The sequence below is a fragment of the Zonotrichia leucophrys genome, chromosome 4A (assembly GCF_028769735.1).
Source record: "Zonotrichia leucophrys gambelii isolate GWCS_2022_RI chromosome 4A, RI_Zleu_2.0, whole genome shotgun sequence".
NCBI lineage: Eukaryota > Metazoa > Chordata > Aves > Passeriformes > Passerellidae > Zonotrichia > Zonotrichia leucophrys.
The window spans coordinates 17,890,631-17,962,719 of NC_088174.1; the positions used below are offsets into that span (position 1 = coordinate 17,890,631).

Consider the following 72,089-nt stretch of genomic DNA (forward strand, 5'->3'; position numbering starts at 1 on the left):
AATTGCATGAAACAAGCGCTGCTTTGGCCATCTCTGCAGACCTTGGCGAGGCTGAGAGCCATAAATCTTTCAGTTTCTGTGTCAAACCCTGCCCTGATCACAGGGCTGGAGCCTCCGAGGGAAGATGAAGAGCAGCATTTCTGCCTTTGGAATGAGCCTGCTCCCCGTGCCAGGGGACTCAGCCCTGGCAGGAGACGCTCTGGGATCCATAAATCAGGAGCTAACCTGGATGTGTCCCGGTTTGGGATGCTGGGATCCAGCTGTCTCTCTGCTAATATCTTCTTTAATGCTTCATTGAGCCTGCTCTCTCAGAAATGAAAATGCATGTGTTTGACACGCTCCTGTGCTCGGCTGGTTGATCAAAATAGATTTTTCTCAGCCTTTTTTCCTCACTCATCTTTTCATGGGCATCATTATCCATTACTTAAAATTATTCTGAAGCTTCCTTCCCAAACTTATTTGAATATGCCTGTATAATCTGCACAAAGCTGTGTCCTTTTGGACATGTGATAAAAAATTAATAGGGCTTCACATTTTTTAACAGTTGGCTCCAGCTGCTGGATTTCTTCTTGTATTAAAATCACTTAAAATCTCTTTTCAGTTCTGTTCAGAAGGCAAATTATCTAGGAAGGGTAGATAAAGCAAAACTGGCAGACTGAGTATTTCCTGGTGAGATGTGTGTATTTTAAAATATGCAGTTCTGGGAGGAAACACATAAAACATGCATAATCTATTCTAATGAGATTCCAGAAAGTTCCATTCCCAGGTCTGAAATGTTTGGGAGTGATAGGAAGGAATGTGCAGCCTCAGATGGGAGCCTGTGAAATGAGGGGGGAGTTATCTGTGCAGTCCAGAACAAAATGCACCTGTTGCTGTCCCCACTACTCGTGCTGCAGCAGAGGGAAAATGTCCTTTTTACATTGAAATAACAGAAGAACAAGAAGTGGAGCCATGTTTTACTAAATATCCCACATTGCACAGTAAAATCACTGTGGTACAGAGTTCCTCTGCTCTCCTTTCCAGCCCTAAGTGATGGAAAGGAGAGGGAAGAGCAATTCTATTCCCAATATTTGGGAGGCTGAAAGATGTTAATGGTTTTTTTCTGGCATTAGGCAAATAGTCTGACAGGACAATGAATCATTTTTAAAATCTCTGCTCCCACGATGTAAGAGCAGAACACTTCTGTGTTCTGCACATTTTAAAATTTTCGATAAGATAAATGATGTTCTAAGAGGAATGGTTATTTGGCTCAGAATTGCACCATCCTTTTCAGTAATAATTTATTTCCAAAATATTTGAAATGTTTACATGATGATATGTAGTGTCCTAGTTTTGCCTCATATTTACTAATAAATTACTGATATTCTGTTAATTAATCCATCTTTTCTAGTTGTCTGAATCTAAGAAAAACTTTTGAATATTACTTAGGACATTACATACTGTGAACACAGAATTCCACAGGCAAATTAAACCTGATATCTTATTAAATAGATTCCAGATCTATTTATGTAGCAGAAAGAGCCAAGCCCTGAATAAACCCAAAATTTGAGAATGCAAATGAGAGATTTCCTCAATGGGACACCTGATGATGGGTATTGAAATACCCATGATCAGCTGGAGTCTTTGGGTTATTTTTTGGGGTTTTGTTTAGGTTTGGGTAGTTTTTGATGGGTTTTTTGGGGGTTGCATGAGGGCATTTCTAGCACTGTTAAAGGACATGTGAGAAAATAACAAAGATTCTGCCAAAAAAGAGCAAACACATCTTGTCAACCTTTTATCTGTCCTTTGGCACAGGCTGGAGTTCAGTGGGATGTCAGACACGTTGCTGAATTTGATTTTCTGAGTCCCTCTGGCAGTGAAGCAGCACCAGCCATGCCTGTCCCTGGCTGTGCTGGGGTTCAATGGACACCCTGAGAGAGGATCCCAACCTCCCACATCCATTCCTGTCCCACAACACTGCTGCAATTCCAGGAATATTCTTGAAATCACCTTGTGATTTGAAATGCTACATCACTTTTAAATCACAGCACATAATTAATATTTAAACAAAAAAAAAAAAAAATCTGCTGTGTTTATATTACAGTTATATCAGCATTACAGCCAGCAGGAAAATCCCTCCTTTCCTGGCTTTTTCCTCTCTTTTCCCTTTTTTTTTGCCCATGTACCTGTTTGGGAGGTGCTGCTGTGGCAAAAATTAGCCCTCATTTGTTTGCTATTTTAAAAGATAACTGCAAACTGTAAAGAAATAAGAACAGCAATTACTGTGGAATCTGAGTAAGAGGCAGCACTTAAAGAGGAGGAGAAGCAAATACATCAAACAAAACCCACCCTTTTTAGTTGCCTCTGTGGCCACGGTTGCAGGACTGAGGTGCCTTTTGTAACCCTCCAACATGGTCCCACTGTAAGCAATCAATACTGGGCTGGGGCAAGCTCATCCCTCTGACCAAACCTGCAAGACTGATCGCCTGCACCAGGGCTATTCTTAGGAATAATTCATCAAGGCTGCGCAGACACCTTGGTGCCTACAGCAACATTAACACCCCTCTCCTCCCCGTCACAGTCAATCTTGCTTCAGCCTTTTACAGCTTGGAAAGAATTCATCTGAGGGGGCAAACAAGGCAAGGACAGGGTGTGCTGACAATCCCAAACTCACAGAAGCCATTTCACATCTCCTCATAAAATCAGAAAGTCCCTGGGTGACCCAGGCCAGGGCTCTGCAGAGGCTGCTGAAGGAGTTCCCCAGTTTGCTGGAGTTCCAGAGGCAGCAGAGCAGCTGCTGTCCCCAGGAAAAAACCACAGTAGCAGTGATTATTGTCTGTAATCCCTCCTGATCCTTGGGGTAGAATTTGGCCTGGCCTATTCCTTCTTGGCCCATCCTAATCTGTTTTGCCCCTCTCTATTCTGTTTTGCCCCACCTGATTCTATTTTGTCCCAGTGTATTCCTTCTTGTCCCACCATTTTATGTCCCACCCTATTCCTTCTTGTCTCACCCTATTCCTTCTTTGCCCACCCTATTCCTTCTTACCCACCCTATTCTGTTTTGTCCCCACCCTATTCCTTCTTTGCCCACCCTATTCCTTCTTTCCCAATTGTTCCCAGGATTAGGAGAAAGGCAAACTAGGTTTTCTGGAGGACAGAGGGGATTTTTTTGCTGGCTGGCAGCAGGAAAGGGGAAATCTGGATCCTGGAGAGGGATAACGAGGCTGCTCAGAGAACTCAGGAGAGATCCTGCAGACTCCAGGAGGGGCAGGAAAGCATTTCTTTCATTGAAATGTGGGAGGGGAAAGGGATCTTAGAAAACGGATGAATAGGATAGGCTGGGGAAGAGAGAAATCCAGAACTCTACACCACTCACAGTCTTGTGAAGTTTCTGGCAGTCCCTGGAGCCTGACTGACCCTTATTTAACAGAAGCTCACTGAAATTCCTTTTTGCTTCTGTGTCCTGCCTTTCATCCAGGATTCTGCTTGAAATTCCAGGACTGTCTGGTGCTCCTCATGCATGGAGGAGTGTCCTCACTGTTCACTCACTCCTGTGCTAACTGCTCCTGTTCTCCAGCTCCTTTGAATTTCGCACAATTGCAGAGCTCCCCCAGCCCTTGCCTGGGAGCTCTCAATGTGAAAGGAACACTCATCCATTCCCCACCTCTGCTTCCCCTGTGTTCCACAAGGAATAAATAAAGCTACAATTAAAACCAACCAAGTCATGTGGGCTTGCCTGTGCTCCTGAAAGCATTTTCCATGGGCTCAAGACTCACAAAACTTATTGAGAAATAGGAATAAAATTATTTGTTAGCTGCAAACCAGGGCAGAAACCCCCTGTCTACCACAGTGCAGATGACTCTGCTGCTGCACCTTTTTCAGAAGAAAAATATAATCCATATTCTTGTTTACCAGATTTCTTTCTGAGCCACGGAAATTACAGTGAATGAGTATGAAAATGACAACAGAGAAATTGGATGTTCTGAGATGGGAGTTCAGAGGCAATTCCAGCTGCTCTTTTAACAAGAAAAGAATGTCAGATTCCTCACTGTGTGATTATACAGGCATTCTAGACAATTTTTATTTGTTCTTGGTTTAGAATTGTGTTTCTAAAGCTGATTTATGTCTGAAACTGGTTGCTGATGTTAGGCAGACCAATTCAAAAGAATAAATTCTTGTGGCTTGGGAAGCTCCAGTGCAGAATGTTTAATGGTTGATTATTGTGGATCATTAAACTCCTTTCTGGAATAGTGTTAAACTGGTGTATGGGGGGTGAATTAATTTCATGTGTACTGGAACCAGATCGGATAATTTCCTGAGGGATGTATTGATTACTTTACTTTTCTGTGATACTTTAAAAATTTTGGTTTAAAAGTGTTCACAAGCAAAGCTTTTTGTACTTATCCTGTTCTACAGAAAGGAAAGGAATTAAAATTGCTTCTTTAGCCACAGCAGAGGATTTCTTTGTCTTCTTGGTTGTTCTATGTTATTGGCAGCTCTCTGCTGACCTCCCTTTCAATTCTGAAACTTTGGTTTTCCTGTGGAAATTGAAGAGATTATGATTTAATTATAACCTGTGGGACAACATGGATTATTTTAAACCTGCATGACAATGAAACAATGATAATTACACAGTAATTTTTGTTACAAACCTGCTATGTCCACATGGTAACAGATCTTGCCATGTGCATCTTGAGATGAACATCAGTGCTGCTCAATATAAACCAGGCTGGTGAGTGTGATAAAATGGGAATACATTGAAATAAAACAGGGAATACACAAAAAATAATACAGGAAATAACACACATGGGAATAAATTGAAAATGAAAAGTGAAATAACATACATGGGAATACGCTGAAATAACACATGGGAATACATTGAAAATAATACATGAAATAACACAGGGGAATTCAAGGAAAATAAAACATGAAATAACATACATGGGAGTACATTAAAATAACACAAGGAAATACATTAAAAATAATAAATGAAATAACATAGGGGAATAGACTGAAAATAAGACATGAAATAACATACATGGGAATACCTTGAAAATGATAAATGAAATAACACATGGGAATAAATTGCAATCACACAAGGGGGATACAAGGAAAATAATACATAAAATAACACATGGGAATACATGAAATAACCCAGGGGAGAGCTGTGCTCATGTACCAGACAATTCAGGCCTTGAGGCTTTGTAGCTCCTCTGAGGAATAAATGCTCAGGGTAAGAGGCTGGAATTTAGAGAGGGAGGGGAAGGAAGAGGAAATCCAGTGGTTCTCCTCAGGCAGGGCTGCAGACCCTAAATTCTGCTAGGATGAGGGGATTAGTAATTGAGAATACTCCCCAATCTGCTTCAGATTAACCATTTTACTCTTTCCTACACTCGAATGTGAACACCTTAGGAGGGCAAACCATTGCTAACACTGTGTTTTTATTTCTGATTTCTGCAGCAAGCAGCAAGGAAAATTCTGTCAGCTTAATCAGCCAGTATTATGTAAATGAGGGGGAAATTACAGTAGTTGATGTTTGAAGAGGGCTGTCAGCAGTGAAAGTGTTCATAATGTTTGATAAAGTTATGGCTTTTTTTTTTTTGCAAACAAGTAAAAATAAGGCATGCATCACCACAATTTTCCATCCATTTAAGGTTTAGATTCCCAGTGAAACTCAAATTGAACTGTATCAAGTTTTGGCTAATCAGTGCAAGGTGCTGACCATTGTTTCGTGTTAGTGTAATGCATTTTTGTATTGATTTTGTTCGCTCTTTTCAACTGTTGAAAAATAATGAGCAAAACAAAGGAGGGGAAAAAATGTTGGAGCTGCATTAGCAGTGGTGGGGACATTTTGTGCCCAAGGAATGGTGCGTTCACACAAAAAAGGGCAGAAAATATGGACCTCCTTATTTCTATAAGAAAATATCTGCCTCTAGAGAGGGATGTTGGGTGGTGATGGCTTCACTGTGTTGTGTTTGTGGCCCTGAAATGGCAGAACATGTGAGATTTACCAGAGATTCAGAAATAAATAACCACAATGGCTTCAACTGTTCCAAATGAAATGCATCAGAACAAGCTGGAGTTACCTAAGGCTTGTAGAATTCAACGGAAAACCTGGAAATTAGGAACAAGGGAGTGGGAAAGGCTGCAGTATTTCCATCACTGGATGTTAAAAATGAAGAATCACAGAATGGTTTGGGTTGAAGGGACTTTAAAACCCACCCAGTGCCACCCCTGCCATGGCAGGGACACCCCCACTGTCCCAGGGGCTCCAAGTCCTGTCCAACCTGACCTGGAACATTCCAGGGATCCAGGGCAGCCCCAGCTGCTCTGGGCACCTGTGCCAGGGCCTCAGACAGACAGACAGACAGACAGACAGACAGACAGAATCCCTCTGTGCTGATGGGTACAGCAGAATTCTTGCTGATTTCACAGTGAAAGGTAGAATAATATGAATTTTTCCTACTGAAAGACACCTGCACTGCATTTTGGAATACCTGGCTGCTCTCACAGAAGTCCCAGTTTGACCAGGATGCTGTCCTGGATTCAGGACTGGTGACTTTCCCTGTTTCTATTGCCCCACCCCCTTCTGATTGCACTCCTGTTTAAGCAGCTCTGAAAAAGAATTACCTCGTGGATCATTCCATTGGTTTTCAACCTAGAAGTCTTTTTAGTGTAATTCAGTGAACTTTGATTTTTCATTAGTCTAAAATTGGAAGCTGAAAAGTAGTAGCTTGTACAATTGCATGTCACAGTGCCTGCAATATACTTGCTGCTGTATTTCCTTGGTTTTGTTTTTGTGTTGTAGGATACCTGCATTGTTTTGAAATAGAAAATAATACTTCTGAGGCAGCGTGCAGAAAGAGAATTATTTCATGTACTGAGCTGCTCTGGATAGAATTCTTTTCTTTTTTACAATTGCTTTATCTAACTTACAGCTCTGTTAGCTGACATATATCAACAAAAATAGGTGCAGACAGTCAATTATTTGAATTATGTTCAAAGGTATTCTCATCTCTGGTTTATAAGAAAAGAAACTTGAATGGAGCAGAGCTTTTCCTGTGCCAATTACTGCTGTGCAGCCTCCTGGGAGGAAGGAGCCATTCAAGCCAGGGCTTTGGGGTTTGGGTGGTTTTGGTTGGTTTTAGTTTGTAGCCAGAGTTTTGGGATTTGGGTAGTTTTGGTTTGCTGTGGTTTGTTTGGTTTCTCACATTGCTGTCAAAAATCAGACCTGTGAGAACATCAGAATAATTTAGGGGTAAAAAGTGCACTGACTTCAGCCTCTTCATCTGAACACTGCAAAAACCAGTGTATGAAGTACACTAAATGGTGATGCTGATTTCAGAGAGAGAAGAAAAATTTTGGGTAGAGATCTTAATAGAGCTTTTTGTGATTGCTAATCAAATGTCAATGCTGATTTCCATAAATCAGCACCTTGGACAGCAAACACTGCAGGGTGGGTGGAGATTTTGTCTCCGGGAATTCCCAGTGTGCGCCCACTCCCATGGCTGAGCATTTTCTGCTGCCCCCAGATAAACAGAGCTGGGATTGATCAGGGAGATGGCCTGGCCCTGTTTAGAAATGGGAAATTGTGTGTCCTGTGTCCTTTGCCTTGACAGAGAACTCTCAGGCATTCATGATGTGATTTTCATGTTGAGAACACATTCCCCACTCTTACACAGTTGATAATTTTAATAAACCATAAAACAATTTTGCACTTAAAAGTTTTCTTCCTTTACAAGCTTCCTTTATTATGTCCACTAGCTTGATTTACTGTAAGGTAAAAGGATTTTCTCTTCTAAATCACCAAGTTATTTCTGTATGTTCATAATGAAATAGTTGGATTTTTTCAATCTCTTGTGTTTGGTGGCTGAAGTTAACCTGGCTATTTATGTTTGGGAGAATAAAGGAAAATCTCTGAACACAGTGAGAGCAAATGCAACTGACAGCAGCAAAGAATTTTTAAGATGAAGATGCTAGGGAAAAAGAAAGAATCTAATAAAATTAAGGGTTTATCAAGCCTAGTTCTTGGGCTGAAAATTATGTTTCTTGTATGTAATTTGCATGCTATAAAGTGCTATCAATTATTGAAAATAATTCCTGGCTCCACAGTTACCTACTTCTGCTCAAATTGACTTGTCAAATATTTGACATTCAGATTATTCTCTCTGTTTGAGTGCAACTGCAGAGACTGTTATGGAAAAATACAAGCATTCAGAAATCCAGGCTTTTCACTGGAATTTCATATTAACACTTTAATATAGAGTTCCTAATGTTTTCAAAGCACAGAGTAACGACAAACAAAAGTAAACTAACACAGCTTCTGCTGCTGACCAGCATAGTGGTTTAAATGCTGAAAATTGGTTTTCCAGATTATCAAAGGACAAAGTTGCAAAGCACCAGGTGCTCTTTAGTTTATTGCAAAATGGAGCTGATTGCTGCTCTGGCTGCTTTCCTGATTTTCATAGTCTTCATTAGAATCAGCTAATAAATAACAAGCTGAATCAGCATTTTGATTAAGGAGATTGTTCTAATAATAAATTAATAGGCTTCTTACTTTTGAGCAAAATAGCAGCCAGAGAACTCTTCAAGTTTTGTTTCTATGAGCCTTCCCAGGCAGGTTCTGGAGCTCCCAAATTCCCTTCATTTGACTGCAGCAGGAGGATAAACTGCATTCCATGGCAGCTCTGATATTTAATATTGCCCTTAAGAACAGAAAGCTCAAGCTGGAAGCTTCTAGAATAACTTCTGTAATGAGCAGAATAGTGTAGGTTTATAAAACCCATTTATTTAAACAACAAAATCAAACCCAGCAACTAAGCCCCAATTAAATCCCTGATTGAAATGAATAGAGGTGCTCACTAGGACAGGGTGGGAGCACTGAGATGTTACCCCTTTGTTATCCTCAGTTCATCACCTCTGTATTTAAACAGCATCCTAATAAAGCAGACTTGAAGAAGAATACTGGCAAGAACATGAAGGGTTTGAGGAGTGCTGTTAATGATAATTTCCACTCGTTCTGTCATCATCAGGAACCTGTAACACATTTGCCACAGTCCTGAGTTAAGGTATTTTTCTGTCTCTTTCTGGTTTACATTTCTTGTGCAATAGTGCTCCCAAATCTTTTCTTCTAATTCTCTTTCCCCTGGGAAATAATAAAGGCTGTTTTGTTATCCTAACTTAAAAACAATCAATGAAATTAAAATGAACTGTCATCTAACAGAAATGCAAATGTAATCTGCCTTAGTCATTTCCCTGCCCTTGCTCATCAACAGATACCCTCAAAAGCTCTCTGCATACAAGATTGCCTCCTATTTATCTCTGTTTATCTCTCTATTTCATCTCCTGAGAGCAGTGATGCCTCCTGATTCTTTACACACCCTACCAGAGTTACCTCAGTAATTTAAGATGATGCTCGATGACTTTCACCCAAAAAAACCACATTAAATATTTCTGACAGTCAGAGCAACGAGATGTTGGGCAAAAAAATAAAAACCCAACAAATTACTCCTCAGAAAAAAGAGACTCTAAAGATAGAATATAGAGATAATCTCATTTCAGCTTATTAATTATGCCTTGTAAGCAATGAATCAAATCACTTTGCTGTATAATACAATTACTGCTGTAATTTGTAGTCATTACAGTTTGCACTGAGGTATAATTGTGTAATTCATTTTCTGCAGGTTATTGACAGAGAAGGTCTTAACAACTTCAGCACGGAGGCTCTGGGTTTGCTACAGTTTAATTTGCAGATCATTAGCACAATAGACCTAATAGCTTGCTGTGTCTGCCCATCAAGGAGTTATTTATGTGTGGAGCAGGCACGAAAGAGGAAGATGAAGGAGAGATTGGAGGTAGAGACGTTATTACCTGGTGCCTTTTCCCCTTGCAGGTTGTGGTGCATCAGCCCTGGGCAGAGTTAATTCTCTGGGCAGCTGCATTTTCTAGCAGGTTGTTTGAAGATGAGGTGGCTTTCCTGCCTGCAGTGAATTATTCCAATTAACAAGTTAATATTTTGGCAGATTCGTCTGCATCTGATTAATGTTCATTAAATCAATCATGATTTGATTGAAATTCATTTTTAAGTGTCAACCTTCCCATTGAAATGGAGCACCAGAAGTGCTGTTCCTGCTGACATCTGCTATGGAATAAAATATAACAAATAAGTCATGTTCCAATTGTGGTTCTTCTTCTGGTTCTGCTAAATGTCTATCCTGACTCTTATTCATGGTGGCTTTGGTTTTTTGGTTTGTTTTCTTTTTTTTTTTGCCTTTGATGTGCCTCTATATCATTTTTAGAATTATTATTTTTACACTTATTCCAGCTCCTTCTCAAATAACTGGCTGTTTTTCTAAGCTATTGAGAGTACAATTATTCATAATAAATGTGAGATGAGATAAAATGTGCCCACTGAGGTGACAGGGACAGAAGAAAAGAATCTTGTATTTGACTCAAGCAACAGCACCCAGGAAATTTGTATTCAGGATTATGAAAAATATCATATCCTGTATGGAAACTGTAATTATTTTTCCACACTTCCTGCCATTATTGGAAATTCCTTTTAACTGACCATTCTCAATTAGCATGTTTTCATGCAGTCATAATTTCTACCCCCTATCTCCTGAGAGTTACATACATCTTAAATTATATTTAAGAAAATTATAAAGAATTATATTCCTTACTGTTTGCATGTGATTTCTTTTTTTAAACTACTCTTAAGGGGGAAAAAAAAATCTTTTTAAAAGTTGCCATTGGGGCCTGCTACCAAATAAAGTTCTTCCATTCTTTTCCTTGATACAAACTTTATCCTCAGAATGCAGAATTCAAATTGTAAAGCCTCAGAAATTCTTTGAAAAAATAATAATGGCAAATGTTGCTATGGTTACAGAGCCATTCCCATTTGCTTTGCTTTTCTGCCTCAGTAATGAAAGTGGAATGAGGGATTTTTATTCCAACTGTCTGTGCCATGCTTTGTGGGGGAAATGCATATCCCACTAAATATTCCCCATTAATTTTTGAAACCAGAATGTTTTGGGGGTTGCTGTTTCTGAAGCTGTTTTCCCCTGTTTTCTTATTAAAGTTGATTAAAGACAAATATCATCCTAAAAGCTGCAGTGAAAGTGTGAGTTTTGCTCACAATTCCACTCGGATAAAGGACAGACTCAATTGCTATCCTTCCTCAGCCTAACACCCCTTGGGTATAAAACACTGAGCTTGAGTTGCCTTAATTTACTGAGTTACCTTATTCTCAGGAGTGACTGGCACTGGGGTTTTTATTTTAAGACCGAAGCACAGGATATCCTTGAGATTTCCTGAGCACATGTGGAACAGATAAAGTAGTGCTTTGGGATGTTCAATCCCGTCCCTCTGGGCTGCTGGGGGTTTTTTGTTGGTTTTTTTTTTTTTTTAGTTGTACTTTTGTGATCAGTTTGCAGCTCCTTGTCCTTCCAATAACTCAAACCCCTGTGACCCCAGAAAAATCCTCCCAATGCTTCACTTCCCAAGGCACTTCCCTCACTGTCATTTCTACTGTGGCACAACTGAGACGTTTGGGACAATTCTCCTGATATTCCTATCAACAAAAGCATCAACAGCAGCATTTTCTGAGGATGGGAATGCATCTGGCAGCAGGGATTTGCAGCTGAACTGCTCTCCTGAGGGCCATGAGCAGGTTCTGCAAGCAGCAGAGATGTGGCACCACTGAGGCTGGAATCACCCATGCCTCCCCTGGGTGTCCAGCCCTGCTGCAGAGAGATTTTTGGGAAAATTCAATGCAAATACAGGCTGCCAGGCACAGAAACACACCAGAGATTGTGCAGGGGTTCAGGGTTTGGGATTTTTCCCCAAAAACCCAGTTTGGGATGAGAGCAGCCTCCTATTTTCCAGGAGCTGAAGTCCTGCACTCTTCACAGAGCCCCTTCAGGTTGGGGTTCTTTGCAGGCTGTCTCAACAGCACAAACATTTGGAGTGGGGATGGCAGCAGGGCCCTCATTAAGGTTTTCTGATACTTTTTGCAGTAACGAGCAGTGCTCACTAGCTCCCAAGCAGCTACGTGAATTTTCCATCCTGCACGGCTTTTCTGGGTTCTCAGACACACACCCACACAGAGCCAGGCTCCCTGAGATGCTGTGCTCCAGTTTATTTTATTATTTCAGCCAAAGCAGTTGAGACTTAACCTAAGGAAGCAGTATATTACTGTGGGGTTTTATTTTGGGGGATATTTTTAGGTTGGATTTCATTTTCCCTTCATTCTCTCAAGCCTTTGATTTTCAGAAAACTTTGCTGCAGAAACTACACTCAACTTTAGCACTTATCTGCCTTTGCTGCCCCCATGAAAACCTGTGCACATTTTTCAAACCACAAGAATAAGAACTCCAGCTAATTCCTGGACAGGATTGGCAATGAAGCTGAGCCCTTCAGAGGTGGTTTTGCCTGGATATTGTCTGTTCTCACACAGCAGCTGCCTGGGCAGACTCTCAGTGAGCCTGGGCAGGCAGGGAAGGGAAAAGCTCTGGGAATTTGCCATCCTGGGGTGCAGCAGCTGCTTTGGGCTGGAAGGAGAGGGGCAGAGATAGGGCTGGGAGCTGCTGCCCCTCTGAACCCCCTGCTGATGTGGGGGACAGACTGTCACAGACATCTTTTCATGAAAATCCTTTCCTTAGGACTTTTCCTCCTGAGAAGCTGGGAGGCCTCAGGAACAAAATGCAAACAATGGTTATCTGCTGCTGTGGGATGCAACAGGTGCATCTGGGATTGGGCTCATGTGGAAGTTTCTAATTAATGGCCAATCACAGTCAGCTGGCTCAGACTCTCTGTCCAGCCACAAACCTTTGTTATCATTCCTTTCTATTCTTAGCTTAGCCAGCCTTCTGAGGAGAACCTTTCCTTCTATTCTTTTAGCATAGTTTTAATGTAATATATATCATAAAATAATAAATCAAAGCTTCTGAAATATGGAGTCAACATTGTCATCTCTTCCCTCACCCTGAGACCCCTGTGAACACGGTCACAACAGACCAGGCAGGATCTGAGTGTGGCCACTGTGCAATGTCATCATCTAGGAATATTTTAAACATTCCAAGTAACTTGGTGCCTAAAGCTTTGACAGAAAAAGTCACTCACAGAAGGGACAGAAAGGCTGAAAGTGCCACAGCTGCCGTGCCCTTGGGCTGGGAACTTTGGTTTGAGAGCCAAGCAGCAGCAAAGGGCAGGAGCAGCTTGTGATGGAGATCTGAGGCTTGCTGGGGTTGCTCAGATTTCCTGCTCTGTGCTGACAGCACAGAACTGGGAGATGAGAGCACCTTTGTGATGTGCAGGCAGAGCTCGACACTTCTCAGCACAGTAAAGAAAGAAATAAGTGGTTTTGCTTTTCTTTTCGCACTGGCAGTTGACTGGGCTCTTGAGAAATGGGGAGGAATGGAGGAGAGGAATTGCAGGAATTTTAGAAATGGAAGTTAAAAGTGGAGAATTCAAGAGGACTGCAGATAGGAAGGGGAGTAAAAAGGGCTGAGAGGAGTCTGGTATTTCAGGAGGGAGAGGTGGGGGACCCATGAGATTCTCAGACTGCAGCTGACAGAATAAACATTGGGGAGAGCAGAATAAAGCTCAGGAAAGAGCACAGTAGAAGGAATTCTTCAAATTTCAGCGAGAAGAAAGAGTATACCCACAGAATCTTGCAGAGTCTGGCTTTAGAGTTGGACAACAACAGAAAAATCAGCCACTAACAGAGTCACACCCAGTCACCCCTGCCAGGGAGGGGGTTATCACTTGCTGCTGCTCCTCCAGAATGAGTTAGACTACTACTACTACTACTATTATTATTATTATTATTATTATTATTATTATTATTGTCCACTACAGAGTTGTGTTTCTTCAGTGAGAGTCAAATTAGAAATTCCTTGAATCGTTTCAAATTATGAAGTGACCAGAAGTGGGTTAATCTGGAGTACAGTTGATATTCAAGACCTAAAAACTTGACTGAAAAGCCCCTGCAATATGCTTGAAAAAAAAAATAAAGCCATTTTTGTCCAAATGTATTCTGGAAGCTGCCTTAAACAATAAATGTTTCTGATCCTTACTTGCTAACACTGTCAAAGAACTTGGACACTCTGTGCAACATCATAATCTAGGAATATTTTAAAGATTCTAAGTAACTTCATGCCTAAAGCTTCTTTGACAGAAAAAGTTACTTATTCAAGTTTCAGTTTTGTATTTCTGTGAAATTTATCTTCAAATATTTGACTGAAGTTTTGAGACGTCTCTCTTGATTTCGTGAGATGTGAAACGTTTAATTAAAATTGACTTAAAATCTAAAGAAATACATGGAGAACTGGTTCAGATAACTTAAACATGGGGTAGGGAAAGACTTTATATATTTGCATATTTTATTGCTGGATATAAAAAGTGATTTTTCAAATAAATGCCAGTTCTTCTGAGCCTTCCACATTTATCTGCAGAAAGATCAAACAGAGTATGAAATTTCAGAATGCTCTGACTTCCTAAGCTGCACTAAAAATATTTTAGTTCTGGCTGTCCAATGCAAGTTACTGGAGGATGTTCTGTGATTTAATTGGTCTCTACTGGTTTTATGCTCAAAGGACAGTTCCTTTCACATAGCTGGCGAAACTCTTGTAAGAAAAATAGCAATCAATATCTAAGATGGGGTTATTAAAGGGAAATCTTATCTTCTTTGTCTAGCTCAGTTTAAATTTTTATACATTTTTTTTCAATTTTACTCACTGAAATAAATTTTAAATTATTAATGCTGCTCTGTCTGTAATTTTCTGCCCTTTGTTGTTTCCCAGAACTGACTTCAACACGGGATGAGAGTTGCTGAAGGTTAGATTGACATCCTTTGCCATTTCCCAGCAGAATTCCCACCCATCCCAAAGCCTGAACCTCTGAGAGCAGCACCAGCCCCCTGAGCTCTGGGTGCATCTGCAGAGAGTTAATAAAGAGGATTTTAATGCCTTAAACCATCTCCCATTTAAACCTTCCCAGCTGCTCAGAGATGTGTCCTACTAAAAACACTCTGTGCTATCCAGATATGCAGTTTTATGAGGTATAAATTATTTTCCAAGTGATTCTTTATCTGGGCTTTTACTGTTTACAGATATCTAAAATTTGCCATGAGTCTGTGCGTTTGGGGCCTGGGGCTGTATTTATGTCACACCCCACACAATCCCTGATGTGACAGATTCACACGCACAAATTGGTTTAGTTGTCCACACCCTAAAAGCAAACAGAGATTGCTGGTATTGAATCTTGCCTGTACAAAGGGTGATCACAGAATTATGAAGGTTGGAAAACACCTCCAAGGTGACCAAACCCAAGCCCTGGGAGATGGTTCAGTGGGCATGGTGGTACTGGGGCAAAGTGGCACCAGCCCCACTCATTTATTGAGCACACCCAGGGTTTGTGATTCCTCCACCTCCCTGGGCAGCTCATCCCAATGCCAGAACACTCCTGCAATTAAGGAATTTTCCCTTTTATCCAACCTGGTTATTGATTTTTACTTATAAAAAAAAAAAAAAAAAGAAGAGAGAAGGTGATTATTGAGTGATTCTTTACCTAGTGAATTCAGCCCACTACTTCCAGTGAATGCTGGAATAATCATTTTTTAACAAGTGGAAATAAAGGTGTAGCAGGAGGGCAAAGGAGCCTGCAGAACTTCAGATGTTTTTGGCAGGTGGAAACTCATTAAAACTGCTCATGCTTGAGGAGGTGGCAGAGAGAGTCTGTGCTGCTCTTGAGACAATGCTCACAGAAATATTCCTGTTTCATCTGCCTGATAAATGGTGATCTTGGAAAAGAAAGTGGTTCTTCTGCAGGCAGCTGTGCAATTCAGAGCCTCACACTTCCTTTCTGCGAGCCCCATAAAGATGAAGTCTATTGCCTCAGACATTTACAAATCAAATCTTTTCATGGCACTAACTGCTGCTGGAGAGAGGCACAGATGGAAAATCCCTGCTGGGCTCTGAGGGAGGGCAGCAGCAGCAGGGCTGAGCCTGCACCCAGGGCCCTGAGCAGCACCCCAGCATGAGAAAAGCTGTGCTTTGGGGCTGGGAAACAGCCCTGCACTCCAAATAATGAACAGGGAACACAACTCCAGCACGGCTAACTTGCCATAAGTCCTGCACTTAAACCAAAAACTGTGATGCTGTTCACAGGGGTTCCTGGATTGCGGAAGAGATGAGGATCTGACTCCATGTTTCAGGAGGCTTGATTTATTATTTCAAAATATATATTACACTAAAACTATACTAAAAAAAGAAGAAAAACATCTCATCAGAAGGCTAGCTAAGAATAGAATAGGAAAGAATGATAACAAAATCTTTTGTCTCAGACAGAGTCCGAGCCAGCTGACTGTGATTGGCCATTAATTAGAAACAACCACATGAGCCCAATCCCAGATGCACCTGTTGCATTCCACAGCAGCAGATAACCATTGTTTGCATTTTGTTCCTGAGGCCTCTCAGCTTCTCAGGAGGAAAAATCCTAAGGAAAGGATTTTCATAAAAGTTGTCTGTGACAAAAAACCATCTGTCCATCCTCATCTGCTCTGGGTCCAACTTCCTGATGCTGCACTGCAGAAATGTCTGCATTTGGGGGTGTGATTGCTTTTTTATATTTTTTTAATTATTATTTTTATTTTATTTATGGAAGCAGAGGCGTTTCTTTTTGCTGTGTGCACACAGCTGCCAACCACACATTTGGGGAAGGGCTGAAGGTTTGAGGAGGCTCTGGAAGGGGCAAATCCCCTGTCTGGATTGCAGTTGTTTGTTTTTCAGCCAGTGCCACTGGACATGCACCTGCATAAAGCTCCCACACACTTTAATAACCCAGAGGTTTTTAATTAAAATGAAATTATAGCAGTTCTGTCACTCTCCTCTCTCTCTGTAGAACACTGTTTTCTTTTCTAGTCTTAAATTGTAATGCTTCATAATATCAAACCACCAGCAGAGCACTCACAACTAAAACAACAATGTCAATTTGATTTTAGTTTAATCTAATTCGGGACAGAGCTTATTTCTTATATAACACATATGGCAGTCTTTATTTTTATCTTCTGGGAAACTTATACCAAGAGTTTGAAGCAATTTAAACTTTTAAACTGAGAATGATGTCAACACAAAGATTGGTCAATAATGGGACAAAAGCTGATTTTTGATCCCTCAGCAGAGCTGGAATTGCTTTCATGAACTGACCCCTAGTTTTTTATTTTTGAGATCTAAAGATGTGAGTGGCATCCTGATGTCAGTGCATAAAGTTCTTTCCTCCACAAAAGCACAGCATGTTAAAATTCCAAGTGATAGAGGAGGCTTTTCTGGCGTGTAGCAGGAAACATTCTGAGTGACTCCAGCATGGTTTTCCTCTTGTCAACAAGTTAATTTGAAGAAAAATAGCTGTGCTTCCAAAATAATAGTGTCTCCTGTCATAGAATTGCTGAACACTTGGTTCTGCTACAGGGATTTTTATTAGAGAGAAGCAAGACTAATTTACAAACATCAAGAGGCAGAATGTGATAAACCTGGCTGTGCCTGGATGTTTAGAGAATCTGCACTGTCAGTTTAGCTACAAATGTGCTGTGGCAGTCAGGAACACTTGCCAAACCTCACTGCAGCCAAAGCCCACTTGGTATTCTAAAAGGATTTCTTGTTTTTCTGAGACAGACAAAGGTCATAAAGTCTGACTTGATGTAGTGTGTGTCTCCATCATCTGGGTATTCAGAAGATAGAAGCTGAAGTCCTTGAAGTCCACTGCAGCTATTCAGTTACATGGATTAGAAATGTACACTTGAATTTCTTTCCTGTGGCATTTTCATCTGAGATGTGCAAGACAGGTGGAGGGAAAGAATGCAGCAGCAGTAATGGACTAAAAAAGCTTTTAAGCTGATCCTAAAAAGAAATGTATTGCATCTATCCATCAGTCACATTGCCCATGACCACTTTAAAAATCCTAAAAGTCCAACATCTTTCTGACAGAGATTGTCTACAAGTGTGTACTGCAATTCACTGCTTCATCCACTATTTTGGATGCAAAATATTATGAATTCATAATTGTCCACAGCACGGCTGGAGACCCACCTGAGCTTTGATAATGAAAAATTCCCAAACTTCTGCAACTCTGTCAGCACAGCCTTCAGCAATTTGCCTCCTTTTGTATTCTGGAAACCGCTACAAAAAATGATAGTCTGTGCTCCTGGGTTTGGTTTTCTCCTTTAATTTCTCCTTTCTGCTAAAAAGAAACACATCATTATGGCCTCCCTGCCACCTTTGTGAACACAAGCTGTTACATCTCTCTCTGTCTCTCCTGGATATATTTCAGAACTTGCACATGGACTTTTTTATCATTGTTCACGCCATTAGATCCTAAGGCACCTGCTGAGGTGTTCCCTGTGAACCCCAGTCCTGGCGATGCAAACACTAAATGGCATTTGCAGTGCAAAGCTGCTTTAATTTGTTTCCTCAGCAGCAAATCAGAGGGTGGAATTTTAACTCTAAGGACACATTTTCTCTAGAAAGAGATGGAGCTCTGCTACCTGAGCTGCATGTAAATGAGAGCCAGCTCTGTAACTGGGGGCTGAGCACAGGGTAACCCTCACCTCTGAATGGGATCCTGTGTTTATCAGAACACATGTGTGCCCCAGCTACAAATCAGCATTAAACTCTACAAGTCGAGGCCTCTTTGACTTGAAACAGCCGCTGAAGGCAGAAATCAAACACACAGAGACAGAACCCAGTCCGGGCACGCTGCACTGGGAGCTTTCAAACACCACCGAGTGCTTTTACCAATATTTCTGCTTTCACTTTCATCACTGTAAAGGCATTACACGATTCCCTCTGAAAATAGAGATATCCAAGGAAGATGAAATAAGAGAAAAATCTATATCTGAATGTATTATTTGGCTGCTGCCTCAGAGCACAGCTCATTGCTGCGGTGCTCTAAGGGGCCGCTCTGTGCCTGCAGTGCTGAAGGCACAGCTCTGCTCTCTGCAGCCTCACACTGCGTTTCTGGGCTGACACACCAAGGCTGAGCATCCTGCTCTGGTTCCACGGGAAAAGGTGGAGAATGTTCAGAACTCCCAACAGCAGCACGTCCAGAGCCAATGTGCTTGGACAGAGAGAACCAGGGAAGGGGAAAGTGGAAGGGAAAGGAAGAGGGAGGAAAAGAGAGGAAGAGGGGGAAAAAAAGGGAAAAAAACCATGAAAAAAAGGGGGAAAAAAGGGGGAAAATGGAAAAGGGGGGGAAAAATGGGGGAAAAAGGGCAAAAGGGGGGACAAAAGGAGGAGAAAGGGGAAGAAAGGCAAAAGGGGGGGGAAAGGGGGAAAAGGGGAAGAAAGGGGAAAAAAAAGAGGAAAAGGGGGGAAAAGGAGGGAAAAAGGGGGGGAAAGGAGGGACAAAAGGAGGGAGAAAGGGGAAGAAAGGGCAAAAAGGGGGGAGAAAGGGGGGGAAAAGGGGAAAAAAGGGGGGAAAAAGGGGAAAAAAAGAGGAAAAAGGGGAAAAAAGGGGGGGGAAAGGGTGAAATAAAAGGGAGAAATAAAAGGGGGGGGAAAGGGGGGAAAAGGAGGGGGAAAAGAGGGAAAAAGGGAAGAAATGGGGGGAAAATGGGAAAAATGGGGGAAAAAATTGGGGAAAAATGGGAAAAAAAGGGAAAAGGATTTCCAGTTAATGCAGAAGGGAGCTGCCACCTGAGACTTGCACATGGGGCTGGTCATGGTCAGGGATCTTTGTCCCTGCTGGGCAAGGACAAGAGTGCCCAACCTGTGCCAGGGCATCACCATCCTTACAGGAGAAAATTTTTCCTACTATTTACTTCAAACCCATATATTCACCCGTATAGGGGAGTATTTTTCATAATAGCAACTTCAAACTTTGTCCCTGGCAGTTTGAAGCTATTCCCCTTGTCCTGGCACTATATGCCCTTGTAAAAAGTTTCTTGATGAAAAGTATCTAGGCAAAAATAATTTAGTTTTTCTCCTGGCTTTCTCAGTTTCTGGTAACCCGAGGTTTTCTGAGGGAGAGGACAGGAATAGACATTAAATCAGACCTCAGATCTTCCTCCTCTCACCCCTTAATGAATGCCATGGAACCCAGCCTGCTGGGTCTCTCATTATCAGGTAATCATGCTGGACCTAAAATAACTTCACTTCTGAAGCTTTATCAGAAGCTGACCTTTCCTTAAAACCTTTTAATAAATTGTCACTTTCTTATGAAACTCATCTTGGAAAAAGACCTGGCCAAGGGTTTGTCCATGGACTTTTACTTTAGACATCAGCATGGATGTGCATCCATGGTTACACACACACTGTCCTGCAGCACTACTGACCAACCAGATTTTAGTTTTATTTTCAGCCACAGGCTTTTTTCCTGATCTTTTTGAGTAATTAAAAAGCTTTGGGAACTATAGATACAGGCATAATTAATAAAGCCTTATTTCTGTATGTAATTTGTATATTTATGGCAGTATTTTAAACTTCTCAGTGGACCACTGTGTGTCCACTGAGTGTAAAATGATCCACTGTACAGTGATCCACTGTAAATGGATGCAAAATGTGTAAAAAGTGTAAAAATCTCCGTCTCTTGTCATGCCAGTCTGACAATAGAGGAGCAGTTTCAGAGCTCTGCCACTCCTCTCACATTCTGTTTACAACAGCAGCCAGCCTTTTTTTGCTTTATACTTGCTTGAACAGTTCTCTGGCAAACCTGGTTTGCGTTTTTATCACATGGCAGGCAAGAGGACCAAGCCATGATTATAACCAAAATAAACACCTGAGAGATTTACCCTCTGGCCAAGAGCTGTCTCAGGATGGATGGCATTGCACACGCCTGTGAGCATCACCAAAATGAACAGAGTCTGCTCAGGAAGCTGGCAATGCATCACACAGAAATTCCCAGCTGAGGAGAATTCCTGGATAATCCCCACAAACCCTGCCAGGATTCCCTGCAGCCCCAGCACAGCCCTGCTGGACACCAGCACAGACCTCCAGAAGAGAGGCAGCTTATTCTGAATTAATGAATTTTGTCTGACTCATTCTCCTCAGAGGTAACTCTGCTTCCTCACTGTCCCACAGCTCAAGAAGCAGCTTCCAGCCTAAATTCATCCCAGGACATGCATGTGGTGGTGTTTGCAGGGGTCCCAGGATGAGGGAAGAGATGAGAAGCTTGACTCCATGTTTCAGAAGGTTGATTCATTATTTTATGATATATATTATACTAAAAGAAAATTATATACTAAAACTATACAAAAGAATAGAAGAAAGGATTTCATCAGAAGGCAAGCAAGGAATAGAAAAGGATGATAAAAAATCTTGTTACTGACCAGAGAGTCCAAGACAGCTGTGATTGGTCATTAATTAAAAACAACCATATGAGACCAATCAAAAATGCAGCTGTTGCATTCCACAGCAGCAGCAGATAATTATTGTTTTTATTTTCCTCTGAGGCCTCTCAGTTTCTCAGGAGAAAAAATCCTAGCAAAGGATTTTCCAGAAAATATGCCCATGACAATGGCATTTATACTTGTTCTTTGCTAAAAATCAAACAGCAACTAACTAATGAAACAAAACCAAAAAAAAAAAACCTCACAAAACCCAACAATCCACCTTTTCTAGAAGGGAAGGTCTCATTTTCAGGCATTTATCCTTCAGAGACTGGTTTGGGCTGCAGTTTGACACAGAATTGTCCAGAGCTGTGGTGGGTCAGCCTTGGCTGATGGGCAAAGTGCACCCAGCTCCTGGCTCACCTTCCCCTCGCCTGGATTGGGGTGGATAAATGGGAAAAACACAACCAAGGGAATTCAGGGGTCAGGACAAGGAGATTCTGCAGGTGCACCCAGTGCAGCAGCTCAGCCGTCTGTTCATGTGCACAGCGCACAGAGAATTGTTATTTTGACCTGACAAACCCAGAGTCACAGTCCTATCAGTCTTTGTTATCAGCTTGTCAGCCCCCTAATAAATACATTCCATCATCTCTGTGGGAGTTTCACTCATTTAGATGGTAATTCCTCTTCATAGGTATGTTCTACACCAGGTGCCAAATATAATCATCTGTAATATTGCTGGGGATGTATTTTAACACTTCTCATGTCCCTACACTTGTGTGTGGTTTTATTATGTAGAAAGTGTCTGAATTTAAGTTTATATGACCCATCCATGCAGGACATCTTCCTCTTGAAACTTGGAACCATTACTGCACTTGTGAAATGTGACAGTAAGGCAAAGTAACAAAAATTTATCTCAAATCCAATTAAAATGTTTTGAGCAGTCTAAGCTACCATTAAACTTTTTTTCTCCTGGTCTGTTTGTGAAGTGTCCCATGAGCTTGGTGCTGCAGTAGAAGTGATTTTAGAATATTTTTGTTCATCTGAACTTGAGACATTCAGGATGTTTCTCTCCAGCCTGCCAGGCAGTGCAAATGGCTCTGCAGTTCCCTCTCCCCACTCCCAGATTGGCCCTCTGGGAGGGAACAGGGACCGAGTGAGAGCCTGGCATTAATAAAAGCTAGACAGGCTCTGCCACACTTTGCATCAGACTCCCAGTCTACAAATCTGGTCAGATCTTTCCCCAGGTACTTCTGGAAGCTTTTCTATCCCATCTGCAACAAGGAACAATCATTTTAGCTGATTTTTTAGTTATTTTAGTGAGCCTGTATTTAAATTTTGCATAAATAGAGATATTTAGAACTGCATCCATAACTTTAAGGGTTTTTTTAAGAATTGTTTGAGCAATACAAGCACAATCTTTTTCAGATTTTAAGGAGTAGCAGGATTTACTGTAGACTTCACCCTGTAGTAAAGTGGGGAGAAAGGAAGGGGTATTAGCAGTATCTGCCACTATTGCCAGAATTTTCTACTGCCAAATCCATAATACTTCAGGTCTGAAGTTTTCTGAAGGACAAAGCACAGCCCCTATTAATTCCCATCTTAAAAGTTCCATCTCCAAAGTCTGTCTTATTCTTTGATGTGTAAAAACTGAAGTGCATCGAGGATGAGGACTCACCTGTGAAAACATGGCAATTAGTTCTGCATGAAAGCAATCAAGTCAAATTCAAGAAGGAGAACAAGCTCTTCTGTCTCACAGACTGTCCCAGAAGACCCTTCCAAAAGGATGATCAAGAATACTGGGAAATATTTAACAGCAAAGGAATAGCTTCTTTGAAAAATAAAAGAGTGGTCCTCAAACCACTCAATTTTTTGGCCTAAAGAGTTAAAAACCAAAGAGTAGAACAAAACTTTAAAGTGTTAGGTCTGGAAAAAATGGAAATGAGCTGGAATTTGTATTCTGAAGAAGAGCTAAAGTAGAGCAAGAGAAGAAAACAGCTGCTTCAGGAATACAAACACTAAATTTATGAATGCAGAGAGGCCAGTGAGATTGAGCTGTTTAATGTATTGTGTAAAACTGTTGCCTAAGAATATTTAACCAGGAAGCCAAAAACTGAGTCCAGGCTGGACTAAGTCCATCAGTGGGTTACCTCCCCATTCTTTTTGATTATTTTTGAATTATTTCTTTTCCTGCTGATGCTCAAGCCTGGAAAGCTGCATTGCAATAGGGAAGGGCCTCAGCAGCACCATGGCAGCCCCAGGCAGGGGCGGGTCCCTGGTGACACTGAAGGGACACCTGGCCCAAGCCAGGCCAGCCAGGTTTGCTCAGCACCACAGCATTTCATTCTTGCACTGCATAATTACAGCTCATCTCCTAAATGGCTCCTTCAGAGCAACAAAGAGCAGAAAAGCTAAAACCTAACTCAGATGAGAAAACACAGATTTGGTTCCAGAAGTGAAATAAATGTAATGTAACCAGGGAAATCCAGTAACAGGGTGGTCAGGGATGTGGGGAGGGATTTTAACATCACTTTCTCATTTTTATTTTTTGTTTTCTGTCTCGAATTTAGTTGCTTTAATCACCCTCAACACAATCAAAAGTTACCCTACACATAATAATGTATAGGCTAATATAATATTTTCTATTATTTGTGTATATTGTCTGCTACTTGCCCTCACACCAGCTCAGCAGGTAAAGGAAGAAGGGGAATTTTGCCATTCTGATTATTTGTTGCTATTCTGGTTATCCTGACAGGCTCTGCAGGTCTCTACCAGTGGCAGAGGCCTGGACAGAATTAGAATATATTGGAATTGGAATTAGCTAATGAACACAAAAGGCTACTGAAGCCTTGTGTCCCTACAGGCATGTGTGTGTCACAGACATATTTTATGAAATTTTTTTTCTGTAAGATCTTTTCTCTTGAGAAGCTGAGAAGCTTCAGCTTCTCCACGTTTTGCTGCTTTGGAATGCGATTTGGAGAATTGTTTACTTAGCATGTGAAATTGTTTTTACCTGATGACCAATGACAGCCACCTGTGTGGAGGCTGTCAGGAGTCACAAGATTTTATTCATTCCATTCCCCTCTAATCCTTTCAAGCCTTCTGATGAAATCCTTTCTTCTATTCTTTTAGTAGAGTTTTAATTTATCATTTTCTTTTAATATAATATATATAATAAAATAATAAATCAGCCTTCTGAAAGATGGAGTCAAGATTGTCATCTCTCCCCTCGTCCTGGGACCGCTGTGAGCACCAGCACATCTGTGTTCATACACACACCCACACTTTGCAGCACTGGACCAGAAATGAAACCAGATCAACTTTAACTCCCTCAGCAGAGATTCACCAACACAAACCATCCTCTTTCCATTGGCTGTGGACAAAAATCTAAAATTAAAACCAATTTTTGTGACTGTTTGCTGAAATAATCAGTTTTATTCTTGCTTACAATGACTCCAGCACATAAAAGAAACTGCTGGATCCATTATCAGTTACACTCTGCTTGCCAGTCTCAGCTATTTATGATGCTAAATTATACAGCCCGAGTACAAAATCAAAAGTTGCCAAAAACCAGGGAACTCATAAATTTGGAAAGCAGAAGAGGTAGGAGGGATGGCTAATGCCATTAGAAGCAATGGCTAAGCTCCTTCAAAGGGATAATTCCATGTGCTGTTCAACAGGTCAATAATCAACACATTTCAGCCATTTGAATATCATTTATCAGGCACTGTCCTGTGACAGCTACTGTCAAGCATACAATTATGCTTTTGGTTCTATTGCAATGATTTTTGGTTGTAGAATGAGTCCCAATTTCTAAGAGTATCCTAAACTGCAAAAAACCATTCTGCATGTTTTCATTTGGATTGCAAATGAAGCAAGGTGCCTTTATACCATGTCCTACTTCTCCCTAATGTATAAACTCCCTCTACAACTACTTATCTTATGATTTTAATTTAAAAGCTAATCTTCTAGAATTAATATTAATTAATATGACTTTTTGTATTTCCCTACCACCTTCCATGCTCTCAAGTTGCAAGTTTGCAGCTGGAATGGCTCAGCCCCTCTGCAGGGCTTTATCTTCCTCACAGATAACAAATCTGTGCCAGCTTGCTGAATAATCCCAGTGGTGCTCAGTTATTCAGAACTGCTCCATCTGTGTGTCCGTCCATCCATCCATCCATCCATCCACTCTGAGTGTCTCTCCCACCTCTCCTGAGGGATCCACATCCCAAAAATGCTCTTTCCAAAGCTGCCCTGCAGGCAGAGGCAGCCCCAGCCCTGCCTGAAGCCCTCAGGTGTTTGCTCACCTGCCCAGGTGCAGTTCTGGCCTCTCAAGTCAACTCTGCTGCTGCCAGAGATAGAGGGAGACCTGCAAAGGGGGTGCAGCAGGAGAAAATGGAATTATTCACTGGAAACACTCTAAGAAAAGTGAATGGAAAGCAAACATTTCAGGCAGGAAGGAGAGCAGGTCAGAGATCAGCAGATTCCATCAGGCTGATGAGTTCAGGTTTCTCCTCACATCCAAGATCTGCCATCTCCATTGGTTTGCCATTGATAGGCATTGAGGCAACCCAATTATTCTATTATTGAAATTAGATAATGAGATAATTACAGAAACTTCCTTTCCAAGCTCGTACATGCTCCACTGACACAGGTTGCAGAAATATTCCTGCCAAGAATTTGATTATTAAATGTGAACTTGCTTCAGCAGAGATGCAGAAATGCCCTTGATCCTTTGTCACACATCTGTGCAGCTCTTTTTTGGTTCAGCACAAAGTTCAAACATGGGATGTGAATCAGCAGCTAATCATTTTCCAAAATATTTGCCTTATAAAAATTTCCTTAGAAGAAATATTCTCTTTTAAAAAGGGATTTTGTTGAAAAAGCTTTACTTTTTATTTTCATTCTCATGCTTTACTATGCACAACAAATCAGTTTTTAATGAAAGATGGCACTAATATACTTACAAGTCGCATAAACCAATGGACTTTGTTTAATGAATAACCCTTGGACAAGGTACCAATGTATTTTAGTAGTTAAATTTCCAGTAAGATCAACATTCCATCACTCCAATATCAAAGCTGCTGCCTTGAGCAGCTACTCACTGCTGGGACGTTTGTGGGAGCTGAAGCTGCTGCCTCCCAGTTGTTTGTTACCATTATATATACCATTATTTATATATTTTTTTATATATACCATTATTTTCTTTTGCCAGAATGGGATGTGCTGAGGCAGCAGGATGTTCAGTACCAGGATTCCCTCATCTGCCCCAGGGGAACATCAGCCAAGTTAACTCCAGTCCAGCTGGTCCTGCACCATTCAGTGGTGAATCAAAAGGAATGGAAGGATTTATTCTCAAGAGTAATTCAGGGTCACATGCATTTTATAACATGGTAAAAATAAATTTAATTATCAAAAGAACTGCTCCAACACTGAGCCCTTTCCATTGTCAGCAGCTGTTCCCAAACAGCTCCAGTGTGGGTGCCTTGCCATGGCATTCAGTCCTTCAGGAACTGCTGCTGCTGCACTGTGGGAACCTTCCAGAAGCTTCCACAGATCCTGAAGTGCAGCTTCTGCACTTCCAGAAGCTTCCACAGATCCTGCATCCCCTTCTCACCAAAACCTGGCCATGCACAGGGGACAGAGGTGACCCCACAGCCACACCAGCAGCATTCCCAGAGCCAAGCAGAGCTGCCAGGAGCACTCAGAGCTGGGCCACGCTCAGTCCCCACCATCTGGAAGCCTCTGCCCAGAGGCACAAGATTTGTCTCCAGCAACTGGAACCTGCAGCAGATTTGGATGTCTTTGCATCACGCAAATGCTCTCTCTTTCTGACATAGCAGTAATCCCCAATTACAGCCCTGACTGCAGGAATATGCTGCTAAAACCATGAGAAAGGAAAAAAAAACCTCCTGTTGAGAGAACATCCTTGATAAAGCAGCAGTGGCCTGATGTCAATTAGGCCTAGGGACATACAAGTTTTTTAATGTAAGACAGAACTGCTGGTTTCAGTCATACAGGTGGATTCATTTATAAATGCTGACCCTGACATATAATTTTCAATAAAAGCTGTGCTTTTCTATCTAATTTCCATCTTTCAGCTGAGACATTAGCATTTCTTATTCAATGTTCTTCCCTCTCAAGCATTACCTCAGATTAATTGGCACTGTATAAAATAAGTTCCTGGGTGCACAATGGTAACCATGGTAGCCTCCATCCTATCTTCACAATGCATATGCAATTCAGTCCTCAGGAAAACATAATTAGTACGTAGCAGAACACATTCTCTCCAAACACATCACCGTGCTAAGAAATGCACTAAATCAAAGCAAATGATGCCCACAGCCTCCACCCAACTGGGCTCCCGTTGCTGAGCAGTTACATTACAAATGAATATACTCTTAAATAGTTTTGCTGCAGCATCCCCAACTTGCACATTGTGCTTCTCTCCCGTGTTTGCTCTGCTGTCTGGCCAAAGGGTGGCAATGTTCTCCTGGCTATCAGCAGGATTGCATTCCTGCAGGAGCAGCTCTTTGCAGCCAAGGCAGAGCGCTCTGCATCATTAACTGCGCTGCTAACTGGGTCCCAGTGCATCAGCACTGACCCTTCAGCTACAGCAACAGAAATATTCACACACACTTTGGCCTGGTACCCAACGAGCTGTGTGAAGGCACGTTCACGTGGATCTCCTTATGGGGGAAATTAAAAAGCATAAGCAGCTCAAAAAGCAAAGAGTGCTCTCTGTTCCTTATCACACACAATCAGGCCCTGCTGAGGTGCTCCTGAGTGTTTGCACAGGACAATCACTGCTCTGCAGGCAGGGAGAGCTCCCACAAGCCTGCCTGCCCAGGAAGGGCCACCCAGACCCTTGAGGTTGCTTCAGAAAGCTGATTGAACTCGTTTGAGAAGTTTCCCGTGGCTCCTCTGGGGATTTGCCACTTGTGAGGATTGAAATAATCTGAAGCAAACATCTGCAGCAGGGCCTGAGCAGCACAGCCACAGAGGGTGGCAGTGACACAGCAGCACGGGGCAGGCTGGGCAGCTGGCACTGCTCTAATTAGTGCACAACAATCCCTGAGTTAATGGCAGAAAATGGGAATAATCACATGGAGAATAAACTGCTGCCCTTGTGCTGGACACACTCCCACCATTACCAAACACTGCCTGTCCCACACCCAGACATCCAGACAGATTCCCTAAGACACTAAAAGAAAAATTATGCTTTTCCTGGAAAAGTTACACTTAGACACCCACAAAAAAAAAAAAATCCATTTTCAAATGCCATCAACTATTATCTGCTAAATTACTGTTAGCTACAAAAAGCAAAATAAGAACCACTTCTGCCCAAAACAGGAGCAACAAGAGTAAGGAGGTGTCCAAACCTGTCCAGGATAGTTCGCACTTAGCAAACATGAAAGTAATTTAGTTCTTCATCTGAAAAAATATTGGTTTGTTTACTGAAGTGTTAAAAAGGCTGCTTTCATTAAGCCTGGGATATCACTGTGTCAGATGAAAGCAGGCACTCACTACACTGTGGTAACAATTCCAGACAGCTGGTTTTGAACCCCAAATCAACCCAGCCAATATGAAACCAAGTAGTTGCCTGTAGTTAACTCATCCCAGAATTCTTAGCAATTTTCATATTTACAAGACAGATCTTCACTTTATCCCCTGTACGTGTGCATGAGAGGAAATACTTTCCAATCCACACTAAAAAACTCTGAAACAGCTCTAATATTTTTAAATACTTTTGATAATCCTATTTGGCCTTTCCTGTACACCAAGGATTTTCTCTGGACACTTTTCTCCTCGTGCCCTGGCAGTGCTGGTGTCAGACAGAATTGCTGACATTGCCATTGTCACTGCCAGCCCTGCAGTGCCAGCCTGCAGGAGAACACATCACAGCCCCATTGCAGACATTATGGCAAAAAGGAGCATTATGAGCACAACATTCCAGCCACCCACATGCTAATGATGCATGGACATCTGATTCCACACATTTTGACTTTTAGATATGTGAGGGAATGGAAATAAACATTTCTGTCAAGTAACAGCGCCACAAAACAACTTTTCAGGTAAAAATGTCATTATTTCAATTATACAGAAGCACAGAAATGCCCTCTGTTAACTCTGTAACACTTAAGTAGACACATCACACTTCCCTTTTATGGCCAGTATAAAATTTATTTGGCAAAAAAAATGGGGACAACTGGTAAAATGGCACATTTTATGTGCAAAAGCATGCTAGTGCAGGAAAAGCTATTTATCTTCATACAGGTGATGACATTTATTTCGTGCAATTACATTGGCTAATCTATCACAGAAGTGTTACATGACACCAACTTTGCATTTTTCTGAAGATTTTCTGAAGCATTTCATTACCTGTTTTGTCACCTGGTCTCATCATGGCAGCAATTCTAAGAAAAGCTTTCAGGTGGTTCTAATAATTGCTGGACTCACTGCACTCCCAGCTATCCTGGACAGAGGAGAAATGTTAATTAGTGAGCACAAAAAGGACCAAAATCAACTCAAGGTTCAGGTGGCAGAGTTTGGGAGCAGGATGATCACAAAAACTCATCTGCCACACGTTTCATGCTCTGTTCCTGTTACATAAACTTGGCTTTGCTCGCTGTAAAACGCCCAGGCAAGACTATCTGTGCCTGCAGAACATTCTGAACCCACCCTGCTAAAACACAGATCACTGAGCCCTCAGAGTAAGAGTTTTTATAAACCATCACATGAAAGGTAAATATAGAATGGAGGTGGGGGAAAAAAAATCAGTGACTGGATTTTGGGAATGATAATTAGGTACACTCAGCTGTCCCATGCCACATGGCTGGGGGAAATCTTACAGGCACGTCAGCAACAGAAATACAAGTCACTGTTCTATTATTATCCTAAATAATATAATTTAGGTAATAACAGTGTAAAATATTGAAATATTTTAAATGCCTTTAAAATGCTGAAAACAAATTTTCTTGGTCATTAACTGCTGAACATTAGAATTTTTATTTTTTTTTCCATTAAGATTATTTAATGTTTGTGAAATTACTTGAACGCCATTTAATTACTTGAAATTCAGAAGCATCATCGGTTTCAGTCATCCTTCCCAGAGAAACCTCCTTCAACTGCCAACACACCAAATATTTGCCAGCCATGAATGTCTATATATAGTGAATAAAGTGTAGGGATGTATGCACTAGGAAGCAGTGCTCCTTTCAAAGTCTCTGGCTTTTGGTACCAAACAGATATGGAATGATTCACTAGAGAAAAACCTCCCCAGGAAAGCTGAAAGAGAAGAGCCTAAAAAAAGCTCCTTCCACTGAAGTGCAGTGCAAAGACAAAACCAGCAGCACTTTTTCAAACAAAGGAGAAGCTGCTGAAGTTCCCACGAGCAGAATTTCACAGCACAGATCCTACACAGAAGCTGCTCTTTTTCTCCATCTGAAACGCCAAGTTTTGGATCAATATTGCAGATGCACAACTTGCAGATGCAATCCCGAGGTACAACAGAATGCAAGATGCCTCCAGACACTAACTCAGGACCAGGCAGTGCAGTTAAAATATCCCAGTGATTTGCAAACCAGCGAGGTTTTATGAACCACTCCAGATCACCTCCCATATTTTCAAGTACTATGTGTACATTTATACAACAAAAGGAAGATGAATTAAGCACGACACCAGCATCAGTCTTTTTGATGTCTGCAGCACACTTATGTCAAGATTTCTGCCATAACACTCCTTAAAACTTTCTGACAACTCGCAGATTTCCTGAACATTCTGAAAGTGTACAGAAGCATTTATGGTGTCGGCAGGTTTTTTTCTCATTTGGAGAGGAGGGATGATATTATTCATAGAATTAGAAATGTATTTTGTAGTAATTTCCCTGGTCCGCAGGTACGAATAGAGGTCTGTGCTTGCTGCCATCCAAACATTATGGAGTTGATCCCTTGTCCAAAGATCTGAACCTAAACACAGTCCATGTATTGCAGATATAAACTGAAGTTTCAAAACTCATGTTTAAAATACTTACCAAACCTTACAGTGATTTAAATTCAGATTTCTGGCTATGTTCATGAGCATGAAAATCACGTGAGAGTTTCCCCATCAGCCCTCAGTCCAAGACTCCTCTCCTAAGCCCATGAGTGTGAAATACTCATTTCTCCTTTTTTGTTAAGCCAGATGCCATTGAGGATAAATGGAATAACGATTATACACAATTATTATATAAATAACAATGTATATAACACACATACATATAACATATATATATGTGAAATAATATATATAACATATATATGTGTGTATGCAAATGCACATTCAGGGACACAAGTGGTGGTTTCTGCTACAGAAAAAAATACGAAAAAATTAGGCAGAGGCTGGTGACAGTAACTGCCCAAGTGACAACAAAAGGCATGGCAAGAGTTTTGCCACCAATGTGAGCATTACAAGCTCTGACACCCATCACTACTGACTTTTTTGCTAGATGACATTTCACAATGTGCCTGAGAATCCTCTAATTGCCATCAACAATATTCTGTTGGTAGGTGCTGCAGTAGAATATTCTGCTCCACACATTCCGGTCCCTTTCAGCAGACCAGCCAGATCAGTCGAAAACAGGCATCTTGCAGGTGTGTTGTGAAATGCAGCAATGATTAACTGTGAAATAGTCACTCAGGAGCTGAGCCTTTTCTTTAAACAACGCTGGTTTACAAATGCTGTCGTTTCTCAGCACAGAGAGGAGCTGTCACTGCAGTGACACACTGCAACGCCAGCTCCGGGGTAATTGCGCTGATTAGCAAACAAAATATTCATGGCCCATTTGAATGAATGGGAAAATTGTAAGACAAACTCGTGCTTGGTTAAGTTAATAAAGTACCTTGTCTTCTGATGTGCTCCTGTGGGAAGTGGGAAGCCAAAAGTGTGCAGCACATGGACTGACTTCAGTGCCTTTTCACAGGGAACACTCTGTTCCTTCCAGGGGGATCACTTCAAAGGTTATTTCAAGTTCATTTATCCAGTTTCTGGAAATGAGAGAGGGCAATGGATCAAGAACAACAGTGCAGTAGCTAAATACTGAAATGTAGAGCTGTCAATTAAAAATTACAAATAGTCCAACAGAAATGTGTGACTAACTTGGGGGGCCTTTTCCCTCCAGTTTTCTGGAGGTTCCAAAACACTGGGCAAAAGGAACAGTTTTATCAAGAGCAAATACTATGCAAATGTGCCATAAGCACTAGCTTATTGGCCATTAATACAGAATCTTGAGTAAGAACAAACTTAAAGATTGGACACCTGATTTTCCCTGCCAAGCTAACAGTCTCTGTGCAAGTCTCTTTTCTGGAGAACTCCTGAGAAACAGAAAGGGGGAGAAAAGCAGCTTACCCTGCTATGCTAAAAGCCACCAGCAAGGGATAATTCTCTCTCTGCTTTCCCATTCACAATGGTGCTCTTGGAAACAGATTTATTTTGTACTTCAGTGCCTAATAACAGCTGTTGTGCATTTATTGTCCCACTACCCTGACACAGTAATGTTATCCTACTTAACTCTGGACTCTTTCTGACACAAAAACACACCCACCACGGCATTCCCTAATGCTGAACCACACTGGCAGGGACTGGGGCTCCAGGGCTCTTCACACTGCATTTCACTCCCCCTGTGCTAATGGGCACAGGTCAGCACAGGGTAATTGCAAACAATCACCAGCAAATAGGAAATGCCCCATTTTAATGCCAAGGTTGGCAGACTTGGCTTTCAGACAGAAGCATTTAAAGCAGCATTGCTCTGTTGTTTTATTCCTCACATTTGGGATGTTTTTCAGACACTCCCAGAGTCCATTTCAGTCCAACAGGACTTTGGCTTTACACCCAACATTTCTAAGTCCCATTCCCACAGAGCTGCCCTCCCCTTCAGCTCCCATCTCCCCTGATTTCCTTTGGCTTTGTCAGAATTTGATTCACCCATCCCATGGCTCCTCATACAGACCCCAAACGTGGACTCAGATATGATTTTCTGAAGACAACTCTTCAGCATTATCCAGCTCCACAGATTTCACCATTTTTCCAAATGGATTTCACTGGAGAGGTGGTGTGGATATGAGGAGAGATACTAAAAGAACAATGGGCTTGTTCACAATTCCCATTTCCTTCCAGAATCAAAGACTCATTTTATAAAACTTCTTCAGTGTCTGGTCCTTATCAAACACAGATGCCACACACAGCTAGAAATCTTCATTTGTTTGTAGCAAGAGATAGTTAAGCATAAACAATTAGACATTTCTAGCAGTCATGTCTTCTTCTCCCTAATTACCCTTGAAGGCAGAGTTTAAAAACTCAAACTCTCACTATATGCATGAGTTACCTTGCAAAGTTCTCTAAGATGCTCATGAATTTCCCTTTTTATGTCCAAATCATCACAAGTTCATAACTTGGTATGGTGAAGTGGTTTAGAGTTTCATTTAAAAGAGAAAAAAAAGGGGGGAAAGAAACATGGGGAGCTAAAAAAGGATATTTAGAAAACAGAGTAAATACTAACCACAAATAGCTTAGTTCATCTTTTTTTTCTGGGTGAGCAATAAACTGAAAAAAAAAAAGCTGAGATATTTCTTTCAGTCATATTTTCCATGATCCGCACTTATGTCACACAAAGTGGTACTTGAAAGAAATTCTACTTGTATTAAAAATGAAATGCTTATGTCTCTCTTATTTAGGCAAAAACCCCACTGTTCAGCAGGCATAAAAGTATTTGTTTATTCGATCTTGTTACCTATTCTGTAAGTTTTTATAACCTTCTAAAACATGAAGCAGCACACTGTGTAAGAGCTCCTCCAGTTTTCTCTGAAAATCCTTCCCAAACAGCGGCTTAAGCTCTTTAAACACTTGTCCAACATTCTCTGCATGCACTGACACCATGGAATGCCTTCCAATAATAAAGAAAAGTAACAGCATGGTATTTTATTTTTCATTTTCCCTGAGCTCTAAGTCGTATTTGCAAGACAATGATTAGTTCATGAGCAATTAACTCATCATGTGCTTAAGACAGAAGCTGTTTATTCTGCATTTTTACAGCCAAAACAGAAAGGGTGGGCTTGTTTTGGGCAATTTCATGCTGATTACTTCTGGTATTAATACAAAAATCTTAAATCAGTGGGACTACCTGAATATTGCTGAAGACATCAGCCACAGAGGAACGTGTCAGCCTTTTCTTTGAGCAACAAAATGAAATAAAGCAAGGAAACGAGCTGGAATGAGCAAGCCATAAACATTTTCCAGAGGAGACACTCTCCAAGCATGATTCCTGTGCTCGCACAAACTGCTGAGAGGCACCAAGTGGGCGAGCAGGAGGATGCTCTGTTCCTCTCTGATTCCCACATTGTTTTGCTCTGGCAGGAGCAGTGAGATGAACACACCGGGTTCTCTGTTTGCTGCCCAAATCAAAGTTTGTCTCTCCCTGGGCTTCAGAGTGAGCAATCAGGCTCTGGCCGTGGGCAGAGCTGGCACAGCAGCACAGCCCAGTGCTCCACTCAGCTACACCAGCACAGAGAGATAAAATAGAGAGAGAGAGAGATAGAGAGATGATCAAGAGATGATCAAGAGAGAGATGAGAGAGAGATAGAGAGAGAGATAGAGAGAGAGAGATAGAGAGATAGAGAGAGAGAGATAGAGAGAGAGATAGAGAGAGATAGAGAGATAGAGAGATAGAGAGAGATAGAGAGAGATAGAGAGAGAGAGAGAGAGAGAGAGAGAGAGAGAGAGAGATAGAGAGAGAGAGAGAGAGAGAGAGAGAGAGAGAGAGAGAGAGAGAGAGAGAGAGAGAGATAGAGAGAGATAGAGAGAGAGAGAGATAGAGAGAGATAGAGAGAGAGAGAGAGAGATAGAGAGAGAGAGAGAGAGAGAGAGAGAGATAGAGAGAGAGAGAGAGAGATAGAGAGAGAGAGAGAGAGAGAGAGAGATAGAGAGAGAGAGAGAGAGATAGAGAGAGAGAGAGAGAGATAGAGAGACAGATAGAGAGACAGATAGAGAGACAGATAGAGAGACAGATAGAGAGACAGATAGAGAGACAGATAGAGAGATAGAGAGACAGATAGAATCCTGCCTTAAAAGGCCACATTTGAAAAGAAACCATTTGGAGGATTCCTCATTTACCTGTAGAACAGCAGACAGAAGCCCAAGGACCATTTAAAAGAAGACAGGAACATCTCAATATTGGCAAGGTCCACTATTCATTTTTCAAACCAAAATACTGACTAAAGCCATGTTCTTTGAAAAATGACTATGTTTCAGGGTCACATTAAAACTTTGGGATTTGGTTTTTCTGCAGTTATTGTAATCATAGCTCCCAGTCAAATTGAAGAGCACGAGCTAATTGAGCTCAGAAGGAAATATATTCAGCTCAAGCCCTGTTAAAGCAATGCCTCCTCCTTCTTCATGCTGACTTCTATTTAAACATGGAGAAATGACTCTTTAAAAAAAAAGAAAAGTGAATTTGAAACCACTTGGGATCAGCAGGATCAAAAACCAGCCACTACTTCTTAAAAAGAATTGGTCAGAGGAGAACTGAATCAAGGGTAAAGCAGCAGGGCTAAGGCCTGGGTGAAAAATGAGAATGCTGATCAAATTTGTAGCACTGCTTTAGTCACTGCTCAGACACTTTAGGCAAGAAAGAGATTTGGGAGGTAGATTGTCAACCAATATCACCTCAGACAGCTCCAGTGCAGCTGACTTAGCCAGGTTTACAGGAGCTTTTGATCTCAGAATGAAGGATTTCCAGAAATCCTTTAAATTTCAAAAGTGAGAGGAAAGGGAGGCAGCTCAGGCTGAGAGGGAGCACAGGAAGCATCCTCAGTACAGGGAGAAGCACAAACACCACAGACCACCAGAACATCCCAAAAATTCCAACAGAAACAAGATATCAACCATCAAATCCAAAGCAGAAGAGTTCCCTTCAGCCCCCAGCCCTCTGCTTTAATTATTATCCATTCCCTCTCCAGGCTGCACCTTCACATGAGGGTTTTTTAAACCTGCACAACTGAAATCCACAGAGATTCCATATTTACTGCAGCTAAACACCCATTCAAATATTTCTGAAAGTAAGTATTTAGAAAAATAAATCATTGTTGTTTCATAAGAAAATCAAACTAACATGGAATCCTTGTTCTCTCACAGCCTTTCTTGTCTCCACCCTCTCAGAGAACTTTTAAATCTGAAAAGTCAGTCAGACCCATGTTGTAAGGATTGGTTCTAAAAAGAGAGCAACATAAACTCAGAAATGGAAAGAAAACCTCATTTCCACTGTCCTTGAAAAGAACAGAGAACTACAGAACTATTTTTGCCCACAAAGCCTAAAAAAAGGGAAAAAGTTAAAAAAAAAAGGATCAAATAATTTAAAATGAAATAGATATTTCTATATTGAAAAATATACTGAAATAACTCCAAACAGGAACAAAGAAGATGCTCATCTATTCTTGACTCCCATAGTTTTAAAATCCTTGTCTTACTCTGACAATTCACATTGACTTCTGGCACAAAGGATTCCAACCAACTGAAAAAAAAATCTTGGTGAAAAAAACCTTAATATTTCAAATTAAGATTAACAAACATATCATATCAAAGCTTTTTTCAAAGATTATGAAACGGCAAGCTATTTAATAAAGTTGTCATTTTTTCTTTCCTGAATTCTTCATTCCAAATGTTCCATTTTGGTTACTTTGATGTATTTTATATTCACAAAGAGCAGTTTGAATACAAGAAGGGAACAAAATGGTGAAGGATGTTCCTAATATATCAATGAAAAAAAAATCCTGACATGAAAGTTCTTTTTTGTAAAGTTGCAAATCCCAAGGAAAGTCTGGATAAACTCTGCTCCCAAGACAAGTTTACTACCATAAATTATTAGTGCATTTATCTGCTACTTTGTCACACATCTTTATTTTTCTCACATTTTTCTACAAAATTAGGGTAAAGAATAAATACTCAACTGGAGAGTCTGAGTCCTTAAACAATATTCTGTGTCTCAGCTACCTTTTAAGGTTCTTTTTAATGCAATGTAAATATAATTTCTGGTAGTACTTAAAACATTAATCCAAACCAACAAGACCTGAGGGCACCTGCCAGTTCAGATTTCTGAGCAGCATTTTAGCTGACAGCAACTGTACACTGCTTAAAAGTCAGTTTAATTTCTACACAGTGCAAAATAATTCTTAAGAAAGTCACTGAACTCCTGCTCTACTGGAGACCCAGGCAAGGCATTAATTAGAGGTATTAGAGGTACCAATTTCAGATGCCGGTTTCTGGTGAGGGTTTGTATCAGGTTTTCTCTGCCCAGCAGCTCAGAGCCATTGCAGCCTCCTCACTGCTCCAGAGAGGAGTTCAGGGCTCAGCCAGCTCAAAAGCAGCACCTCCCACACGTGTTACTGCACAGCAGAGGAGGGAGCTGCTGGATGGGGAGTGCTGAGGAAGAACTGAGAAATAAATTCTGTGCTGGCTGCTGGTGCTGCAGATTTGCTGCACCTTTGGGTGAAGAGAGGTCGGTGTTACCAACAGAGCCTCCTGTGATGCCCTGGGATGGCTGGCCTAGAACAGAGGCTGGGTGGGGTTAAAGAATAAAGCAGGGATTTATTCAAAGGATCTCCTCCATGGATCCACCTTGGGCAGCACCAGAGCCCAGCCAGGGTTGCGCCCAAGATGAACCAAAATGGCCCCAAAATGCACGGCCGGGCACGGAGTCTCTCCCTGGGATCAGCTCTGCTCCATTTGCACCTTGCAGTTCATTGTCCCATTCCAGCTTTAGCCCTGCAGTCCCACCCTGCTTGTTTTTCTCTCTCCAGCCCACGGGGTTTGTGCTCTTGGGCTGAGATTTGGATCATTTGTCCTTGGTGCCCAGCTGGAGCAGGAATTGTTTTGTCTCCCTGCTCTGTGCACAGAGCTCACTATCCCCTTATGTGAAGCCCAAACCTAAACAATAAAGCAGCACAGAATCTGAAACATAGAAAAGCTAAACCTGAGGCATCACCTCGTGTCCCCATGCCAATGAACTGTCACCCCTGCAGTCGTGGCTGGACTCTCACAGACATTGGGATGTGGGGATTGGCACAGTATTGGGACAGGTTTGATCAGGCAATAATTTTGCTCAGAGCACCTCCCCAGCCTCTAATACCACATGTTCATGAGAGGTTCACAGCTCATGGGCAGTTCAAGGCAGCATTTCTCAAGCTGATTTTGCTCTGCTCCTGATGCTTCCCAGCAGCACAAACAAAGGAGGGTGTGCTAAAAGTCCAATTGCAGCTCTGGAATGACAGAGACAAAGGAGGCAGGAGCGTCAGGAACGTGCTGCTGTCACAGCACAGAACAAACTGACATTCTGACTGTGACAGACACACAGCACATTTTTTAGTTAAAAGTCTGGAATTAGACAGAGAAGGCAATAGTTACAATATGCAGCCAAAGGATTACTGAAGAATGTTAATTAAAACATTTTACCCCATTTATTACTCATGCACTATCCATAATTCATGGATCTTGGAGAAGTCAGACTAATTTTACCATAATGATCTCCTTAAAGATGGCTGATAATTGGGAAATATAATTCTTACCAGAACTTTGGGGGCTGAAGCTACATGATAAAAAACAAAATACCAAGGAACTCAGATTTTTAGATACTGAGCTAATTTCACAGAAAAGAAAGCTTGCATATTTAGCAGGAAGCCATCAAAATTCAAAATAGAAGCCAGCTTGAAATAAATGATGTCTTATTTTAGTAAGCAAATTTTGTTTAATTGCTCTTCAGAAAGGAATTCAGCTTGTAATGGAAGATAAAGTTTGCAGTGAGCAGTGCATAATAGCAAGCATAGCACAAACACAGCACAATAAAAACCATTCCCACCATGCATAAACTCCGTCCAGAGCACTGTGATTCAAAGCTATCAGTCATCCCTACTAAACCAGGGCAACGTTCTGACATGAAATCTGAACTGAGTGCTCCTCTGAAGGACATTCAAATCCTTCTATAACACTTAAACCCAATTCAGCACCATGCTATTCCCAATCTGTGCCTCTACACTGAAATCAAACAGCTATTTTAATTATTGCAACACAAACCAGACTTTCAGAGAGCCAGGGCCCTTTGGAGTGGTTCTGTGCCCGAGTTAACGAATGCAGCCAGTGGAACTCAATCCTCTCAGCTCCCTGCACTGCCACAAACAGCAAAACCAGAGATTTTCATGCCTTCTTATGGGAAAACCCTGCCTGGCTGCCATCCTCCCCCAGCTCTCTCCCTGCTCAGAAGCAATTGATCTGTCAGAGCCTCAAGATGGGCTGATCAAACAGTCCCAGGACTGCCAGGATTACATCCCAGCATCTCCAGTCCACTTCCTTTCCTTCCCCACTCCCACACAGGCTCTTCAACATGTTCTCTGCTTTTGTTTGTTTGTTCTGAGGTTTGTCTTTCCTCATTAGAGACATTTGCATTCCCAGGGAAATGTGCACCTGATTTACATATTTGTTAAATCCAGGAATATAAACAGTTTTGAGCATTAGTACGCTGACAGAATGTCACCATGTAAATAATGCAAGAGTCTCACAGTGATTTCAACACATCTCAGGCTAATTTGTAACAGAGTGCTCTGTCTTGTGGCATTATTAAGAAAATTATTTCCATGCAAGCCAAAAACAGCTACAAAAGAGAAAAAAAGTCTTAGCTTAGAATTTTGTCCAACTTCTTACAAAGAGAAGAATTAAATGAGTGAGAGGAAAACATATTAATATAAGTAAAAAATGTAAAGAAGTAGAGTTAGAATTTCCATTCCTTGTGAACAGTGCTCTGCTGCTGCCAGGTTTGCAGAGAAGCCTCTTGAGAGCAGAGCAAGAAATGCCATTGAGTCACTCATCATGTGAAGAGCTGAGAGCTGGGTCCATCTAAAATCCAAGCTCAGATGAGCTCCAGCTACTGCATTATCTGCTTTAGTGTAAGCCACAGAGAACCCGGGCAAACCCTCAAACAGAGACAACAACACTCAGCTTGAAAGAGAGAATTGTCTGTGCCATCAACTGACCTCATGGCTTTGCTCTGATTCTGTTTCTGAAATGTTGATTTGTGGAAGTCAAACCACACCTTGATTTCCACAGGCCCACAAATGACATGTAGCTTCAGAGGTTGTTTTCTTAATGGAAAGGAAATTTTCCCTTCTTTTTGTGTCTTTCCTGATGCTCTCCTCTGAATACAGGGAGAGCTCTACCAAAGCCCAGCAGCACCAAATATTCATTCGTAGGTAAATAAGCTGCTGAGAAACACCCACTCAGACCAGAGCAAGAAGACACATGAGTGATTTCAGGTTACCCTCAAGCAAGTCTGTTTTAGGAGCTGCATCATCAAATATCCTCACAGGATAAAGGCAAAATGTTCCTTTTCCCAAAAAAAAATTAAGATTTCAGCCCTAGAATCTTCATGGGAGAGATGGGAACCAAACACGTGGCTGTAATTCTGCAAAAACATTACTGGACCTTCAGAGGTTAAAACAAGTCACAGCACCAGAGTCCCTGTTCTGAAAACTTCTTCCCATCTTAAAAGCAAGTTATCCTTACCCCTTAAAAAAAGGGCATTAAATAAAGTCGACTCTGTATCCTCTTACAAAATAAAAAGCATTCTTGCTTTTTCATAAAGCAATAATAATAACTTTATATAGTATCTATGAATATAAATAAGCACATCATCATTATTGCTAAATATAGAAGTACAAAAAACCAATCCTTTATTTTACATATTTTTTTCCCCTGCAAAAATAGGGGTTATTTAAAAATCAGATACTGGTACAAACATATTGAAAAATATCTCTATGTCATAAACACAGTAATGCAAGTCTGGCTTTGAATATTAACACCTCAGATTCAGGATTTTAAATCATGTGTACAGTGTGTACACAGTGAAAAACAGAATATTGTTGCTCAGATGATTAATCAAGAACAGAAGCCAACTTGGAAAAACAACCAAAAAACCAGATATGCCTTCAAAGATATTTTTCCTCTAAAATCTTTAAATCAAGCTAGAAATGAAAAATGAAGTCAAACACAAATACATCAAGAAAATCTGAAAGATGACAGATGAAACAAGTGAAAAATACCCAGATGTGTGTTTCTTCTGCTGATAGACCATAAAACTGGCGAGCCTTTGCTTAGAAGACCTTCACCCCTGTCCTATTTGAACAGGAAGTGATGCATTTTCCTTTTCCTTTCCTGAGAGGCTCAAGGGCATCCTGGCAATGGAGAATTCTGAAATTTGTGCAGAGAGGAAGATTTCCATGCCCAAGGCAGCAGGTCAGCACCGTGCTGGGTGAGACAGGAGCTGATGGCTGGAGATGGAAACCCCAGGTGGAGCTCAGAGTTCATCCCTGGATTTATCCCCAGAATTACCCCCCAGGCTGCTGGGGAAAGGGGCACCAGGCCAGAGCAAAGGAAATAGAAGAAATAAAGTTGGAGTTATGGAAAGGTGAGTTTACAGTGGTAGGTTTAGGGCTGTAGTGAATTTTCTTGGATTAAATGAGCCACAGGCTGCTAGAGGAAACAGCAGAAGCCCAGGACAAAGAAAGGAAAACCTTTGCCTTAGAAAAGTCTTGGGAAATGTTTCTCTGGAACTCAAAGTACCGAGAACAGCAAGGTTCTCTCATTAGGAAATCACAGAGTATCCAGCCAGATTGTATTTCTAGGTAAAAGTGAGATAAGGCATTATTGTTATCCCAACATCCATCTCCTCTCAGGTACTACACAGCAAGGCCATTACATTTCCCAGATTTTCACTGCTTTATCTCCAAAACTGAGGATGTCAAAGCTCCCACGCCAAGGATAATTAGTTTCTTCTGTCTGATCTGATTGTAAATAAGGATGTTTGGAAGGGGGTTAATGACACACAGAAACCATTCCCTTCCGCTCCCAAACTCATGATTTGCCCAGACACAAAATCTGAATTTCAAATTATCAAACATAACCTGGATACTTACAAAGCTGAAAGAAAGAGCCAATTTGTGGTGGCCACTCTCCGTCATTTTGCTTATCTGAGAAATAAAAAAACAAACAAAAGTCAACAAAAAAAATCACTTTAATATTATTTTTGCTACTTGACAGACACAGGAAGAACAGCCCAGAGCTGACAGCCAGGCCCTTTGGATGCAGCTTGCTTGGTAAAACTGGTTTGCCACAATGTGCAGACAATGAATAATTTCCATACTCTAAGAACACGCTTGCCTTTGTGTTCCTATTTACTTTACAAATTCTCAGTTCCTGTAAACAAATACATCCAACATTTTCTCTGCCAGCCTTCCTCCTCCCTGCTTTAGCATTTCTTGCCTTGCAGAAGAATTTGCCCATTTTTTGTTTGCTCGGTGTTTCATAAAGGCAAGAGGCATTTATAAGGCAGATTTACAGAGCCTGCAGTCAGGTGGAATTCTGCTGGTGTGTCAGCTGAACATATTTCCTTGCCCTAATGTCTGTGGAGCCGATGGCTGCACTCAGATAACAACAGCAAAGCAGCAGCACTGGGAGGCATCCGAGCAGCCCAGGCAAGTTATGGCTGTTTAATGGGCACAGGTTGTCCTCTGTGAAATGTTTAGAGCATAATTCAGCAAGCAATGAGTCACTGGGTGAGGAGCAGCCAGTGGTGGTGCAGAACAGCTCCAGAAAAGCTGTTTTCCCCTCGGTGGGAGAGGTGAAGCAGAAAACTGGAACATTGACTCAGCAAACGAATGTACCAGCACATGGTGCCACAGACGCTGGGGCTCTGGAGGCTGATTTGCAGCTCCAGCTATGAAATGCAGGATTTCAGAGGAATTTCATTACCTTGTAGGTTGCAGACAGCCAAGAGTAAATTGCTGCTTGCTGAAAAGCAAGAGTGGCTGCAGAGCTGGGTTGTACAATGTCCATTTTCATTAATACTCATCCCGCAAGTCATTTGAATGTTAATGGGAAAGCAGAGAAATGAGTTCTCAGAGAAGGAAGGCTGTTGTCCACTGGAAAACATCGATACTGCAGGAGCCAGTGAGAGCATTCCCTGCTAAGATTTCACTATAAATATTAACATGCCTTATATTGCTCACTAAATCACACATGATTAGGGAAGTCAGCACTTTGTGTTGTAAACATATGTATTACATACAGAGCTAAGAATGTCTTATAGAGTTTTCTTTCTAAATGTGCAGCTAGATCCTGCTAATATGCCTGCCACAATAAAAAAATACATTCAATTTACTGTTTTACATGAAAACCTTAAATCTTTTTATATATTATACTGCATGCAGGAACAAGCATGTTTAATAGAACTATTTCCAAAAACAAGGCTTTATCTCCCCTAAATTGTGGCTTTGTTTTGAATTCCTTCCTTGCAGGAGAAAATGAATTTATTAGAGAAGAGACCAACACAAGCAACAGGAACAGCGTGGTTTACTGTGAAAATGGGCAAAACACTGCAACAGTTCTTTATCATTGCTCATTCTTCCAAAATGACAACTTTATATAACACTAGCAAGAGCTGACTGCTTCCCATCCCGTTGTACTGACAGCTTTTGGCATCAGCAATTATGACTCAATTTCAAACACCCCAGAGAGAGCATCTGAGCGTGAGCACCAGAGAGGGGCCAGCTCCTTTTTAATCAGCTATTAAGCATAACAAAATGGCATTTCAGTTCTGCCTGGTCATTCTTCACCTTCCAGATTATCTGGGGGGAAAAAAACAAACCAAAAAACATGCTAGCAGGCAAATGAGAAAGGCTCAAAAATGCAATTAAAGCAGAGAAGAAGCAGAGTGAAAAAGGCTGAGCAGAAAGAGTGGAGAAGGGCTACTGCTGTAAATCTTGAAATGACAGGATGCTTATTCCAGATGAAGTAGCACTTACTTCCACTAAACCCAGCCATTTATTTCTCATGTATCTTCCCAAATAGGATAAACTGGAGGAGGGAAGTTGGTAAATTTTATCTGCATAATAATTCAGGCATCGTGTGACAGCGTATTTCTCAACAGCTTCCCAAAATATTCCACACCCTACAGAAACATTTCATGTTAATAAAACCACAAACACCAAGGCTGATCAGCCCCAAATCAAATGATTTGTGCTCAAACAAAACAGATTTGTGGCAATTATTTTTCCCTATGTGAATAAATTCTCATTTTTCTTCACTAAAACACAATAAGCCTCTCCCAGAAGCAATACTGGGTGTTACCAGATCAGTCAATTTTCCAGTTTTGGGGTATGCAGGCAGTCCAAGGGACAGCATGTGCTAATTGTCTCCTGCTACTTGCATTTTCCTTATCAACCACCTGGCTTCCTACCAGACAGGTATCAGGGCTGCTGATACAATTGACACTCCCAAAAAAAATACACAATAACGCCAATATTTCAATTGTAACTGTTAAAAGCTATTATTTTGCAAACTAAGTTCTGTTAGACTAAATTGCCCTTTTAATTCTGGAGTGTGTGCGTTTGCATTCCAGTGAAAGTTATGTTGATAACACCATTCTTTGTCTGTGATCACATAAATTAGGCTTTTTCCACAGGATTATGGGGTGTAGTGCATGCCCACAGATGTTACACAAATCCAGAATCATTTATCTGCTGGCAGTGAGAGTAAGAAAGGTGCAGTTCATCCACGGGAGAAAGTATTGCATCTTTTTATAAGCCTCTGACTAATAATTCTCTTTAAAGTGCTGATCAACTTGAGCAATTGGGACTTCCCACAGTGACATCCCCACTGAGTGAAGATTAACAGAATTTTGAAGGAGCAGCTCCTGGCACAGTTCCACGGTGGCCAGGCAATAATGGCACAACGCTTCCTCCAGTTTGAACTGTTTATCTTGCTTACACAAAACAATTCCATGAGGTACCTTGGGCCGTCCTCTCTGATTTCGGGATCCAGCCTTCAGAAGAAGAAAGCTCAAAGAGAAGTGAGTTTGGAGTCCCAGCCATTCTCACAACAAATGTTCGTGTTGTTGTCCTCAAAGGGGTTTTCCTAAGCTCCTGCCCTACATCCTTCCTTTGAAAACTCCTTGTCTTCTTGCTTGGAGTGTGTTAGCACAGCAGTGCTGGGATTGGGAGTCTCTCATGGCTCACCCACACTCCCCCACAGAGGGGAGGAAAAATAAAAAACCCTTGCACTAAACTGCTCTGATGGAAAAGGGAACCACACTGGGCTCTGAAAAAATCATGCCAAGGAGGTGATAAGCAAGGTTTCATGGTCTCCTTTTTCTCCCCAGACCCATTCACTGGTTAGAGACTCATTAACAGATGACATCTGAGCCAAAATTCTGCCCTCAGCCATTGTCTGGAAGTGAAAATGTGTCAGGAAGATTCATGTGGACAGCTTCTCTGCAGGAGCACGCAGGGCAGGATAAAGCACGCCCCACAGGAGACGTCCTACAGAGCTCCTACAAGTTCTCAGCAGCGTTCCAGCCTGGAGAAGGGATTCCTTCAAGGGAATGCACCTCCCACCCCCCTGAAGGAACAGCTTTGCCAGCCTCCAACTACAAGGCTGGGAACATAATGAGCTCCCCGCAGACTTCTTCCCAACACATGCAGAGGGATGTGCAAAATAGAAAGTAATATTGCTAATTAGGCAGGAAAAAAGGCCTGTAATTCTCATCGCCAAGCAGCTGGGCACTCCTCTTGCACTGAGGGCAGCAGGGTGACCTTGTCCCTGTGTGCCTGGCCCTGCTGTGAGGAACTGCAGGGCACAAATGCTGAGGTGGCTTTCTCAAACTCCACTTCCAGTGGCTGCTTTCAGGAACATTCTCTATCATCTGTACTGTCACCCTGGTTTTTTAAGATTTTCTAAGCCTTCTGATGTTGACATTCTTGTAGTGAGCTTTCTCACACGCTTTCTGTAAATAACTCATTGTTTTGTATTCCTTTATAGAAGAAGAGAGAGTTGATGGACTGTTGGTTTGTCCAGTGTCATTGGAGAGGTGGCACTGTCACCCTCCAATCTGCTGTCACTTTTGGAAACCTATAAATGTTGGAGTAAGAAAATAAACTTCCCTTTTCCTTCACCTTGAGAACAGTGGTGTGAGCTTGTGTTCTTTTGTGTCCTATAGTGACACTGTACCATAGATGGGAGCTTTCCAACAAGTGGCCAGCTCCTTTATTGACAATTCTATTGATGGTTGAATAGCAGAAAAGGAAAATAAAGATAAAGCACAGTCACACATGTAGCTGTTTCCTGCAGCACATTGATTAGGGAGTGGTGAAGACATCAATGGCAGTCAATCTAGAAAATCAAGTTACTACTACAGTCCCCAATGATCAGCTCTTTCCTGGAACTCTTTGCATTTTATAATTTAACACAGCTTGTGCTGTTAAGATTACCTTTAATAAATGAGGTTTAGTTCAAGCCATCTTAAGTTTCATGCTGAAATATGAATTCAGAAAGAATTATTAAAGCACAGAGTGACCATCCATAATTGAATAACCTCTATGATGAGGCAGGAAATAATAACCCATCATAAATGCAATTTAATTGTGGTAAAACCTTGAGAGCTCCCTGGAAGTTTTTAGGGAAAACAGTTTCTCTGGAAATACCAATGCAATAAAACCCAACTTCCCCACAGAAACAGAAACCTCCTAAGATGGATCATGCATTAAAGTCTTTCCACAATAGCCCAACTAGATATTTTGAGAACACTGGAATTTCCTTGCTTTTGTGTGGCAACAGATTTCTCCTGAATTAAATGTCAGAGCTGCCAGCACCCTACACCTACTCTGGACAGGAATCTGTGCATCTGTCCTGGCTCAGTTCTCTTCACTCATTAACATGGTCTGGAAGCTGGCATCATTTAAAATCTTGGATTTAGTGTGATTTGGAATAGGGCATTTTTTTAAATGCCAGCTTCTGCTGGCTTGAAATTAATTTGGAAATCAACTCCAAGACGACTGCCATTGTGGTGCATTTCTCTGAGTATAGACATTTCTGCTAATGAATACTTAAACAGAAAATAAAACATTTATAACTGAAAGGTAATAAAGTTATGTGGCTGAATAACAAGATTTAGCATTAAATTCGATCAGAAATTTGAAAGCCTGTTACTTATTTCTTTGTGTTTCCCTGAGCAGTACACTCAGCAGGAGACTGCAAGAGGCTCATTTAAAGGAAGAAACACAGAACCAAACCTGGCTAACAGAAAAGGGGGAAGAAAAAGGTAAAAAACCAGAGAAACATTGGGAAAGCAGCAGCACAAATTTCTTCCCAGTGCAAATTTTGGTATCAAAAGTCAGGCAGAGCCTCCCAGCTCCTGAGCAAAAATAACCAATGAGGAGCACAAGACAAATGGCCCTGCTGCTGTTCTAGGCTGGAATGCTCCTCACAGGTAATTTGCTCTGAGAAATTCCTCTGCATGTAACTCCTTTCACACATAATTAAGAGCTGCCAGGGTTCAGATAAAGAGTTGCTGGAAGTGGGATAGTAATTGCAATCTTCCACCGGGAATAGGTGCAATAAATAGCAGAGATCTCTCACAAAACCTGCCTTGAAAACAGAACTGCTGTCTCTGTCACCTTCCAAAAGCACGTGGAATCTGCTATGGAAATTTAACTCAGAAATGAGGAAAAACTTGGCTGGATGGGGCTGTGCATAGAAATGTGTGTTAGAGCAAAAACTAGAGACTACAAAAGAGATTCAGACTGACTGAGCATTTGTAGGGCTGGGTGAAGGGGCTGTTAAAGAGGTTGGCATCTCCCTGCTAAAGTCTTCCTCCACTTCTCATTTGCACCTTGTTTTTCATCAGCACTTTTAGGGAACAAAACTGGTAAATTCTTTGTAAATGAGCAAGATAGCATTTTTTAAAGTCAAAATACCTATGTGCAGCATTTTTGCTTGCTCCCTTTCTTTTTCCACCTGAAAAGTGTGTACCTGCCTGCCATAAAGCATCTCTGCTGTCCTCCCTTCCTACCCAACACCAGCACTCCCACCTGTGTAACACCACAGAAACCCTCTGAGGGCAGGTCCATTGCCATTCTGCAGAGATGCCTTTGGAAAGCTGGGTTCCTCCTCCAGGACCAGTATCTCCAGTGCAATTTCTCTGATGGGAATTTTGCCCTCAGGGAATTCAGGCCTGATGGGAATGCAGGTGCATCCCACCCTCCTCATTCCAACTCCTCACTGCTTTCTCCTGGCAACCGCTGGGAGCCTCGGACATTAAATGTTGTACAGAACCAGACAAAGTTAATGCAATTAAGATGTAATGCTTTGAAAGATGACCCATGAACCCAGACTTTAAACACATTTTTGCCTGCTACAGCTAAATGGACGTTTATCAAATGCTGTAGAACAGAAAAAGGAAAGTGATGAACACCTCATGCAGAACAATTGCATTTTCTCCTCTCTAACAAAGTAACATTCATCATCTCCTCCCTTCCCTGCCACATTGTCCTATTTTCTTCAAGTGATGCATTTGGAGTTGAACATTTTGCTTTACCATTTTATCTGTCAAACCACTCAAGAGAAATCAATAATCTACTGGAGCTCACTCATGTTTACATCCACTTTCTTCCACTCTTATCAACCATACTTAGAGTGATTTCAACCACTACCTTCTCTAAGTGATGCATCTTCTCTCTTGCACTGATACTGAGGTTAAATCCTTTCAGCCTTGCTCCTGCCCCACATCACACATTCCTCCAGGTGCCTTTCACTGCAAAATGCACCAACATGGGACAGCCACGAGAAAAAGGTTCAGAGGTCTAATTCTTCAGGGTGAAATTCCCATGGCTGATGTTCTTACAGTGATCTAAGATAGCCTCAAGTTAGAGCCACTTGGTTTTGCTGAGGAGTGAAAATTCTGCTGATCCTCCCCCAAAGATTCAATTAAGAGTTGGGTAAAACTACTTTGAATGTATCAGAGATAATGCCAAGAACAGCAGGAAAGAGGCTGGAATGGGATTTTGAAATTTGAAACATTATTCAGCTTTTTGGGATTTTTTTGTTTCTTAAAGAACTGTTAATGGAACTAGGCTAAAATACATCACATTCCCAACTAGCACTGAAGATGTTTCTGTGACAAGAATTTTTTCTACCATCTCTACACTACTGAAACTTTTCTGTTCTGCTGAATAAGAATGGACTTTTTTCATGAGTTATCCTATTTATAGCTTCCCTTTATGGCGTTGTAGGGCACATGCCCCCAGTTATCAATAATTATGTTCACATTGAAAATCTCTGTTGAACTCTGGGGATATTTTCAAGGCTTCTAAGATATAACATCAGGCATATTTTAAAATTTTTGTTTCAGAGTTGAGAATTTTAAAAAGAAAACCAAATTCTATTAGGAGTTAACTCAGTTAAAATCAGCTTGAAAGCAAGTCCTTTTAGGGTCTCAGTATTTCAATGGCTTTGTCTACAGAGCTTGGTGCATGTATTAAAATAGCTCAAAATATTGAATACTATTTTTAAAGAGTTCAGCTCTACATAAAACATTCTTACCTGCTCTTCTATGTTGTTGTATTATTTTTTCAATTTACTTCCGACTGTAGCATTCCCTTTTCCCCACCCTACACACCGAAATTACACTTTGTCCAAAAGTGGTTTGAGGTACAAGGAAGTTGGATTGGAGATAAGTTCCTGAGAAAAGCCAGAACACATTAATGTGAAGAATTGAGAGAGAGTTTAATCCTAAACTACATCTGTTGGGAAGGAATCCTGTGGATGACTGGCTGCTTCCCACACACCATTACCAGGTTCTGGTTCCTCACTGGAACATCTGGGAGGTGTCTCCAGTTGGTGTCTGCAGAGATGATGTTCACCAGCACCTGCCAAAACCCCAGTGGAGCAGGAGCCACTATTTATTAACAACATAAAGGGAAGCACTGATGCTCAGAGCAGCTCTGCCACAGAAAACACAGGTTAAATGAGGCAGGAAATTAAAGGAGGGCGGTAAGAACAGATCCTGCAATGAATCCTGGCAGATCTCTCTGGGGAGAAGCCAACGTGCTCCAATGCAGGCACCAGGAGCTGCAGGGACCCTCTGGAACCTGTCAGAGCTCAGATGTGCCTCACATTCTGGTCAGAGCAGAGTGGGGGCAACCAAAACAACCCCTGAGCAAAGCAAAAATAAACCCTGGAGTTTACCACTAGTTACTTTAAACAGGGAGCATATGGAAACAGATCTGCTTTTCGTTTTCTAGCACTGAAACATTTCTTGGAGGAAGCTCTGGCTGTGCACTTCAAGTTATGAGCAAAAGGTAACTTGTAGAGATTTTTTTTTCTCCTACAAATTTTAACAGGTTTCTGCATAGTTTGAAAGGGGTGTTGACAGAATCCTCAACTGGGTTACAGTGCCAGAGAACAAAAAGGGAACTGTGATCTTTTATTGAAGAACTGAAAGCCTAAACTCAAAGACAATTCCAGCTTTAAAGAACCGTAATGCAGGAGATGTAATTTTCACTTGTCAAGGTGTATTTCCTTTTTTGAAGCCTTGCTTGGTTTATTCTGACTGGCTGCAGAGCAGAAAACAGAGCTTGATGTTCCAATGTGTTCCAAGGAACCAAAGAGTTTGCCAGATCTAGTCAAAAATATATTTCTGTAGTGCTTGAAATCCTGCCCCATACTTGGGGATTTATGATAAATTTGTTTCATTTGTTCAGCTCCATATGCAAAATCACCTCTGGAACCAGCTGTTCAAAGGGATTTATGCTAAAATACCTGACATTGCAGCTCCATATGCAAAACCACCTCTGGAAACAGCTGGTCAAATCAGGTGTTCTCTGACAGAACTGAGAAAAACAGAATGTTCAGGATGAAGTCCCAGTTTCAGTATTATCAACATCCTTCTTTGGCCTGCCTAACAATGGCAACCACGTCATAACATTTGCTAAACATTTATCAGATAGGTGCAGTAACACAATTTCACCTCCAAAAGACCTGCTAGGGAATTGCACTCCTGTAACAGACAGTAAGGAACATTTCTGTACAATACATGTGGGTAGGTTGCACACACAGAGCTCTGGATGAAACTTAAAAATGGAAACAGTTTGTTCCTAACAGAACAATGGCAAGACTTGCACTACCTTTTTAAAACAAGAAGTTAGCCAAGTAAGAAGAAGTTAAATATCTGAAGCAGGAACAGGACTGCAGAGAGAGGGAAAAGTGACATATTAGCACATTGCCATTTGGAGAGACATCTGTACTTGGCTGCCAGAACTCCTGAGGATTCCTAATTGATAAATTTCCATAGCACAGTTCAAAGCTCACATGCCTAAATCACCAGTTATAGGCTTTAGGACTGGAAGTCATAAATGCTGGCTTGGACATATGTCTGTTTGAGTTATCTTCTTTGGGATTTTGATATTCGGATTTAAATGTTACCACCACCATCCCAAATGCCTCTGATCAGCATAAAGCTAATTATATGCTGCTATTAAAGGAGATTATATTAGACACTGACAGTTGGAAAGGCCTAATGACCAGATGGATAGAAAAATAAGAAATCAAGCTATGTTGTTCTGTAATAAATTTGCCAGAATTTTTATAGACATTTTTATCATCAGCTTCATTATTTCATCCTGCCATTAAAAAAAAAAAAAAAAAACAAAAATCAAACTAACAGACAAACAAAAAGCACAAAATCTAAACCTCAAACACAACTGGAAAAAATTCAAGGTAGAAAATGCAATTAAATTCATACTGTCAGCATAATCCATCATTAATGATGCAGGCCAGTCCTGTTCAAAAGGTGAAGATTCTTCTGAATATCCAATGAGAGTTTGCAAACCACAACCTGCAAGAAGGGAACAAAACAAACAAGCATTTGTGGCATGTGAGCAAATCCTCAGAGACAGGGTACTGACGATGGAGCTGCTCCCATCAGGGAGAATCAACTGATTTAATTCCTGAGTCCTGCAGGGCTGGGATGACCAAGGTGAGCAAGAGAAGTTGAGAGGGACCTCTGGAAGTCCTTTAGTCCAACTCGGGACTCTAAGGAGAAATCAATTAAAGGTTACTGCTCAGGGCCTGAAGTGATTTTGCATTTCATAAAGTGTGATTGATACATTTCAGTCAAACAGGTATATCTGAATCTCCTAATAGAAGTCAAAAAAGAAAGGCAAACCTAAATTCCCCCTTTCAGACAGTAAAGAACATTTAGACAAGTTAAATTTTCACTCTTTGCACTACCTTACGAAACACCTAACCTACCATAAAATCAACAAACCACTTTGGCAAAAATGTGCAAAACACACAGGAAGGAGGGTTTTTTCCTCATAACTTAAAAAGCTCAAAAGCTGAAAGCCTAGGCTAGCCCACAACTCAAAAAAGCTTTAGTCTAAGAATGAAATTAAATAAATTATTAGTAAAAAGAATTCACCAGACGACAGCATGTTTCCAAAAGGTAACTGGTCAGGATTTTCTAGTCAAGCTCTGTTCTCCTATTTTGCATTCCTGCTCTGTCTGGTCACTGGCACTTCCTCCATTTGTGAATCAGAGATCAAAATCGCCCTGGCTTAAGTCAACTGGACCTTCAGACCCCCTTTTAGAATTCTGCAGTCAAATCTCTCCCATGTAATTCAACAAAAACCCATCCTCACAAAGCCTCCACCTCAGCTCAGCTCCACTTTGCTCCCAGGATGGAGAAAAGCCTCCCCCAGGCTCCTGCCACCATCACCACTCCCATAACCCCCAGGGCTTTGTATTGCTCTCACAATGAGCTGCTTTGGAGATTGATTAATAATCGAAGCAGAGTTGAGGCATTTAATCAATCTGAACAACAGATTATTGCATTGTGTACCACAAAGAAAGACAGATTATCCTTTTATTATTGATTCCAGCAGCAACGCTCCTGCCAGCTCCATTGCCTTTATTTCTAAATATTTTTGCTCAGCAAGTTTTCAACTTGCACCAGTCTTAAAGACAAAAAAAAACCATTTGTTGGGGCTTTATGAACATTGAGCAGTTTTCTACCATGATCCCCCTGCTTTTGCTGGGTGATGGAGTAGGTCCAGCACACATTAATTTATTTACAATGCATTCTTCTCCCACAGCAACCACCCTGAGCACACTCACACCTTCCACAACCTCTTCCATGTTCCCCTGGTTCAGCTAAAATTGCTTCCATCTTCACTCCTAACACACCCCCAGAGAATTGGTTATAATTTACAGGTGAGCACCCAAGTTGCATCATTTTCCAAAACGGTGGCTTTGCACTGGACTGCCCAGATGGAAAAGAATAATCAAAATAATTAATTCAAAATGGGAGCCAGCTTGAGTTGAGCACAGATACACAAAATCACCAACACAAATCACTCAAAACGGTCAAACACCAGTAGATACAAAGTCTTTAAGGTCTTGAGACTGAAGTTACTGTTAAAAAACTTGCAAACATAACAAAAACTCCCAGTAAGGTGAAAGGAGAAAAAGGAGAACCTCACTTCAATGCCCACAGAACTGGACTAAGTTGGTGACTTTGCCCTGCTGCCAGGGAAATGAATTGGAAGTAGGCAATTCTTCATTGTAAGTTGGTGAAGAACTGCATCATGCCACTCTAATGAAATGGTTTCTGGTACTGCATTCAGATTTTTAAGCAGAGATAAAGATTTAAGAGAGAGTTCAGTGGATTAGATGACCTCCTCCTTCAGCCCTGGTTTTTTCTGATAGTGTAAATGCTTTCAAATCAATTATTTACAGGCATTGCACTAGAGATAGGATTTGTTTATTCTCAGATTTACCAGAATGAAATCCATTTTATACGAAACATTTGTGTTAAGAATTTGCTCTTTAACCTTAACTTGAAGGAGAAAACTATTCTTCTCTGCTCTAAATCTCAGAATGATGAGCCAAGATGCTAATGCAGAATGAGGCAACAGTGCCAGTGTGATTTTTCATTGTTGTGACTGGAGACCTTTTGCTGTGTTGACATCAGCACACAGACACTCCAGTCTCTAAAACTGCAGCATCTCCTTTCCCACTTGGTAGAGTGAAAACATCATTCTTCATCATTCTTTGGGGAGTTAAAGAAATGTCCTGGTTTAATCCTGGTTTATCCTAGCCTGTTTGTGTGGTGTCCATTTGCTGTTTCAGAGATCTTTTCTCTTTGGGAGTGGCCTGTGAGGATTCAGCCCTGCTGAGGTGCAGCTCCAGCCCCAATAACTCAGAGCCCCCCTCTCCCTCTGTGATTGCAGCCCCAGGGTGTGACTCATTTAAAATACCACAATACTTATGGATTAAGCAAGACAGCACTAAAAAACTGATACATCTGTGAATAATAAAACAGCTAATAAACCCACAGCTTGTATTAATGTAGAATTCTGTCATTTAGTGCGCTGCTACACACAATCATAAAGTCATTATGCATCACTCTCACATGTTACAAACCATGGAATCAACAAGATTCCTTCCTTCCTAAAGATCATCTGCTCCAACCATATTCCAGCACCACCACAATCACCCCTGAGCTGTGACCCCAAGTGCCACATCCAAACTGGTGTCACACCAAGCTGAAATAAATCACTTTTGAACAGAACAGCATCTTCTAACAAGACAGAAGCTGAAGCACACTCTTTGCCAAGGATATTATAGTTAAAGGATTATGTATTAAGTTGGCAAAAAACTCTAAGAATGTCTCAAACCATTTGTAACAGAGGAAAGTATTCCCACCCAGTACATTTTGATATTTATTTCATAATCCTGCCAAAGCACACCCTGAGGAATTCCTCTCTTCTCTCCATTCTGGTGCAAACCCATCATGCAGTGAGGCCAGGCTCTCCCTGCAGACAGAGCCTTTTCCCTTAGAACAGAAAATTATTCCTCTTAAATTGCTGTTTGTGCAATGCCTGGTTTGTTTCAGATTCCTGACATTTAAAATTCACCTCTGATATCTGACCACTGCCATTCATTAGATATTTATCCGCTTCTTGTCCCTGAAGAGCAGATGGGCTCATGTCAGAGAGGACCAGCCCAGGACAGTTTGTTCTGGGTGTCTGCATTCCATTGCAGGAGAAGGACACAGGGGCAGCCTCCAGGGCTACAGCTGCTCCAGGAAAACAAATGGGTGGGAAGGACAAAAGTTTGACAAGAAAGTCTCACAGATGTGTGCTTGGCAGAAAGATTTTTGAATTTGAAGAAGAAATAGAGATGGAAGCAGGTTTTGATATAGAAGAATTGCTGAGCCAGTCTTGCTGGATAACCAAGGAGGCACAGGGTGTGTTACTTAGAAGGGGTTTTTACGGCTTAGAGCAAAGGATAAACCCACCCCAAACAAGATGATGTTTCTACCAAGCAAAAAGACTCCATAGGCAAACAAGTCAGCAAAGTTGCAAGTAGAAAAAAGGTCTCAGAATTTTTCACTGCAAGAAAACTGAAAAACAACTTCTAGCTTAAACTGTAATGTACTGACTATTAGTGATTGGAGAGTAGTAACTGTAGTACGGAATAAGAGTAGTTATGATAGGTTATATGTGAAAGTTAAGGTGTAGATTGGTTCTACTGCATTAAGATGCTCAGCAAAGAAAAGTATATAATACAACGTGACCAAAGCTAAAGGGTCTCCAGGGCTGCCTGCAGCTGGAGCTGCCAGCTGTGGGCACAGCTCTGTCACCCAGGCCCCGGCTACAATAAACTGCATTTTGAAGAGCCCCTGGAGTCCTGCATCTCTTGTCTCAGGCTCTAAAACGAGATGCCAGGAGCTCTGTCATTTCTGCTTTCTTCTGCTGGGAGAAGAAAGGCACAAGATGGAGCTGGAAACCTGCAGCCTGGAGGGGATTGTGCCTTGGGTGAAACACCAACCTCAGCAGGGACCAGGGAAGGCCCCTGTGAGCACAGCAGCCCCCGTGCAGCCTGCTGCTAAAATGAACAAGTTGACTGAAACCAGGCCTGGAGCAAGGACCTGTCCTGACAGGATGCAGGAGAAGCAGCAGAACACAGAGAGGAAGATTTGCTGGGCTCCATCTCAAATATTCTGAAGAGCTTTCTAGCAGGAAAGAGCTGACCAGACACATCTCAAAGCTGATTCTGGCTGTGTGGGCATTACCAGGAGCAAATGGTGACAACAGCACTATCTTTATGCTTCTAATCCAAGGTTACAAATATAGATTGGCTTTATTCAGCCTTTTATCTAAATACAGAGAAATTGATGAAGCGTTCACACTAAAGGACAGTATTTTGTAGTGTCCCTCCGGATTTATGGCAGTGACTCTGACTCCACTGTCATTTGTCACCAATCCAAATGAAAAGCCCAATTTATCAATTACTTCTGGAATATCTATTTGCTCCCTGTTGTCCAAGGCAGGCAGGTTTGACTTGCACATTTTTCACCCCATCCCTCCAAATATTGTAAAAGCTACAGTTGGGATACCCAGAATTTTAGTTTAGTCATGGTGCTCAGAGCAATCAAACAGCAAAAAAGAAAGTTTCTATATGTCTATTAAGAAACAAGGCCACAAAAGACATTTTCTATGTGTATTTTTTCTACACAACAAACAAATTTTTCCTGTCAGATCCTTATACTCCTTATAATGATGCTGTTAATTCTGGATGTTTTCTGAAATATTAATATGAACCTGTGGGTCAGAAGTAGTTCATATTTTCTGGTAATCTCATACTGTAAAGAAGTTACTGTAAAGAATAACTGCTGGATGGGACCAGGGAGGGGGGGAGGGAGGGAGGAATTCCCATTTATCACAGGAATACATCTCTAAAATGGTGGAACTGGTAAAAAATTGCAGAGGTGACATCACCAACACAAACAGCACAGATCCCTGCTGCAAAAAGGTTTAGGCAGGGCCCTGCTTTGGGCACAGTAAGCTTTTACCCTCTTCTCATTTTAATCTGCACCACTGTAGGGGTCTGCCTAGAGATGGTGACAGTGGTGAGGCATTACTTATAACACTGAAGCAAGATTTATTTAATAATTAATGCATGAAGATAATTTTCAGCCTTATGTAAGGTCAAGAATGCTTAATATACAACTTGGATAACAAGCTACTCCTGCAAACCATGGACTTTTCTGCTCCCAGAACTCTGCTTGGCCAAGTCCTCTCTGTAGGTATCTGTAAGACAATTGGCATCCTTTTGGAAACTGGAATTGGTTATCTTCTCCCACTGCTGTCTATAACTGCTTTTAAACTGATTTAGCTTTTGGTTTAATCTTTTCTCTGGGGTTCCAACCTCCAATAATCACCTTTGCACCCACTCTTTCCCTTCAGCAGTTCCACTTTTCACCTGTGGTTCTGTTTATTGGCAGCCTTAGGAACCTGTCTGGAAAGCGTTTTGCAGACAAAAGCACTCCTAGCTGCAGATCAGCGGGAAGCTGCATGGATTAACTCAGCACAGCAGAGAAATGGAGTCAATAAAGCTCCTGAAAGTCCTGCTGCCATTAAATCAACTTCTGTTCCATATTGCCCACATTGCCCCAGCTTCTGCCTGGCTCAGGGCGGGCTGGCAGCCTCTCCTGGCTGCTGGAAAAGGCAGCACAACAGATTTCTCTGCTGCTCTGCACCTGCAGCCATCTCCACCAGCCACCGGCACCACACCTGCAAGGCCAAACATTCTACAGGCAAAAAGGAAGATTTCTTAAAACAGTTATTAAAACACACATTTCTTCTTGTCAGGGGGGTGATGCCCATTTCCATTTGTGTGAGCAGAACTCTTTGGAAGCAGATCTGCTCAGAGCAGAGCTCTCTGCTCAGCCACACAGACATTTGTTCTCTGGACATTCCACACTCATCTCCCACAGCCCCCAGGCAAAAAAATCTGGTTTATGGCATGTCCCATGCTTTAGCAATTTGTTTCCATTATACATTTGGTTAAAGACCTTTGAGCAGCTGGACTGGAGAATGTGGGAAGAGGAAAATATACTGTTTAAAAAAAGGTGATGCTTGCAGTTGCCATAACCCTTTGCAATGCCTGAATAGTTGGGTTTTTTCTGTACCAGGGAATATTTTTTACAAGCTTAATTAGAGAGTTTGAAAAAAAGGAGGACATGAATTAATGGTGAAAAAAATGCCCACATTTCACCTGTGGGTTCAAATCATTGAACTCTAAGGTGAATTGCCAACTCACCCCAAAACATTAGGAGTGCCTCATTTCGTTACACTCTGTCAGGGGAACAAGTTCTCAGTTTAAACTATGAGAGCTGCTTAATAAATTAATTAAAAGTATCTATTAAATTCAGGTAGTACAAAAAAAACACTCTAGAGGTCTTTATCAAATCAGGAGAAATTCCAGAGAAATGTTACTGCAAGTGAGAACATATGCTTATATACCTGGAAGTTTTTTATCTTGAGCCCTTTCCCTCTCCAAATCAAACCAAGCTTCAAAAGAGTCTCTTGAAGGAACTACTGAACAAAAATAAAAAAAAAAATCATAATTCTTTTTGTGGTCAATAAAGTCACTGCAGAGAGCAGACACAAAAATGGAAGTGAAATTGCCACAGAACGTGCCTTTCAACTGAAAGCAAGCTCAGAAAAACAACACTCTGTGTGGGCAGGAAAATTGACTTTTTAAGATTCTTATAGAAAGGAAAGTATAAAAAAAATATTGTGATGCCCATGAAGTTTTATCTAGGAATATTTTCACCACTTCTCATGCACCTCCAAGAGATGGTAGCCTCAGGACTGGCATGCCAGGCATAGTGGTGGTAAAAGCAGCACAGCAGAGAGCTGAGAGCAGATTTTGGCCAGGAACGCCTGCAGGAACAGCAGCAGAAGCCAGAGGCCAAAGTGCAGCCCAAGTGACCACAGTGAGTGTTTTATTCTGAGGTCCCGTTCCACCCATCAGCCCCTGAACTGCGCAGGACAGGTAAGGTCAGACCCAGTCACAATTTCTGTCCCTCTCACCAAGCACAAATGAGGAGCTCCTTTACCACCCAAAAACCCAGTTCTGAGGCAGCTGCCTACAGCAAATCCCAGCTAAAATAAAATATAGCCTGGCAGGTGATGGTGCTGGGAAGATCTTCCACAAGACATTGTTTCCCTCTCTGTCTATCATAACACCAGCCTAAAACAAAAAGAACAAATCTTCCTTGAGGTTTCAGAGTATCTTTAACCTAGGTAGTACATCAAACCTTGCACACCTCACAGGTTTAAGGAGTGCTGTGGGATGCACAGGTTACAGCTCCACCAAACCTGCCAGCGCTGGAAAAGAACTCAACAGCTCTGGGCAAACAGCAAGGCAGAGCTGGCAGCATTTCACCAAGTGTTTGTGTGCCAGCACACCAACGTCAGCCTGTGAGTCAGCTGCACAGCCTGAGCTCCCTGCACGTGGAGAAACAGCCAGCAGCAGGGTGACAGCCTGGGCACCACAGCCATGGCACTGCTAATGCACCCACAGCAGCAGCAGGGTGACAGCCTGGGCACCACAGCCATGGCACTGCTAATGCACCCACAGCAGCACCAGGGTGACAGCCTGGGCACCACAGCCATGGCACTGCCAATGCACCCACAGCAGCACCTGGGCACCACAGCCATGGCACTGCTAATGCACCCACAGCAGCACCAGGGTGACAGCCTGGGCACCACAGCCATGGCACTGCTGCTGCACCCACAGCTGCTGCCCTGCATGGCCCCACCTCAGTGGAACAAATAGATATTACAGAAGTAATGGATAAATTGGTGCCCACCTCAGCCCTGCTGCAGCTGGCACAGCCCAAGGAGGCTGCAGCACACCTTCTAAACTTTCTGAAAGATGGCTGTGCTCTTTCTCCAGGAACTGACAGAACCAGAGCACACAGTCTCAAGCTGCACCAAGGGAAATGAAGGTAGGATATCAGGAAAAAGTTTTTCATGAGAAGAGTGATAAAGTTCTGGAATGGCTGCCCAGGGAGGTGGTGGAGTGTCACCATCCCTGGGTGGGTTTAACAAAGCCTGGATGAAACCCCCTAAATCATGCTGCCAAACAGGCTTCAGCTTGAGCACAGATGCTGATCTGGGTGTGTCTAAAACATGGCTGGCTTAAAACAAGCCAGGGTTTAGTTCAGGTGTTGGGGCTGGGTTGGATTTGATCATCTCAAAGGTCTCTTCCAACCCAGTGATTCTGTGAATTCTCTGAACTCATCCAGCTCCTGCAGCCTGGCACAGCCAGCACCACAGGGTCACTTGCAGAGTGGGCTGTGAACTGATGACATTTGTGAGAAGAAATCAACAGGGCAGAGCCGCAGCACCTCCCTGGCAGCAGCAGGGCACAGGGCAGTCACAGAGAGAGGGCAGCCAGAGAGCCACAGCAGCAATTCCCTCTGAACAAAACCACAGTTTGTTACGTTCTACACAAAGCTCACTTGATAAACCTGCTGTGCACACCTGCACTTCTACACGAGTTTTGTTCTACCTGCTCAACACCTGCACATTGGGGACTATTTGTGCCTGAAGGCCTTCTACTAGCAGGACCAAGGATATCTTTGGAAAAATTACAATATCACTAAACTAATTCATGTGAGGACTCACTAAGTAGAACTAAATTGGTTCCAAAATTTACTACTAATAGTTGACAAATTGAATCAAGTATTTGCAACAGGCAAACTTACAGCTTGTGAATTTTAATTTAGGAAGAACTGTGTCCAAAATTAAAAAAAATAGTACATACCCAAGGGTGTCCAAGTTTAAAACAAAACCAAAAAAGTCTTGGAATTCTATTTATCATTCTGCTCTTTGGAATGTATCTATTTTACACAATTTACAGTTGTTTTATACAGCTTGCAGTAATTCCATATGTATTAGGAGCAATATAAGCTTTGGAATCCAGGTGTACACTAGTTTTTCAAAGTGTGAAAGCAGCACATTTCCCCATGAACATATATTTTATTTATACAAACAAGTGTTTCACGGTACTCAACAACATCTGGTATAAAACATGTTTCATTATGATGGAGGGAAGTGTGTGGTTTTTTTATGAAACCCCTAAAACTCGCTGCCAAACAGGCTGCAGCTTGGCCACAGATGCTGATCCCATCTTTGTTTGGAGCCAACAGAAAGCTGAATCTTTGACCTCCAACTCCCAGGCACTCCAGACCTCTTAAGTTAATTTCCCATTCTAACAATGCCTGAACATATTCCCAATAGGAAATAAAACATGATGCTTTTTAAGGATACTGCTGGTGCAGGAACACACAGTTCTCAGGTCAGAGGTAACTGCAATTTGAATCATACTGAGTTAAGCTGCTAAAGCAGACATCACCAACAGATGGTGATTTCTAAAGGTGAAGGCTTAAATTCCTAAATCATTCATCACCAGCAAGCTGTAAAAAAAAAAATTAAAAATCATGAACTACAGCATGTTTTAGTAAAATCTTAGCAACAGCTCAGCAGACAGAAGTTTGCATGAATGCTGCTCAGCGATGCACACACATTCCCATCAGGTGGGCAGGGAGTGGAAAATCAATCCCTGCTTGTTGCACAGATATTTGATGAGTAGCTCAATACCCGAGCGTGGATCAGATTGCATTGCTCGGTGTTGTAAAGATATTTCTCCTGTGCTCTGTGTCAGATGGCATTATTGATTGAGTTTAGCCCAAGCCCTGCAGGAGTGCTGCCATCCACTTGTGCCACTGGAGCTCCAGTTATGGATCTCTAAAAGATACAAATCAATGCTTCCATCATGACAATGAGAAAATGAATGAAAAGTAAATAACCTGTTGGTTTGCCCTAACAAGATTTAATGGCACACACTTCACTTCCATGTCTGATTATGAAGAGCTTGAGAGAATAACTCTCTTTTTTGGTTCTCATATCTAATAATTTCAAACAATGAGAGTCCAGATGTTACAGATCTGAATGATTTGGTCACCTGTAAAGTCACCACAGATGTAAGAGCTGCTGGACCTTAACCCAGGTGTGTCCCACATGGCAAACACAGTCCCCCTGCAGGGACACAGGCGACTGAGCCAGGGGAGCATGGGACACACCCAGGGAAGCAGGGACCCCTCCCTGCCACCCCTGCACAGCACAACCCCCTCTCCCAGTCCCTGCTCCCACCCTGCTGCCCTCCTCCAGCCCAGCCTGATGATTGCCCAGGCAGATGGCTGCTGCTGCTGCTGGGCAGGTAAATTACAGCCAGCAGAGAGAAGGAAGCTTGGCATCACTGCCATGGTGAAAAACTGGATCCTCAGGAAACAACATTATATATAAACTTTACACTGCATCTAAAAAAACCGCCCTAAATTTCTGAGGTTTGCTTGACAAAGCAAGCTAACAGTTTCCTTTCTTGTGCCTGAAGCTTGGCAATCACTCTGTTTCTGAACTGTATTTTTTCATTAGTCTTATGCTTCCAAATATAATCTATTATTTGGCAGCAAAGGCAGCAAAACATTTGTTCCCTCTCAGTACAGCTGCAACCAATTGGATTTTAAAAAATGGTATTGGCTATCCAGCAGTCCTCTATCATGTTCATTTTTCCATGGAAACAGTGTTATATTTTTTCCTTTGGGGGGGTGGGTGGTGCTGGGAACAGGATGCAGAAATGCATTTCCAGTATTCTCTGCTTTTCCAGTCCTCATCCCTCCACACAGCAGTCACAGGGATGGGACCTGAGTCCCCAGCTGCATACTGGCAACCTGAAACTTCTTTTAAGTATATTTGTATGAAATTCTTTGGTCTTTTCATTCTCAGGCATGCAAGAACAAAAAAAGTTCAAACTGTGTCATTATACCTAAAGACTCAACACATCTCAGAAGTACCCAAGCATTCAGAGCCTGTAGCCTCAGAACGGTAACTCCTGAACACACTGGAATATCTGCTATGCCAAACGCAGGTTTTATTTCAAATTAAGAACTTATCAGGTATTACTGAGTAAAAATGAAAATAAAATAAAAATCCAGAAGTGGCAGGTAGCAATGACAAGCCCTCATCTGAGCCCCCAGTCAAGGCATTTGCAGGGCTGGGGAGCTGGGAAGGGAATTCCTGCCTTTCAGAATTACACTTCACCTCTGCAAAGCATGATAAAAACACAAAACACAACTGCAGAGAGAAACAAATACAAGTATATTGATTTACCAAATGTTTCAGAGCTGTAGGACCCATTTATCAAATACAAAAATTGACTTCTGTTTTCAGGCTACATTAGGAAGGGAAAAAAGAAAACCCACACAAAACCACATGAACTGCAATCACTGCTTGGTAAGAAGAGTTGATCCCACAAGTGTGGAACAAATCAGAAATGCTGTTCTGGGTCATTGGCCTCTCATGGAAATACTGACTTGATAAACTCAGCAGGTTTCTGAAAATTTGGTGAGGTTTCCTAACCATAAACCAATAGATTGGAATGAATTCCATGATTTATGTGGATGTGGAGGAGAGACTGTGATGCTAAATGAAGTTGTACTCTGCTGCTCCAGAACCCAGCTCAGTAACTGCCATTGATTCTTCTGTTTGACTTCATCAATATTTAAGCTACTCAACTTTGACAAACATTTCATAATGTAGTTTCTGGTAATTGTTCCCCTTATCTATAATAAATTTTCCTATATATTAAGTTTAATGAGCTATCCAAAGTACTCCCACCAGCTCAAAAACACTAACACAAGCAGGATTTGACAACATGATTATTTATCAGTCTGTGGGACAAAGAATTAAAAATGCATACGGATGAAACGTGTGTTGTCATTTTGAGGATTTAAAGACAAAAGGAAGTTAAAATAAATAATTGGAACAATAGAAAAGAACAGACACAGATCAGAGAAAATACTCTCAGGGCATCAATGAGTAATTTATCAGAATAGCACATAATAAATGAAACTGCAGTCATAAGAGTGCCAGAGCAATCTCCCTCCTCAATTCACAACCAGCACAGTTCCGCAAGGCATCTGTGCAAAAACAAAGCTTTGGGAAAAGGAGACAAATTCCCCTGGGCCTTCCCCCTCATCTGCTGTCCCACAAAAACAAAATAAGTTTTGCCTGCTGTCATCTCCTGGTGGCATTACAAATCAACAGAGGCTTTGTTTTCTTGTGAAAGTGAACACATTCCCTAAATTTCAACCAGTGGGGCCAGGACAGGCAGGCTGAAGTCATCAGTTTGGCATTAAGGCAACTAAAACTTATCTTTGCTTGACAAGAGTGTGTGTCAGTCACTCCCCAGTGACTTTTCAATCAAGGCGACTGAAGGAGTATTTAAAAAAAAAAACAACAAAAAACCAAAAAATCATCCAAATCAACACAGCACTGCAGACACAGTTATTTTAGTGGCTGACCCTGTGAAAAGAAGCCTCTAACAACATCTCTCAAGTCACTTTGAGGAGCAGGAGCTGATGTCAGATTTCATCTTTGCTGGAGCAAGGGTGACTCACAGCAGATGCCTCATAACCCAGTGCTGGCACAGCTCTGCTGGGTCCATGTGTATCCCACGGCTGCCTCAAAGGTTTGGAGGTGTGGAAAACCACGAAGTAGAATCCATCATCATCATCCTAGTTTGGAATAAAGCATCGAGGCTTGAAGGGCATCCTTTGCCTTCCACTCCCCAGCAGTGACAGACAGGACAGGGTTTCATTAAAATGAAGTCACTCTACAATCTGACAACTTCATACAGTTAAGAACATACAGTTACAACCTCTTCCCTGGCCTCTTTTCTTCAATTGCCATTTCTTATAGCTCTGTGTCAAAGTATTTTAAAAGAGTCATTGTCTAACTTGCACAATTCAGATCACACTGTTTTGTGACCTTGCTTCAAGCTCCACAGTAGAGATTCCAATAAACATGCTGTGTTTATATTCTGAAGTGACAGAACTCAGATGGCAATCAGACCCTCACAGAGTTTTTGAAAGCATTTCTTATTTTGTGATGACTTTCCCTGCTCTGCCTGCAGTCCCCATCCTGCACCCCCTCCCCAAAGCCTCATGTCACCTCTCCCAGGGCAGCATCAGGTACCCAATGTCACCCAAAGGTGGCAATGCCCAGGCAAGTGTCCTCACAAGGAGATGTTACAGAACATTCAGCAAGCCCTTCTTTGTTATTCCAGGCCCTCCAAAATAAATCAAATTTATCCCATGTGCAATTTCTGCAGAGAACCAACATGGCCCCAGCACCGGGGATGCCTCCAGCATCCTCATTTCTGGGCTTGCCCAACACAAATTCCTTGCAGCTCTCACTGCTGACACTTGGTTTGCAATCTCTGCAATCTTTTATTGAGTAACAAGCTCCTGTTGTTCCCTTTCACTTTTATTTTACATCCTCAGGGTTGACTGAACAGAAGCAAAACCAAAGCTGATGTGTCTACCAACTGCACAAATTTGGCATAATAGAATCACAGAAAGGCCTGGCTTGGAAGGGACCTTAAAGATCATCTTGTTACCTACAAAAACCCACAGAAAACAAGGTCATAAACTTCATGTTTACACAGCCACCAGTCCTGCTCTCTTTATTACTACAGATTGCTTTGCCTTCAAGCTTTCTCCTACACAAATACTTGAATGGGGATTAGAATATGAAATTCAGCCACATCAGAAGAAAGAAGATCCTGACTCTGATCTTCCTGCAAAGCCCTGGACGTGCTGGAGAGCTCCACACTGTGCCCAGAAGGATAGTGAATTCTCAGAACACTTACACCAAACAAGAACTGCTTAAAAAATAAATAAACAAGGATAAAAGTGGGTTCCAAGTAAAATCTTCTCCACTGATATCTTATTATAGGTACATCTATGGGGCACTTCTGAGGAAATGTTATTTTAGAAACATAGCTTAGCTATAGAAGGATCTACCTAAATTACAATTAAAATCCTCTCAGAACAGTTTGAGGACCAGAGTAACCACTGTTAATTCGTACATTTTTCTAGATTGTTGCATGCAAGTTCACCTAAGTGTTATTGAACTTGAGTTAAAATAGCAGTAGTTTAATAATTTACCTCTTTTCAGTAGGGAAAAAAAATCATTTTTGATAAAGCAGCAACTTAGGGAAATTTAAGCTACTCGTAGCTGCAAGCAATCACATGAATATATTCAAGCACATGATCAGTCTTCGTTGTATAACAAGCTCCACAGAGATTGTTATTAGTCACAGATAATAATTCCCACTGTTACAGAAAATCTGTGCTCAAAATAGTACCTCCCAAGGAAAAGATACATTGTAAAGGCAATAAAGCTTGGTGTGACAATCCTCAAGTTGGGGAATTGGGAAGGAAAATTGAGAGCTTGCACAAAATCATCTGTCATTTCAGAAAAAGCAGCAAAGCAATCAGACCTTCCAAATTATGTTGCAGATAAGACACCATAGTTGGGGGAAAGTACCACTTGTGAACTACAGAAAAAAATAAGAATATTTACCTTTTTAAGTTAATTCAATTATCAAACTATGGGTTGAAGCTCACTCAGAGTATTAATGGGCTCCAGCTTTTGGCTCTAGGAAGTGAGAATTTGATTTTACAGTTTAAATGAAGGCAAATGTTAACGGGATAGATTCAGAAGGAAAACCAGCATGTTAGATAGCAGATTCATCCCTCCCTAGCAACAGAACAGCGTTCAGTGTGTCAGCTGAGCTCCACCATGCTCTCACCAGCACGCCTTGATGTGTGAGCTGGTTTGCACCTCTGTGCTAACACTCATCTCCTTCACAGCTGCACCTTTCCACATCGCACTGTCTCAAACATGAGAACTTCACTCTTGGAGTCACAAACACCAACTTCTCCTCCCAGTGTTTCCAGGAAAGGATTACAACATTTTCTTGACTTTAATTAGGTTATATAAACCAAGTGAATTTCTTTGTTGTAACTAGAACAATTCAACATGGAAATTTTAACCCTATTTAAAATGAGTCCTCTCTCCCCATCTGATACAGAAGAAACAGCTCTAAGCCCCAAATGGTTTACTTGATCAAATTGAACGACAAATCCTGATAATTCACATTTATCAACTGACCCTGTCACCAAAATACACCAATAATTAAGCAACTCATATTGCCACAAGAATAAATGCACAGTCTCAAAAGCCCCTTCAATATCCCTTCAATTTGGAAGCATTTTTATCAGTTCAGGTCAACTTCAGTTACAGAAATCCTGATAACTTTTCTGGACCTTTAGTTTTTACTGTTACTTCCTTAGCAGAAGATGACTTCTTGCCACTTGGAAAAAAAAGTTAGCTAGGTTTTATCAGTAATGCAGTATTATTCATTCCCTTGGATTCAGTGTATTTGTTATGAGTTTCATCAAATGAACTTTTCTGAGATTCATCATGAGGATTTTTATTATGTTTACAGTCACTGAAATAGTTCAGTTTATTACTACTGCTTGCTGTTGAAAGGCTGATATTTCAGTTTAACAGGTCTATCAGTTCTCAAGTTTGTAACACAAATATCAGAATATAATTTTAAGATTCATATTTTTGTACTTATTGGCTTTGCATACGATTTTACAGCTTAAAAACAGAGTGCTGTTTGAATCATGGACTGCATATTCAGAATGCACTTATAAAACATGAACATAAAATAAAATAAATGGGACTAGAGCACTTTTTTATTAGGAATCAGATACCTCTTTTACCCCAACCTCATTAATTATCTTGGGTAATATTACTGGAGTCATTGGCAAAAAGATTTTCCAGTTCACTCTGGTCACACGGGAACATTTCACTGCCAGTCCTGGTGAAGATATCTTAAAAGAAGGATTTAATCCTGTTTGCTTGGCATCAAAAGTAGTGGAAAACTAGAATATAACTGGAGTTGTGAGTGCAATAATCTATAAACACAATTATCATTTATACGACTTGGAGTCCCACATCCCCTTGCCACACTATTCCTACCTGACAATCTGATTTTCTCTCTCCTTATGGTTCTTTGTCCCCTCAGCCTGTTCTTGCTGAGCAGCCTGTAGGGAAGCAGAGCCAAGTGCAAAGTGTCCCTGCACTGCAGCTCTGAACATGGAATGGGTTGGAAATGACCTTAAAAACCAGCCCTTTGTCCCCCCTGCCATGGCAGGGACACCTCCCGCTGTCCCAGGCTGCTCCAAACCTGTCCAGCCTGGCCAGGGCACTGCCAGGGATCCAGGGCAGCCACAGCTGCTCTGGGCACCTCTGCCAGGGCCTCAGCACCCTCACAGGGAAGGAATTGTGCTGGGTTTCTAAATCTGAACCCACTCTCCTTCAGTTTTAAGCCCTTTCTCCCTTGTCCTGTCACTGCAGGCTCCTGTCTAAGGTTCCTCTCCATCACTTCTGGAGCTCCTTCAGGCGCTGAAAGGGGCCCAGAGCCCTCTCTTCTCCAGGCTGAGCAGCCCCAGCTCTCTCATCTGGCTGATAAACCATTGTACATCCTTTTCTTTTCAACATATCCATGGGTATTTACTTATTTCTGATGTGATGGTGACAACGGGTCACCGATGGCAATACACAGAATTCTCTCAACACCAACTGCCCCTGTCCTAAAAGCCCTCTGGAACAATCAGAGGAAGCAGATCCTGCTTCAACACCATTTCACCCTCCAAGTGCCACCCACCTGTGCCTGCTGGCAGCTCTGCTGTCCCTGCAATGCCTCTGCCTTTGGCTCTAGGAAGTGACAATTTGAACAGTCCTGCAGCAGCTCGTGCCATTGACATGGACAGCCCCATTATGGTGGGAACAGCAAATGCTTCAAATTCCATCCTCTAAGAAAACTTTCAAAGGGTAAGGAGAAAAAAAAAAAAAGGCTTGTCATCCAAGTGAGTATTAATGACCATTTATGTATAATTTTGATTTCCCTTGATTTCTCAAGTAAATAATAGCAAGCGCTGAGAAATATCTACAAATGACAGGAATGATGATTTTCTGTGAAGAAGGAAGAAGTGGCAATATTTCAGAGGAATGAATGTGTTTTCGAGCTCCTCAAGGTAAATTTCAGGGGAAAAAAAAGGTTTGCTTCCAGGGGCAATCTCTGCACTCTGACAAAAAAGCCTTTCCATCTCAGCAGTCCAATACTTTATTACCTGTGCCATGAATACTTCTTAAAAAACATCTCCTCATACAATGTATTCAAACTGAACCATCTTCCTCTAACGCGTAACATTACCTGCCTGATTGTAATTTACAATTTTATATCATTCTGGTTTTATAACTCCACTGCTTAAATGCAACGAGAAGCTAATGGCTTCCATTTTATGCAGCTTTTGAAAGCAACATCCAATCCCAGCCAATACAGAATTTCTATATTGCAGTTTTATTTCACTTTCCACTATATGGAGCATCACTTAGTATTTTTCAAGGTAGTTTAATATCTTCCCTCTGTAGGCTTCTATTTTGTGCTTGTGGAAAAATTACAAGAAAACTTGAGAAATGTGAAGGTTTTGGAGATTATTTAAGCTTTGTGTTTCTGAATTACTGTCTCTTTGCACCAATCTTAAATTCTTTCAGTGTTCATAATGGGGAGAAACCATTTCATCTATTTTGCTGCTTTTTTCTCCATAAAAATAAGTATTTTTATTCATGTGCTTAAGATCTCCCTTACACCTAAGTTAAATTCAATGAATTCAATAATATTCATTATTCAGACATTATTTTTATAGTACCTGTAGTGTCAGTTCTTTTCCAATCTCTATTTGTTGAGTTTGAGATATCAGACTGATTCCAAGCATGATTTCTCTCCTCACATTGAGAAACACTTGGCAATCCCAAGGATAATCCACTCCCGCAGCCCCTACAAACACTGAAATTTTCATCAGGGTCAGTTTAGCCCCTAAAAGAAAAGGCTGACATTTGGGGATTGTTCACTGAAATTCACTTTTGGATATGTTTAAAGTGGCTTTAGGAAAAGTAGCACAAAATTCAGCCCCAAACCTACCATAATCAGTAGTGGAAGTGTCTTTTTAGAGGACTAACAAAATGTGAGACACAGTAAAACAATAGAAACCAAGAAATTGTAATGCTGTGAATGCCTCATCTCTGTTTAATGATAAAAACAAGTTCACAAATCAGCTTTCAGTCCAAGCACAACTGGCTGTCCAGAGAGGAGTCCTTTATCATTGAGAAAAACACAGTTTACTGAGCAAACAGCTTCAACCATTTGCAAGGAATGCTTTAATTATGCTATCTTGCCTGTCACATGCAGTCTCCAATCACATTAATTACAGCAAACACCACTGGGGACAGCTCTCACCTGACTGAGCTCGCTGTCCAACTCCAGTGCACCGTTCCCACCCAAACCACCAGGAGCCACTGATCAGCACCACAGCACCCGTGGAATTTACAGCAAGAACACTTGGGTAAAAATGCTCTTAAAATAGAGTGAGAGCAGTTTCCCAAGCTTACTGCAACAGTCATTAAAAGCCAGAGCTGTATGTATGAGAAATTATTTGAAAATATTCTTTTTGGTAAATGCATTTTTGAAGAGTGTGTCTTTTATCATTTGTTGAAAAATCTGGAAAGGGAAGTAATTCTGTGTAGCTTATTTATGGGCTACATTCACTGATTTTTAGGTTTTTTCTTTAACTGTATGAGTAATTCTTTGGCAATACGCCTTCAAAGTTAAAAGGATGAACATTAAATTATGCACAGAACACTTTAGCAAAGACTGCTCATGCTGCACAGAGGAGTAAGAATCCACATTTTGAATTTTATTTGGTCTCAGGATTTTAAATTGTGGCAGATAACAATCTATTAGCTCCTGAATTTGTAGGTACTCTGCTGGTAAGTGTTTCATTTAATGCCTCTTCCACAGACTCTCCCCATGTTCTGATTTCCATTTAACAGTTTAAATGAAATTAAGCTCTACAGGTTCTTGTCAGGTGATTTTAAATTCTAGACAGAACCAGCTTCCCTATCAAACATGTGGTCGTTTATTTTAAGTCCAGAGAGGAAAAAACAAGTCTCTGTAGCTTTCTGCTGCTGCCCTCATTCTATCACTGAAACACAAATCCACTTGAGGGCTGTGAGTGCACAGCAGTGATAATTAACCAGGGGAACAGAACAGAACCATCCCAGCCTCAGCAGGAGAACGAGCACGGTGAGGGCTCCAGGGATGCAAAACACCCTGGGTGGCTGTGGGGCTTCTACCTGGTGGGTGAGACAGCTTGGGGACACCGACCTGAGGCCACCTCAGAGACCCACACTGACCCAGGGCCACCTCAGAGACCCACACTGACAGGCCACCTCAGAAAAGTGCCTAACCCACTCAGACCACACGACTAGGGCCACCTCAGAGACACTGAGGCCACCTCAGAGACCCTCACTGACCTGAGGCCATCTCAGAGACCCACACTGACCCAGGGCCACCTCAGAGACACTGAGGCCACCTCAGAGACCCACACTGACCTGAGGCCACCTCAGAGACCCACACTGACCCAGGGCCACCTCAGAGACCCACACTGAGGCCACCTCAGAGACCCACACTGACCCATGGCCATCTCAGACACTGACCCAAACTCACCTCAGAGACCCACATTGACCTGAGGCCACCTCAGAGACACTGACCCTAAACCCCCCTCAGAGACACTGACACCAACCCGAGGCCTCCTCAGAGACCAACACTGACCTAAACCCACCTCAGAGACCCACACTGACCCATGGCCACCTCAGAGACACAGACCTAAACAAACCTCAGAAACAAGACAAGAGACACAAGGGCACCTCAGACACACCACGACTCAAGGCCGCTACCTCAGAGAGACAGACACTGACTGACCCAAGGCCACCACCTCAGACACACTGACTCATGGCCACCTCAGAGGCCCACATTGACCTAAGGCCACCACCACAAAGACTCACATTGACCCACTGCTGCCTCAGACACTGATGTAAACCCACCTCAGAGATCCACACCAACCCAAGGCCACCTCAGACACTGACCTAAATCCACCTCAAAGACAAAGATACTGACCCAAGGCCACCACCTCAGAGATCCACACTGACCCAAACATACCTCAGAGACCCACCTTGACCTAAACCTACCTCAGAAACAGACACAG

General features: G+C 41.7%; 1 long non-coding RNA gene across 5 annotated transcripts; it reads right to left on the reverse strand.

The window, feature by feature from the left end:
* Window positions 1-17,009: 17,009 nt before the first annotated feature.
* On the reverse strand, window positions 17,010-52,045 carry LOC135447768 (uncharacterized). Of its 5 annotated transcripts, XR_010440297.1 has the most exons (8): window positions 51,948-52,044; window positions 46,639-46,681; window positions 42,289-42,342; window positions 32,181-32,325; window positions 29,684-29,777; window positions 25,609-25,670; window positions 18,066-18,216; window positions 17,010-17,876 (listed from the first exon to the last, which is right to left on the reverse strand). It is a non-coding gene; the product is annotated as an uncharacterized LOC135447768 (long non-coding RNA). The 5 variants fall into 5 exon arrangements; XR_010440296.1 differs by lacking the exon at window positions 46,639-46,681 and having other exon boundaries at window positions 18,066-18,213; window positions 51,948-52,045; XR_010440294.1 differs by lacking the exon at window positions 46,639-46,681 and having other exon boundaries at window positions 51,948-52,045.
* Between the last annotated feature and the right edge of the window lie 20,044 nt (window positions 52,046-72,089).